Genomic DNA, 72,089 nt, shown 5'->3' on the forward strand with positions numbered 1-72,089 from the left:
TCTTGAACTATTTCTGGTGTCTGCATCTCTCTGGCAGAGGCCAGTGCAAGGTTCTGCACAGAATATCCACTATACCGTAGTTCACACCAGTTCATTTACTCTTAAGTAACAAAAAATTAGTGATGCATCTCCCACAGTATCACTTTGGATAGATAGAATGAGTACTTTGGCTGTCACAGTGAATAGATTTTTTCTTGTCAGAACATGGCATGGTGCTCAAGAGTACTCCCAACATGCAACTGCCTTTAGCCATGTCCAACTTAGCTTAACTCTGAGCTAAAACAATGACTGGCATGAAAGAATATTTGTCTCTGTATTGTTCAAAAGGATAGTAAGTCCTCTCTGACTTTAAATTTCTATGGCAGAAGATGGGGGAGTTTTTAATAGAATGTTAATATATAAAAGTGGAATAAAATTCTCTTGTTGCTATTGCAATATTATAACCTAGAAAAGATCTATCTTTGCAGTGAAAATTCTTGTACACCACTTAATCAGTTATTGTCCAAAGGTAAACAATAACTATCTATTGTTAGATAGACAGAAGCCTGGAAAACAGGTTGTGCTGTGCCAAGAGAGAATAAATCATGTGCTCCAAAACAGAAAATTATAAAGGCCAGGATTTGGACTTGGTAAGGCTTGTGCATCTCTCCCAAGACAGAATATTCTATGGTTCTATGAATAATGAGAATTTACAATGACAGATGGTCATTCAAAGATCTGAGAATGCATCCTTCTACATTTAAGAGTAAAATTAAATGTTTGCAAAACAGTGAAATCAAAGAGGTTGCCGAGGTTCTTGCATGGAGAACTTTAGAGAAAATGAAAAAAAAAAGTGGTGTAGGGTGAAAGGGGATTTCAATACAATCAGAACTTAATGGAAGCTTAAAGACCACAACTGCGCCCCACTATTAGCCTTGCTTTTTATGATTTAACTAATAAACCACTGCCATTCCTCAGCCAAATAAATCTTCAGGATCCCCTCCTTCATATTCACCATCATGAAAGATTTTATCAAATATTTTTAATGACTTATTCTGCACATTTGGCTCTCAGACTCCAATATACTAGAAAACAGCCGAGTCTAGACTGTTTTTCATCCACTTTTACTGCTGAATATTCCTCAGACCTGCTCTCATTTATATCAATGGTTCAGAATGTAGATAGTACTAAAAGCAAATTGTGGAAGACTTACAATGTAAAACTATATTTTATAGGTGATGTTCATTTACTGTTCTAATCTGCTTTAGGCTTCACCTCTGCTCCAGATCTGGGATTGTGTTTAAAGAATTACTAGTATTTTGAGTTTTCCTACAAACTGAAGCCAAATGCTCCCAGTATGTCACAGGTTTTAATCTGGCATATATCCTTTTTTTTCCCCCCAAACTGTCGCATCTCAGTGCAGCCAATGATTTTTCGAGAATGTTAAATGACAGACAAAACCTTGCCCATAAATCTGGTCATTATATTATGACATAAATTTATTTAGACACATTTAGAATGTGAACATATTGAGATATTTTTCCCCCTCCAATATTAAAATAGAGATAAACTTTATTCTGATATCTAAACTGTCAAGCAGTCAAACTGTTAAAACAGAAATATTTTAGTTAGCTTTGGCTCCACCAGTTAGGATCACATGAACTTCAGAGAAGCTGCTCTGCAGTGAATGATTACTTAGCACTGTAGTTGTTGACTTCACCATGCATGAGAGTTCAGTTTGAAACTTGGAATTCTATAACACTTTCCTCAGCTTCCTATATCACAACACTTTTAGTCCACCAGTACTACCCAGTTTTCAATATGGCACTATGCAGGATATTTTGAGTTTATTAAATTTTGTTAATGTGTTGAATATATTTTATTGTTCATGTTCTGAAGTGAAGTAAAAATTATACTTCTTTAGCAGGATTAACAGAAGTTGCACAATTTTTCTTTATGTTGTCATATTTAGGCCTATAAGAGAGGTTACATAAAATTATATAATGTCCATGCTTTTCTTATTTTATTAAACATATTAAGCCAAACAAGTAAAATACCCTTATTATGGTGTAGAGAGCTGGTTGAGTACTTTATAAAACCTTGCTTAATAAATGGCAGAACTAGATGAGTATTTGGTAAAGCATGCATCAGACGTTCTTGTTAATTAAATTTTCTTCATCTGTGTCTTTGACCTATTCTTTCATCTTGATTGTACAGCTGTTTGAGAAAAAGGAAAAGAAAGTTATGAAACATGATGAACCTCTCTAATTTTCAACAACTTTAAAAAAACCTCTTCATTTTTAGTGCCATTCTTCTTTTGGATGTTTCAAAGATGAACAAACACAGGCTTCACACAGCAATACTTTTTTTGGCGAAAAACCTCTGTCCTTGCTGACACTTCTCGGTACTTTCTCTGCTTTCTGAAATTTGTGAACAACTTAGTGTGGTGCAGCGACGTACAGGTTGAAAACAGGTTTTAAGCGGCATTTGTCGTAAATAAAATTTATAGCTTACTTAAGTTTAGAGATATTTTAAAAGGTCTAAAAGGAGGAGATAGTTGGTGGATATTTTGTGCTAGAGAGCTTGTTCTTGACTTTGATTTCAAAACAAATGTTCCTGCGCACTCATTTGTTTGATGGATGAAACTTTATTATTTTCATTAAAAATATTTATTTGCTGACATGAAGCTGATGTCAAGAGATTAACTCTTACTGTTCTAGACCAATAAACATTTCAATTATGTCTGTAAGAAGTTACATTTTAACAACAATTGTTAAAGCAAGGCCCATAACAAAACAGCATATGAAGCAGAACATCTGAATAATCATGATCTGTGATTTTTGAACAGATATGCCTAAGAAAAGCTTTCATAACACAATATAACTTTGCACTTTGAGAAGTCTTCTTGAATATCATCTAAGTTTTGCACTGTAGTTCCTTGATTTCCTTTGTCACAAGTTGAGTGGATTTTTAAATAGACCAGGAGTTGTTGAAGTTCTGTACAGCATTTTTGGCACCTCCAGACAAAATGCAGTGGACAGGCACTTTGCATGTCTGCTATGGCTCCCTTCTCTTAGCATCAGCAAAATGCTAAAATACATTGCATTAAAGGAGATGCTTCCACACCCTACTCCTCCTCACACACAGTGTTTCAGAGAGGTTAGGAACATCTCAGCTGGGAGCTGCTATTCAAGTTAGCTTCAATCCTTTTGAGGCTGCAGTTCAGGTATCAGATGTTGTGTAAGGTACAGAAGAACTTGCTGCTTCTCAGAATGTTTCTCAGAGATAACAACAGACAAGAACCTGTCAGATGGTTTAACGAACACGAAATGCCATAAATAGCTGGAACAGATCTAAATTATAAATATCTACCCTCACTGACCTCTTGAAGTTGCTGAAGAAGAGCACTATCTTATACTGAGATTTGTTCTAACTTCTTTTTCCATAGCTCTTAGTTTAGCAATTTTCCAAACCACAACATATTTGCAAAGGACCAAATACTTTCTCATAAAAAACCCCCAAACTCATAAATATAGATATATTTATATTATGATACTGCATAAACCCTAAAGACCATTAACAGTTTTGTGAGACCTTCCTGAAAATCCTAGTGCATGTATTAGGTAAAAAACTTTTCCTTACAGATATTTAAATGTAAATAGTTTTGTATCAAACTTGTAAGGCAAAAGTTTTTAAATTTGACACTTGGGAATGGTGGGAGTATGGTAATTACTATTCTCTAGTTCATATATAGACACTGAAGATACAAATCCTGTTAGGAAAAATATTGCTGCTTGATAACAGAGTACAGTTCTCAGTTCTCCTTGTGCAGGATTGGAGAATCTCTGAAAATTGACACTAATTATCAAAGTACCATCACCTTTAAAAGAGTCTTCAATAAATAATGAAAGAGTTTCCTTTAGGATATAGAGCTCCTTTCATAATTCTTTGTTTCAGTTAACTTTTCAAAGAGAAGGGAGAAGGGCAGAGGAGAAAATATGTTGTTTAAAAGATCTCACCGCTATGTAATAGTGAAAAGGAAATCTTTGTAAGGACATTATAAGGTTACATTTTCCAGCAACTGTGAGGAACCTATGGTCCATTATATTTGGTTGATCCTTTTTTCTGCCTATGAGGCAGGAGGATTCCTTGAAAAATTAAAGTATGGCTTTGTTTTCAGCTGTTAAAAAAAAGGAGAAACCTTTACAATCCATGGCAGTGTTGGGAAATTTCAAACTAACGTAAGATCAAAGCTAAATATTTACTCTGTGTGGAGGTGCTCAAGTCTTGCTTTTGTCACCTGAGAAAAATTTCAATATATTTGGCTAAAGATATTTTTCCTGTTCGTTCAAAACCATGGGATCCCCATTAAGAGAAGAAGCAACTGAATATCTCAATAAGTTACATAAAACTATGCATATCACATTCATAAATAATAACTTGCTTGAATTATTGTAGAAAATGTTATGTAGAAAAAATGATAAAGGTGATTTTGGTAATAAGCTTGGGATAATATATAACCTGAGACACTGTCCTTCAGCTTAATTTGGCTTCCAGCTGTGGCTCAAGTTTTGACATGAAGAGATTTACTTTGAGTAATTGTTATAAAGACTCAGATAAAGATGCAATGTAGTGCAATTGTGCAGCATTTTATCTTTGAACCACTTGGAATGAAACGTCATTTACAATGATCTGAGGTATTTTTTCTGTCACTTTTTTTTTTTTCCAAAATACTTTGAACAAAAATGTATTTATTATCTGAATTAGAATCCCTTTTGTTAAACAATGACTAAACATGGTTTTGAAAATAACAGAATTGAAAGTAGGATGCCTGGTCCACTTTCTGTGTCTGCTGAAACCGTTGTGTTAAGTTCAAACAGAGTGGAATAGGGTCATATATATTTGTATATATTATGGATGTAGCCAAGAATTTATTCATGGTGTAAGTGAAATCATAACAGTCTAATTCAAGAGTCATGAGGATTTTTTCTGCACTGTGTGGTTTAAATTAGGGTTATGAATATCTAATTCTTCACAGATCCACCCTTTGTTGCTTCCATCTGTGTAAAAATATGGTTGTAACATCCAAAGACAGACAAAAGTAAAACAAATCAGCCATAGATACCAGGCTTGTTATCAAGTTTTCTGTCACAGCTAAACCAAACAGAAACAAAGCTGAAGGCAGACCAGGAAACTTACTGGCTGAATAAGACCAAGAATTGCTCTTTCTCACGCCTTCCAAATCTGCTGCAAATGTTATGGCCTGTTGCTGGCAACAGCAGCGCTATATTACAGGGATGTAAATTAAAATTTCCAGTAGAGCATATGTGGGCTTGCTGACTGTAGACTATGATGTGATTCAGTGAAACTGGAATTCTGACTCAGTTACAGTAAGTACTAAATTTACCTTTGCTCTGGCATTGGCTAACTTATCCTGTATGCAGTTCAGAATGTGAAGTATTAAAGACTAAATTTGCAAAATTTTCAGCCATTGAATTAGGGACTTGTATTAGCAATGTCTGGATTTAAGTGCCATTTAGAATTGCAGCTGATTTCCAAAGACAAAAAGGTAGCAAAATGCATGTATTTGGTGCCTTGTCAAAAGAATATTCCTCATTTTATATTTTTATAGAGCCATATCCATTTAGATACAAGCCAATGGAGGTGTCAGAAGTTTGTGCCGAGAAATGACTGACAATTACTAGGAAGACAACCATATAATTTCCTCTTTCCTCCTCTTAATTTCATGGCCCAGATATTTAACCAGAACCATCTAAAACCTAATAGATTTTTTAACAGGTAAATACGATACAGTTTTCTCAGTAGTAATATGCAACTTCCTATACTGAGTCCCAAATTAGGCATTCAAGACTGGAGGGAAAAGAAGCCTAAGGATTAGGGAATATGCCATAGGGACAAAGAGAACTTAGAATCCCTGCAAAAGGCTTATTTAAAAGCTGTGACGTTTTTCCTTGTACTGCATTGCCTGATAAGAGACTTGAGCGACAGTCGAAGTTGTATTTGTGGGCTGCATATCTTGCAGGAAATGTTATTGGTAAATGAAGGATCTATGTGCCTATGCACAAAGCAAAGAAAGATAATCCACTTTGTGTAAAGAAAATGATCACCAAAAAAAAACAAAAAAGGCAAAACAAAAACCTTCCAGCAGAAGTCCATTTATTCTTTCATTGGATGCCAAGAATTTAATCAGACTGCAAAACACCTAAACTAGTCCTCCCTACCAGATTGTATAGCAGTGACACTGGAAGCGAGATCTCCTCCACTTTCACTGTATGGAGAAAGTTGGATTATATTACTTGACAACTAGGGAGAGCCAAATGGATTTTCAGCAAAACAGTACTTCCCATACATTAACAACACTATTTTTCCTGAATGACAAAAGCTGATTAAGAATAATAGTTTGGAGATAGTAACATTTTGGCAATGAGAGACATCTGAGTAGACCTGCCCAAACAAAGGTGGAACTCGTATACATGAGATGTACAGGAGAATTTGGCAAATAGGCACGTGTTTGGCCTAGTGTCCCATTTTATACTATGGGCCTTTTTTGGGAGGCCATCTGGCCAAATTTTTATCCAATTTTTTCTGATATTCAAGAGGAACCACTGTCAATCAGTCCCTCCTGTGTAAACCTCCTTTCCCTAACGAAATGGGCAGTAATTTGCATGGAAGATTATGACAGAACTACAATCTTAATCACAACATCTAACTTCACAAGAAGAGTGTTGAAGGTGCAATTCATAGGAACACAGCTCTATCAACAATTCTTATTATATTCTGATGCCAATTATTATTAATTAAGTAGTCAAAGAAGCTTGCAACAGGTACTTTTAGTGATCTTTGGTTAGTATTGTGAATAGTGAAATTACTTTTAAAGCACATCTGAAACTAAAGAGCAATTAAAAATGTGAACACAGAGGTGAATAGAAAGAAGGATCAAATAAAATTTTGACTTGCCTTTACCTGCCTTTTTTTTGGCTTAAATATCAATCATTTTAATGAAGAGAATAAAATATGACAGTACAATTGCAGTGCTGCACCATTTTCCTTGCTGGTATCCTTAGAACATTTATGTTCAATTTGTGAGATGGATTTGGATAGAAACCTGTAGCACCTTTGCTGGCATGCAGTACACAGATTCATAAAAATATCTAACAGCTGTTCATACTAGCTATTCACTTGCACAGTCAAATATTTATGTTTTAAACAAAAACAATTCAAATTCCTCTTCATGAGTTAAGCTCTTGGGAGCAGCATATATTTAGAAGACACTAAAATATTTCATTAGAAACAGTGCAAGAGTTCATACTGGTGATACAAATAAAGCAGGAGCATAAGAGGGAGGTAATCTTTTTAATAGGTCCAGAACAGTATATTACCAACTGCACTGAAAAACAGCATGGAAACTAGCATGACAATGCAACTGTTCTGCCAAATTGTCCTCAGTGTGATGCAAGCATGCATGACTAGTGTTTTCCAGTCCGTGTTATTACTTGACAAAATGACAATTTATGACCAATTGTCATAAGTTTCCAATTAATGACAATTGGTCATGCTGAATTCTGTAGATGTATCAAGGGGGCCATCATATCTCTCTACAAAAGAAGTTGTGTCCCTGTTCAAATATAGACTGTTGTAGTGTGTGCTGCAATAGACTGTTACTTACTTCACATATTTGAGGGAATTATAGACTTCAATTACTTCATTAATATGTTAGCAAGGGTGTCATGACACACTCGTGTTCCCTTGACAAATGAACTCCCTTTGGTATTCTAAGCACTGAAGAAAAATTAATCTTAAAGTTTCTGATTTTTATGGTGAAATTCTGCAACCTTTGACAGATAAGCATCACAGAGTGATTATAGTGCAGAATTGGACTATATCTCCTTTTTGGTATTTGATGAGGACTGGATCTCATAGGAAAATTTTGTGTTCCTGAAATCTCCTGGAAACACAGAGACCACAAGCAGTCCAAGAACTTGAGGAGGGTGTTGGGGAGAGCTGCTATCAGAGACTGAAGTATTATAGATTATGACTTTAACATTTTCATTAAAGACTTTTTCCTATTATAGCAGAACTGTGTTACAAAAGCTGCAGAGATGACCATGACATCCTGAATAAGGTTCTGAGAGGCCTTGCACTCTTCACTGATGAAGATAAGATAAGTAACTCAGGATGTCTCAACATTGACAAAGCACAATCTTAGCACCTTCAGGGAGGATATGGCAGCCCCAAGCCCCCACAGACCCTGGCCCCAAAGGGTGGGGCAGGAGAGGATCTGGGTGCCTGTTGGAACCCTCTGTGAGAGGCAGTGCCCGCCCACCCTCGGCTGGGCAGAGGAGAGGCCTGAGGGGCCCCTTCACCCCGGGAAAAGCTTGTCCCCAGCAGAGGGGGCGTCACGGCCACCAAAGGCCCCACAGAGGGGTCCCAGAGCCGGCACCAGAGCGCTGCAGGCGATGCCACAGACCCTCAGTGCTGCAAGGGGCGGTGTCAAAGTGGCCCCTGCCAGGGGGGCACCGGGCGCTCCCACCTGCCCACAGCGTGGAGAACCCACGGAACTCTGAACTCTGGGGGGCGTGGCGGCGGAACGGGGCACCCTCACACCGAGAAGATCAGACAGAGGGGAGCAATGGGACGTCTTTGGGACCCCCAGATGGGTGACACGCTTCCACCTAACCCCTGTCACTCTCTCCCTGTCCCCCGACCCCTGCAAACACCTTTTTCTTTTTCTTTTTCTTTTTCTTTTTCTTTTTCTTTTTCTTTTTCTTTTTCTTTTTCTTTTTCTTTTTCTTTTTCTTTTTCTTTTTCTTTTTCTTTTTCTTTTTCTTTTTCTTTTTTTTCTTTTTCTTTTTCTTTCTTTATTTCCTTTCCTTCCTCTTTCTTTCTTTTCTTTCTTTCTTTCTTTCTTTCTTTCTTTCTTTCTTTCTTTCTTTCTTTCTTTCTTTCTTTCTTTCTTTCTTTCTTTCTCTTTGCATCTTTTATTATTAAATAAAATACATACAATTTTTGGTACTAACATCTAACCTTGTTTGTTTTAATCTCATTTATGGGTATATTTTGAAACTTCTAAATTCTTTTTGGTTTATACACAGTGATTTAGCTTTCTTTGCTTTTGTGGGTTTAAATTGTATCGTAACAGCTGCTTAACACTAAATAACATGAGATGGCCTGGCTGGATGACATGGTTTTGGATCTGCTATAAGGAATGGAAAAAACCTCCTTAGCTAGTGGCACAATGGCACCAAATTGGCCATGAAACATGAATTCAAAATCCTGAGTGAAGAAAGAGATTAGCAGAGTACAGACCCTGGACTTGAGGAGTGCAGACATTTCTTGGTGTAAAAGAGCTCAAGGCAGCTATCAGATCGAGGAGGACAGCCTCTTGCAAGCACAACGGCCCATCTTATCCTCACGAAAGTGAGTGGCATATCAGGAGATAGTTTTGACTAAAAACAGAACTTCTGCCACAACTGCAGTGAAAAAATAGAAAGCATGAAGGTTGCTGAAAAAGGGACCGACTAAATAGAATTTAGAAGCATTTTCTGGGCATGCATAATGGTGTTAAGCTCAACTAGAGCCAGACCTGGAAACAGACATCAGGAGCAATATGAGGGGGTTCTGTTATTTACATAACAGTAAAAGGATAGAAAAAGTGTGTGTTCATTGCTTAATATGTAGGATATGGAGTGACAGTAAATGCAGATAAGAGGGAGAAAACCAAAATTTTGGTTCTTTGAGTCTTTCTGAGTGTCTCACAAACCATTGTGTGTAGAGGGTGATTAGGAAGGAAATAAATTACTCCAAGTAGGAAGATTTGAATAATGGATGTCTAGAGAAATTTCTGGGTTTCCAGGTCCTTGAGACTGGACAAGATGCATGCAAATTTCTGGAAGAGTTTGTCAAAAATCTCTATGAGGAATCAGAGAGACTAGAAAAAGTCTCCACTCACTGCACAGAAAGTCAAATGGTGCATAATATATGAGAATGCAAAGGTGAACAAGTAGAGAACTCACATTACTCTGATTCCTGCAAAAATCAAGGTACAAATGCACTTTGAAGTCATTTCTGGCCATATGAAGAAAGAAATATTTGTGAATGGCAATCTGACCTACCTGATTTACTTTCATGATAAAATTCCTAGATCCACGGGGGTGAGTAGATCAGCAGATGTTTCCTGCCTTGACTTTGGAAAGACTGACTTCACACATCATCCTTATAGTCACTTCTGGAAGGCTGAAAAAACTGTCCAGATCATCGGGTTCAAGGATACTGGTTAATTGTTTATGTTCTGCTTGAAGAATGGCCACAACTAAAGGTTCTCAGCATCTGTTATGGGATTTTTTATGTTAATATATTTATTAAAAGTCTGGAGGAAGATGTAGAGCAGGCCTCCTGAAGTTAGTAGATGATATCATGTTTGTGTGATTCAGTTGACCTGAGCAAGAGGAAATCTCCACCTACAGGGTCTGGCTGTGTTCATAGGAAAGCACTGACAAGAACCTCATGCAACTGTTATAGAGCAGATCAATATCAGTTCCATTGGCATGGTGAACTACAATGGTCATTCTAATGCACATTATGGCCTATGATACCAAGGCCGAGCTATCAAGATTTTCAGATGGAAGATCATTGCCTCAACAGATCACAGCTTCTCTGATACACCACAACAAAAAGTAATTACCATCCTTGAAAGGTTATTACTGAATGAAATAACTCAATTGTTCAGGAAAATGACACAATGACCAAAATATTTACACTGTGAACATTGCAGATGAACTTTTGCTAAATTGTTTTTTTAGGAGGATATTTTTTAAATACTGAAGGAAAAGGTATTAAGCACTAAGCATTTTCATTAGAAATAATATCAATTATCATTAGTCCATATTTGGATTGAAATTGTTCACCCTGCTTCAGACAATGAAAATAAAATTTCTCCTTTAAGTATTTTTTCCCCTGGCCACATCCAGTCTATTGTCAAAGCCCTCAGAAAGCCTCTACTTCACTACACTACTCAGACATCTCCTAGGAGATTTACTCCAGATACTTCCCTTGGTATATGGAACCTGATAGGACCCCTTTGAAACTGAAAAACACAGATCCTGACTTAACCCCAGCAATCAGACATTGTCAAGGCCTTCCATTCCTTTCATGTCGATATTTTGAATAGTTCACCAAAACACAAATTAGAAAAAGTTACAGTTTCACTCTACCATGCCAAATTTATTTATGGGCCACAAGTGCAAAACTCTACACTTCTGTGGACATCGCATCTCATGTTTTGCAGTCTCTGATGGCACTGAGAAAGAAAACCTCCACAAACACTCTGCCACCTGAATTGTACATAACATAAAGGAGGCTTCAATTTTAAGTGTTTTTAGCCTTTCAGCAGTTATTATTCACTGAAGACTAAATAATATGAACTATCAAAGCATTGCTGTAATGAAGATGGAGTAGTAAAGGACTGAATCTGGTTCTGCTCCAGATTGCACCAGGAGGATTTGTTTGACCTCATCAGTACAAATAAATTAGAGTTTAGGTGAGAGTATCCAAAATCTGATTATATAGCACATTAAGCAATCAAATCATTTCACAACAGTCCCAGCCTTTTAATTTTCCTGTGTGTGCCCAAAACTGCACAAAGTCATAACACTGTGCAGCTGATAGCTTCTACAGCATTCAGTTTTCATTGTTCCATTCTGGAATTTAAATTTGGTCAATTTAAAGTTATATCAAAAAAGATGAGCCACCTTAATTTTTGTGAAAATTTTTTTATCATATTATTTTTTTCAATAATCTTCATAAAAGTTTTCATAATGCATTTATGGACTCAGAATTTTGCTTGTATCTCTCTGCACTCTTGCAAGCTACTTCATGATCAGGCCAAGGCAGCAAAGGTACCCTTTTCTCTGAATGCTTGTAAGATTTTAACCAGACTCTAAGGGCACTCACAGCCCATGCTAGTCATAATAGCTTTTTCCCTGTTCTTCAGTCCTGGAGAAGAGTTTGAGCCTAAAGTTCACACGTCCTCTGCCAGTCCTGTGCCAGGCAGGCAGATAAAAGTTGCCTTTCCATTTCTTTCCACCGTATGGACTTGCATACAATGATGATAACCATTAAGTTTTTGTGAGGCAAGGCTGTTATGATTGCATGCTTTGGAGTGAGAGTAATTTCTCTGCCTAACTGAAGGCCTTGCTTCGTCGGCTGCTTTGCCCCAGTGAGCGGAAGGTCTAGCCAGGAGCGTTGGCAACTACTGTGTGATGCCAGTGCTCCTGGCTTCAGGAGGCCGCTGCTTTGTTGACTCTGTTACTGATCTGCTTTGATATCTCAGGCACATAATTATGCAACATTTTCTACATTAATTTAATTTAATGCATGCTTAATTTTAATTTTTAAGTGTTTAAAAGGGAGTTAGTTAGTGTCTGATTTTCAAAGAGATCAAGAATCCATCTCTTGCAAGATAAAGGCCAATTAACTCAGCCAGAAAAACAAACCATTGGCAGAGTAGTTCCTGGTGCCTAGGCAGTTTTCTTTTGTTGAGTTGGTCTAATTTAACATGTGGTTTGCTACCAGCAGTAGATGGTGAATGCTATAAGTTTAAAGGAATTATTTAAAGTGGTAATTTTCAGAATTAAAGTATGCTCAAGATCTGCACATCAAGAATAAAGGAAGAAAGAACAACACAGGCAAATTTTTCTGAGCTATTTACATGGGCTAAGTGTGAACAATTGCAGGAAGACTGCCACCAAACAATTAGGTAGCAAGCAGATAATGACACTCAGTGCAGAGATGCGTGATGTCACATACAAGTAAAACGCAGCTCCACCTTTCCTGGGTGGTGAAGGGTAAGCAACTGACTTTTATACACAGGATTGGAGTCTCAGAGAGGTGACATGCAGCTTTCTGAAAACTTTAATGGCAGACAAAGAAGATAGTATTCTATTTCAGCAAAATAATCCAACTGTATACTGTACCTATATCTCTAAGATAGGGTAAGTTCTGGTATCTATTTCCAAACCACACAGCAAAAGTGAAAAGGTGAAGAGTAGTTATTTATATGGAACAGATTTCAGAAGTAGAATGATGTAATTTGTTATTTCAGTTTTGGTTATGTGCACAGGAAGAAGACTATTTTAAATGTCTTTAAAACCATGAATACAGTGAAGAATAAACAGAGACACATTATCTACTTCATCCTATAATACGAGAAATACTGGGTATAAACTGTAATCATCATGCTGAAGATTTAATCCACAAAAGATAGTATTACTTCACATTCTAAATATAAAAGCTGTAAAATGTTCACTCTGAGATTTTATGCTTGCTAGAATTTTACATTTGTTCTCAAAGCCACTGAAAAAATTCAAGGAAGAAAAATATTTCAGGAGCTATTAAACACAACCATACACCTCTGACTCGAGATCCTAATCATGGAGACTGAACTGAGTCTGAGATTGAGGGATTGTTTCCTCCTATTCTTATATAATCATTAGACAATATATGAATTTAGTATAATATGGTATTGGCCTTTTTATTTTAAGTGGAAGGACTCAGTGCAATAGTAGGAACAAAGGCATCAAGGCAGCACTTAGGCAGAGGAGAGAGGGAATGAGATTAGCAGCAACATCCTGAATCTAATTATGGATATTCTTGTCCTATTCTGAAACAATCCAGCATTGTTTCAGTTTTTGTCCTTCTTGAATCTCTTGTCTCCAGAGTATTACAGGACCAGTAAGACTGGGGAGGTCATGATATGAAGGAAGTGTGTAGGTATAGATATTCACAAAAAACTTTCTGAAAACTTTCAGGGACTATAACAGCTTAGTTACAGCTGAAAATAATGAAAAATGTTGCACAGATGGGCTACAAAGTTTTTCAAGGTGAGCTGACAGCCCAGCAGGCAATTTTCTCCATTATGTCTACTGTGAAAAGTGTGCTTTGTGTACTACAGCTTCTTTTCCAGTGTGTTGTGTAGATCAGTTATTATTTCAGTGCCAGTTATGATTCCATTTCCCATAAAAATTATTAAATAATACCCTGATAGTAACAACCAAACTAAAATAAGGCTGTCAGCCTTGTCTTGACCACTCCTGTGTCAGCTACTAATTAGTGTCAAAAACTGTGATCCTAAGCTTATCCCTTAACTCTAAAGTTATTACATTTGATATCACTTTAAGTGTACATTATTACTTGTATATTTCAAAATATAGTTTTTTCTTCTTTTTTTTTTTTTTTCTGTGAAATAAATTAAATAAGCTAAGGTCATTCCCATTTCTCTGTGCATGTTTTTCTGACCTTCAGTCTCTGTCAATCCTTCTCTTTGGAAATTAAAGTTGACTGAAAGCAGTGCTTTCTTTAATGCCTTTTAATCTAATTTATGCTTTCACCTTTATATAATGAAGATATAAAATAAATCTAAAATGAAATAAATATGTCTCACATACTTCTAGTCGCAAAAGCACCTGCATCAGAAGACACCAGGTTTGCTGCTTTTTAGTGTGACCAAAGAAGATGCCAAGTACATTTAACTTTGGGGACAGTGAAAAAATGATGATGCTTCATTTTCAATGAACCAATATCAAAAGACAGGCAAGAAAGAAAATGAACAATGATATTTTATAATTAGGAAATGTTGATGTAAATATTCTATGGGCTCTTCTTTGTGTCCAGAAATTTTCTTGAAACTCATGAGTACCATTCTGAATGAGCACAAATTTTCCAAGCATAATAGGAGCAGTATCAAAGCAATATAAATCATTTACGAGGATAATGTTACATAGAATATGACATTATATTTTTACAATAAGTCCATTCAAAGATCTAAATTCAATGCCATAAACACAAACTTATACTCAAGAATTCCTTTACTCAAGTGAATGCACTGACGTGTTACAAGCAAGATTTAATAATTGATTTTGTTTAGGAGCTGACTTCAGTCTTCCAAAAAGCGAAAAAGTAATTGATTTTACTAATTTTTCTTGCAACAGTTTGGTATTGGTGGAGGCTACAAGAGGGGTGGGGGTTTCTGTGAGAACGTTCTGGAAGCTTCCACCATATGCAGCGGAGGCAATGACAGCAGGCTCCAAAACAGACCCACCACTGGCCAAGGCCAAGCCCAGCAGCAACAGCGGCAGGAACTCTGCTATAATGTATTGAGGAAGGGGAGAAAAAGTTATAGCACAGAAACAACTGCATCCAGGGAGGAGAGGGGTGAGAAGCAACATGAGAGGAACGGCTCTGCGGACACCAAGGTGAGCGGAGAGGAGGAGGAGGAGGTGGTGTCCCAGATACTGTGGGTTTTAAGGCTTCCCTGCGTGCTGTGGGGCAGAGCAAGGTGAGTCTGCTGCGCCCCTGCAGCCCATGGAGGCCCATGGGGGAGCAGAGATACACGGAAAACCCCATGCTGGAGCAGGCTCCTGGCAGGAGCCATGGCTCTGTGGACAGAGGAGCCCACACTGGAGCAGGTTTGCTGGCAGGGCTTGTGACCCCATTGCGGATCCAGGGTAAAGTGATCTGTTCCTGAGGGATTGCACCCCATAGAAGGGACCCGCTCTGGAGCAGTTTGTGAAGAACTGGAGCCCAGGAGAGTGTGTCACACTGGAAAATGTTGTAGAGGATTGTCTTCCATGGGAGGGACCCCATTCTGGGACAGGGAAACAGTGTGAGAAGGCATCTCTGTGAGGAGCAAGGAGCAGCAGAAATAACATGTGATGAACTGACTGCAGACCCCATCCCCAATCTCCCTGTGCTGCTGGGGTGCAGCTAGAGAAAACAAGGAGTGAAGTTAAGCCTAAAAAGAGAGAGGGTGCAGGGAAATTGTTTTAAGGTTTGTTTTTACTTCTCATTATCCTACTTTGATTTATTGTTAGTAAATAAGTTGATATTCCCAAGTTGAGACTGTGTTGCTTGTGATGGTAATTGCTGAGTGATCTCTCCCTGTCCTTATTTCAACCTGTGAGCATTTTGGTCTATTTTCCCTTCCTTGTCCAGGTGATGAGGGGGAGATAGAGTAGAATTGGTGGGCATCTGGCATTTAGCCAGGTCAGACCATCACACCAAAGATGTAGACTGTGATTAGAGCATCAGCACTCCAAAATCCGTAAAGGCAAACATTATTGTAGTAAATTGGAGTTTCTTTCTGCATGATTTACCAGACCCAAACATCACTTTTGTGGCACCTTAGAATCAATTCTGCACAAGGTAGAAAAGCAGATACTCTCATAGAAGTAATGCTTATGCTGTGCAAGAAGAAATGAGATTAAATTGCCATCTTTTCCTCTAAGGGGCCATTAGTAATGAATAGCAATTCTCTTTCATTTATCTGACCCTTGTTATTTCTGTACCCCATCTCCAGACTAATCTTTACAATTGGAAATTCTGGTAGCTCAAATGAGACAAGACATGACTTCACTGCTTGCTAAGACCACTGCTTTTTTAATTAAGAGTCTTCATTATTTTTCTTTTTTTAATTTTGATATCGATTTCTTTTTACTTAGATAAACCTATCTAGGTAATTGACAGTCATGAATGAATTATTTTTGTTAAATATTCCTGTCTGGATGAGATTTGTCATTATATTCATTACTCAGAAAAGGAATGGTGGTGGATAATAGTGTCAGAAATTCAACCTGCATTATTTGGGAGATTTCTCTGAAAATCTCCCAAATTTTCTACTTAGTTATCCTTTACATGCTCTTTCAAGCAGAAACCTTAGAGCAACCTCTTTCCACTCCACTGCTAGTCATTTCAAGTACTTCAAAAACATTTTCTCTCTTGTTCAGGGCCAGAAAATTAGCAGCAGATTTAGAGATTTGATTCTGATTTATTTGCCCTCACACTAAGACCTAAAACAATTATCTAATTTCTTCTCCCTGCATTTTGTTTAGAGCAAAGCAAACAAATATTTTAAGTGATATTTTATTCATGTGTGTGTTAGTTTTAAAAGAGAGAACCCTATGTTAACATAAGTAAAACAAATATCGTACTTCTGATCTATAATTTAATTTTAATACCTCTTTCAGCAGCAGCAGGATTTGATTATGAATTATCATGAATTCATATCTTCTTGCTTTCCAGGAACACTCACAGAACAAAGTAAGATATGCAAAAGATGGACAGATGTAAATGGCAATATAATTTCTGTAGCAAAGTTATCTGAAATTATAGCATAACACAAACTCAATATCTTCCAATATTCTGGAAGGCAAAGTTATTCTTAAACACTTAGAAGTAAGGATTTTGCATAACAAAGGTCTTTCACAAAGATAACGAAATCACACAATCAGAGGGTCAATTAAAATTTCATTTTTCTTGCTAATGAGCCAATATACTGGCTGGCATGCATGATCCTGCAAATCTTGATCAAGTCACGCTATTGTTATAATTTAAAGTAGTCATATTATATATTTTAAAAAGGAGAAATTGCTGTTTTATGCATGGCTATACATGCAAAGACATCCCCAGTATTTTCATAACTTTAAATGAAAAAGACTGTTCAAGAATGTCTTGAAAACTGCAAGGAAATTTCAGCCACATTTCCAAGTAATCCTTTTACCTACCCTTCCACTTCCCACACATGCATTCTTGTCATATCTTTGCAAAAAGTATGTACTTGAAATAGAGTGAAAAGGAAGAATTATATTGGTAATACGGATTTTGAGAAAAATTATCTTTTCAACTTTTTCTAATGAAAAATATAAGTGGCCAGTTTCAAAGCCACCTTCTCAGCTGCTGATAAGATTAATGTACTGATTAACACCTTTTCCAAGTTGGGTTGGAGGTGAAAGCAATCCCATTTGGCAAAATCTCATCGCATTTGCTGACATCTTCATTAACCTCACTGATAAGAAAACCATTTCACGACAAAAATTTCCCAGGGCTAGAGATTTTATCTTCACAGCTTCACCTGACAATGTTAATTTTCTATGTGAAACATGCAGGTTCAATTGCCTTGATAATTTCTCAGTGCCCTATACCTTTTTTCCTTTGGTTAAAAGGTTAACATAAAAGAAACCAATTGCTTTGGACTGACTACAGAAGACTGATTTTCAAAAGGACATTTCACCTTTTAACAAAAAGAAAGAACAGGGATGTAGATAAAAGTGAATGAAAGGGTCATCAGACACAGAAAGTTAATTGAAGGTACATAGTGGAAAAAATATTGCCATGTGATCATGGCCTTACTTCTTCCAATATGTACCTTCAATTAGCTATGCCAAGCTCTTGTGTTCTATTCTATAATTTTACTGTTGGGTACCTTGATTTCTCTATATCATACCACTGCTTTGTTAAGATTATAAATTCTTTATCTCCTGCATGATAAGCTGCAGGTTTTGAGTCAGTCAAGAGACACCCTCTAGTTATTTTAAAAGGCATCTCCTTCTCTGAATAATTGCTGAATTTTTAAGAAACAGCTTGTGATACGAGAAGCCAATTGTGATTTTAGGTGAATGGGGAAACTTGTTTCAGCCAGGTTATATTCTTGTGAAAACCTTTTGCCATGTAGGTTCTTAGTCAAAATCTGTATTCATACAGGAAGTTTATGGCCTTTTCCAAAATAACTTCAGGGAAATTCAGTATATATCTGCTTACCAGATGTTTACTTTTGTGATAGCAGGACTGTTTCTCATCTCTTTTACCTTGTGCAATTGGAGTTATTGTGTTAAATCAATGACGTGACATAGTCTTTCTCTAAAAGCAAGCATTTATGTGTTTACTTGTACCCCCTCCCCCTAAAAAAAAAAAAAAAGAAATTTGATATGCTAATCTTAATAAAATATGAAATTTACTCAGTGCAATGTGTCTTCCAAAACAACCTTAAATACTGTGTCAGCTGTAGAAGGGCGTTTTCTTGCCTTTCTGCCGTTTCTGCTGTGTGTTCTCATAGAGCATTGCAGTTAGACTCCTTAGCCCTGTGCTTAAGCTTCTCAGGTCAAAGCAGCTGAAAATAGATTTTCTATTTACTCCAGAAATATGTATTTATTTTCTCATTCTCTAAAGTTACAATGAAGCAATGTTATTTCTGCTATAAATCTATGGAAGTGGCTGATCTTACAGTAGATCTGATGTGATATTCAAATGTCTAGGGATCTAGGACCTCTGAATGCATTAATACCAACAGTAAATACTCTTCCCAGTGATCTAAAAAGTCATCTGTAGTGCAACATGTGGTACCCTGAGGAAAGTGAAGCGAGACAAGCACACATCCAATTGATGAGCATCGATCTCAGATTTATTGATCCAGCTTACACACTTTTATAGTAGTGTTAATTAAGCTCATACATATTGCAAAACCCGAGCTCATCATTGGTTACAGATTACATGCCAACCCCTCCTTTGTTGTTAATACCTGTGGTTTCTTGTTGAGGCTAATACTTGTTTTCCTCATCCTGCTGTTGACTTGTTATTGAGCACCCTCAAGGACTCCATGTTTTCCACCATGTTTTTCTCATCACTTAGTCAAGGACACAGTGTTTATTGTTTTTAAGGAAAAAGCTTGAGAACTTGCTGCTTACAGCTGCCTTTTACTTCTTAACCAGCTGTATATGATCATGGCCTTTTTCTATAAGCCATGTCTGAACAAAGCTCTCCAACAGTACCCTATGCTTACATGTTGTATATGCTTGTATGCTGGTAAGTTATCCTTTCAAACTCCTATTTCACAAACATGTATGGCACAAGATGAGTTATCCCAAGAGCAATAATTTTGCTGTACAAGGAAGATCAGCTATGTACTTTCCATTACACAACAGCTGGACTCTGCTTCCAATGTGACTCAATTCACAAATTAGCCACCGTGCGCTATCTTGCAGTCCCCAAAGGAGATTTCCTCTACTTCTGAGAACTTGGTTTTGACTGTTTTTAATCTTAGGAGTTAATATCCAGCCTTTCCCTTTTGCAACACCCTTGCAATATCATTCAAAATAATATTGCAGTTTTCAAAAGCAGAATTGTTAATTTGGCCACGGACATCACTACTTAAAAGGAGCATAATTTCAGTTCTTCAAAATAGAAACTATCTGTCTTATCTAAATAAATGCTGTTGATTTTATGGCTACTGCCAACTGCAGCTCTCCCTACATCCTAAATAATCTCAGGCACAATGACCTAAGCTAGTATAAGTCATAGTCTGGCAAAGCAATAGTTCAGGATACCAGCCACAAAAACACACAAAAGATTAGGTTCCACTTAGCAGATGCTAATTGCTCAGAGACACAGGAAACAGATTGAACAACAGCTGAAATGGGTAATACTTGGGGTGTTTTAGAATTTTGGGTCTTAGGAAAAACAGGAGAGCTGATAGGGCAGTAGGACTGACTTGGCTCAACATTGTAAGCACTTAGGAAGATAATACTGCCCCATCACCAAACAAAGAATTTTATATATCTATTAACTCTGACAGCAGTGTGTGTGAGCTGTTGCAGAGTCTCTAGTACATCAAGCTTCTAGTTATAAATTATTGTTTTATAGGTATTCTTTTTTTTTTCTCATCAGCCTGGCAGAAATTACACACTCTGTTGAAGATTGCAATGCAAGATGTTTTCAATTACCATCTGTATGGCAGATTATCTTTGTCAAGTGGGCTTTATCTCTCTCTTTGAGTGACCACATTCACACCTCCCTTGGGAGGGGACATCTGCTGATAACAGACTATTGAATGTCACTGCATGACTGATAAGAACTATAACATCCCATTGGAAGATGCTCTGCCCAGAGGGAGGAGCCAAGCATTGCTACCCAGATATAATCCAGAGGTTTTTGAAACACCAGTACAGCTTTTTCCAAAGGATTCCCCAGAGGAACAGCAGCTGTCTCTTCTTCCACTGGGTCTTCAGAGGAAGAATACATCCTTCCCTACAGAACCCCCTTGCTCCAACAGAACCGCCCCTGACACTGCAGGAGGGCTGCAGCCACATTTCCAATGGGACTGCCACCAACACCCTGACCCACAGGGTGTCAGGCTGGGTTCTGACTCTGTCAGTGTTGTTCTAGTGTACTGCATTGTTTATTTTATCCTTTATTTTTTTTTCTTTTCCCTATTAAAGAACTGTTCTTTCCTGCTCCCATATTTTTGCCTAATTTAAAATTTATAACAATTCGGAGGGGTGGGGAGGGTTTATGTTCTCCATTTCGGGGGAGGCTCCTGCCTTCCTTCGCAGACTCCTGTCTTTCCAAACCAAGACACACTCTTTGCAATTAGACAAAGTCTTTGCAGTTGCACTCTGCAGTGCCTGCATCTGCTTAGTTCCCATTAAGCCAAAAGAAACCCAAAAAAAAAAAAAAAGTCAGATCTATCCATCACCTTAATTCTCTCTTGTCCTTTTAACCAACGTCTTGAAAGTTTAAACACTTTTCCTAATTCATTTCAAAGGGTGTTTCACTAGGGGTGAAGGCAGAATGAAGGTTGTCTCTTGCCTGGATAGAGAAGACTCTGGCCTTCACTCAGGGGCAGCAGGATGTGTTCAGCTTCTCCACTGGTTTTAAGGGATCATGGATGTCATGATCTCACAGTTTGATTGGGCAATATTTTAACAGTAGGAAGGCATTGTGTCTGTCACAAAGTAAAGGTCCTAATGCATAGGCAGAAGACACACTGTGTTGGCTTTGCCTGGGGTGAGCTAGCTCTCTTCACAGCCTTGGTATGGGGCTGTGTTCTGGGATTGTGCTGAACACAGGGTTGATAGTACAGAGATGTCCCTTTGTTATTGCTGAGCAGGGCTCACACAGAGCCAAGGCCTTTGCTGCTGTTTGCTCTTGCACACTGGTGAGGAAGTTTGGGGTGCGTGGGAGGGCAGGAGGAGACACAGTCAGGACAGCTGATCCCAACTGACCAAAATGATATTCCAGATAATGTGATCTCCTGCTGAATATAAACAATGGGCAGAAGAAAGAAGGAGGAGGAATATTTGGAATTATGACGTTTGTCTTCCCAGGTCATCATTACACATGATGGGGAATGCTGAATTAATTCCTCTCTTTGTTTTTGTTTGCTTGTGCACATGGCTTTTGGTGTCCCTATAAAATTGTCTTTGTCTCAACCCATGAGTTTTCTGGCTGTTACTTTTTTGATTCTCTCCTTAATCCCACAGGTGGGGGAGTGAGTGAGCAGCTGGTGGGAGTTCAATCATGACACACGCACACACACACACAAAGGAAAGCCTTGAGAGAAGATCCTCACAGGAGAAATTGTGGTAAGACATAGTGATGAGCAAAAAGGAAAGAGGAAGAAAGGAAAGGGAAAAAGGAAGGGGAAGAGAATTGCTTTATATTATCTATTATATTTATTTTCTTTATATGATACTTCATATTTATCATATTTTTATTTTATATATTTATATACCACCAATACAGAACACCAGTATTTTCTCCATAACTACTGCTGAAAGATAGGATTTGAGAGAAGATCCCCACAGAGGAGCAGGAATTCAAAATCTATGCTTGCCCCTGAGCAGGGTTTTGAAATTAAAATAGGTTAATATCCATTCTTGTAATATCAGTTTCATCTCAGAAGCTTGGCTAAAAGACAGATTTTGTGGGATTTGTGAGCCAGATACAAAAATAAAGTGTGGTATAGAAGCTAAAATGTAAATGGAATCATTCTAAAGGATAACAGAATATGAAAGTCTGGTAATGGCTTGGCTATAAAAAAGGTGGCAAGTTATCTATAAAAACAAATACTGAAACTTGAAATTAAATGCTCGACTAAGCAGTGGAAGACTCAGGACAATGTGGGATTAAGCAGCAAGACTTTCAACTGTTTCTCAAATATATACAGAAGAGAGAGTGTAGCATGTAAAGAGCAGGGAACAAGAAAAAAGTAAGGGTTTTAAAAGAGCATATACAGATTTACAGAAAAGAATGTTTCACATTACTAGTAGCTGAATTTGTTCAAGCTTTCATGATATTCTTAAAAGTACATTTTGTTGTTTGGATTTTTGTTTTTTTGGTTCGCAAGGATTTTTGGGGTTTTGTAGGTTGTTGCTTGTGGTTCCTTTCAGAAGGTACAACCCACAGAATTCCCTGCTTGTTATTAAATAAGAAACTATGTTCATATCTGTTTTAAATAATTCAACTTTCTTCTAGGCAGTTTCACTTTCTGGGAAAGTGACTTTTGGTTGTGGAACTGGATTCAGATGGTGATGTCTGGTGCGTTTCCCCAAGAAGGAGAGCTGAAAAACAAGGCTCTGCATAACTCAGACCATCCAGAATTTTATTACCTGAAACAGTCCCTTTGAAATAGTATGGAAATGTGTATCAAATGTATCAAACTGATACAGGAAGGGAGGGCCTGTGGGACTCAGTATACTGTTTTAATGTAATGTAATGTAATGACAACCGTGCAGAAAAAATACATTTCCAGCTGCTCCACCAGTATTGAACTAGAGTTTTAATCAAAGATTTATGCTGCGCGAGAGATAATTATTTTCCAGCTTTACTGGAGTAATGAATCCAGCTATGAAGTCCCCAGCAGAAGAAAGCTGTTTTCCTGTTTTCCAGACACTGACTGGATCAGAGCTGGAGCACTTATTCTATGCAACCTGGTTGAGAGAGCTGGGGCCATTCAGCCTGGAGAAGAAAAGATTCTGGGGAGAATTTACACCAACTTCCAGTACCTAAAGGGGCCTTGTAAGACTGAGGAGGGGATTTTCACAAGGTCAGGCTGTGATAGGACAAGGGGGAATTAAGCTGAAGAACAGTAGGTTTATATTTACATCCCTGGACGTGTTAAAGACCAGGCTGGATGGGACTCTGAGCACTTGACCTAGTGGAAAGTCTGCCTGCCCAGGATAGGGAGGTTGGGGTTCAGGATCTTTAAGCTCCCTTCCAACCCAAACCATTATATGATTCTATAATTACATGATTCTGTGGAAACAAAATTAAGCAAGCAAAAAACAAACAAACAGGTACAGTAATTAGCTTGTTGCAGTATAGAAAAGGAAACATCTTTACACTGGTATAACTAACCTGTTGGAATATTACTAGATTTCCTTTGTTGTTAAAAGACCCAAAACAAACAAAATTTAAAAAGCCCCACAGAATTCTGAGTCCTGCTATGACTGAGACAAAGAAGTAAATTAAGTGTTCTAGAAATAATTCTGTAATAACTTTTGTTATCGTGAAAGGTCTCAGGAGTAGCCCAGTGTTTAAAATAAATCTGATTATACTGATAACCACATGCAGAATAATACAGGTGCTTTTCTGGGCAATAAAAATAGAGAATGGAGTGGAAGTCTGTTATGTGAGTAAAAAAAAGTACTGAATAAAAATGCAAATTTTTTCATCATCTAGAAAGTGGAGCCATCAAAGCAAACTTGTTGTATTTTACAGGAGAAAAAAAAAAAGAGTAAAGGAGATTCATTGATTCTGACTAACAGCACTAGGTAGCCATTCACATGCACTTAAACTATGTATTGAGCCCTTATTCTTTGAACTGAAATTTTCTCTGTTGATCAAAGGATCTATTTTGCAGTACCTGCAGTACTTACTTTTTGGCAGATCTAAGATATCTGCTACAGACTTTCAACCCGTCTTTACATCTATAGTGTTGGTAGGGAGTAAAAAATTTATTGTAATATCCATTGGTGACTTTCTTCAAGGACTTAGTTGTATAAACTTGCCAAGGCATAAAAGCAAGACTGAAAGACGAGAGTTACAGTTACCTAAGTTAGAAAGGGGCTGCCCAATGGGAGAGAACACAAAGAAATTAAAATAAAGATGCTGTGTGGTTTTAGGAGCAGGGATAAACACAGTCCTTGGTTTTAGGCCCTTCTGTTCCCCTTTAAGGTTCTATCTACATAGCTGTAAAGGCTCCAATATGAAGAGAGAGAGGCAACTCAGTACCATCTTCTAAAAATAAACAAGACTTTTAAGTAATTTGGACTACAGAAGCTTCTGGTTCTGAGGAGCACTGGTGACTTTCAAATGTAGGGTAAGACAGTCTCTAAATAAATGCCTGTGAACTATCAGTCCATACTTTCCATACTATTCTGCACTATACTATCATTCCAGGGTCATGGAGTGTTATTCCATAGTGCATTCACTCACTGAATGCTTCTTCCACAAATTTTAGATTTTTAAAATTTCAATATTTATTTTGAAACTTTCATAGTTATTAGTAAATCATAAGAAAGAAACAGATGCTCATCAGTACTGTTTAAATCCACTAAGAGACGATTGCAAGTTACTTAGAATGAAGTTAATACAAAAGAATTGTATTTCAATATTTAAAATATCATGTGCCTGTGTTGAAAATATTTGCAGGGATTGTGTCCTATAACAACTGAAAAAAGGAAGACTCAAAATTTATATGAAGGTTCTTAAGTTCTTTGTTTGGGTCATATGTTTGACATTTGCTCTCTTTCTCACAATTTTGGCTTTGTTTCTATTTCTGTGTAACTTTTAGTTTTCTGAGGAAATACTTATTCAGATGATTTGATGGAATAACTGAAATTTTCTTCTCAGTTCTTCATAGATGGACAGACAGGAATGAAGGAAGGAACTGAATTACCCAACAGTGATACTGAGTAATATGTAGACAAAACCTGAAAAATTCTCTTAGACAATATCCATAATATCAGTACTGGTGAAACAGTAAATAAATTTTTCTTATCTGTAATTTACCTGTAATTTACCATATGTATACTGATAAAATTGCATCTCCCATAACTTGCTGAACTTGAGAACTGAATCCAAGATATTAGGTTTGCCTTGGCCTTTTATGAAACCATAGATAGTAGATAGTTGTGAAAATTCAATTTCCCTTTCAATTGCTTAAACAAAAGTTTTTCCTTATCTAGCATAGTCTTTTCTGTCCTTCATAAAATTTCAGATCCTTTTAGCTGCTTGGAATTGGATATGCAAATCATGTAGTTGCATTCTACTGTCAAAGCTCTAAAAAAAATTGCGGTCATGTTCTACATGTTGCCGTGTGTAAATATTCAAATTAAGACTATTAAAATAATCAGCAAAATTTAGTGTTCTAAGCACCTCATTACCTGTTCAGCCCTCGCGCTACTCTGGCAAGAAATATTTGCCCTGTGTCAGTCAGATACAAAAGTCTGCAGCTATTTCCTCCTGCCGTTCTCCCATGAGCCACAGAGAGCATTGCCAAGGCAGTGCTTTGTTTGTGTGCTGCTGCTTGGGTTAGTCATAGATGTGAAGGAAATATCAAGCAAGCTCTATAAACAGAAAAAAGCAGTTAAAAGTCTTAGTGCATTGAAAAATAATAACAAATGTTTTGACCTGTACGTCTCAACTCAGGAAAATGCCAAGTATGCATCTAACTCCAAGAGTACGAATTATCACATCCCTAAAGTTACCTAAAGTCATATTAATATTTTTAGTTGCATTTAAATACATCCAATTCTTTGACTCCATAAAATTAGATTTCAACTGTATTTAATTAGTGCCAATCTTAGAGAGATTGTCTTTACTAAACAATCCTCTGATAAACAAAAGTCAGAAAACTCCACTTCCTTTTTATATAAAAATTTTAAAAAATAATGATAACTAATTAGCACAGAATTACTATATGCTATTCTTTCATGAAAGATAAAATAACGTTTTTTTTGTTGTCATACAATCATGATGAAATACAGAAGGAAGACTGTAGGTGATACTTTCAGGTTGGTCTCTTTCTCTAACCTATTCATCTTTTTTTTTGTGGGGAACGTTAGGTGTTAAGAAGAACTTCAAGACTGTTTAAAGGTATTTTTGCACCAGCAGTACAACTTAATGAAAATTTTCAATTCATTAAGTATTACAAGGCAGTGGGACAAGACTAGAGTAAAGAAACATATCTGGCTAAAGACAGGACACCAAAGCATAGAATAAAATCTTAATGTGAATCATGGATCCTTCCCTATGTAAGAACTTATCTCTTGTGATAATTATGTGATTGGCTTTTATCATGTTGATCTGTGTTGAGAGCTTTGCTATCCTTTCTTTCCTCCAAGGAAATACTCCAGTTTTATTTAATACTTTCTTTCTGTATTTTGTATATCATTTAGATGCTGATAGGTTTCATAAAAAGAGTCCTTCTGCTTCTACCTGTGTGCATTGATGACAAAAAATTTGCTGATAACCAAAAGTTCTCTACTGAAGACCAAATGGGAAAAGAAAAGAATAAGGGACATTTTCATAATACACATTGGTGGTAATTCCATACTAAGAATATTAAAAACAGGTGGCCTAAAATTAACCTAATGTTTTAACACAGTATTTTTTTTTTTTTTGCTGGGCTCTCTGGCCATTGGATAGTGTTTCCTCTCACTTTTTGAAAACTAAAATATAGACCTAGTCCAGAAAAATAATTTTTAAAGGCCTACCACTGAAATAAGTCTATGTGCTATCTGTTAAACAGAAAGCTTAGTTCTTCTGTCTTTCCTAATAATTAGAGTCAAATCTCTGCTCCTTATGTGAAAAACATAATGAAAATTCATCTGTGGCCTCAGAGATCATAAAACCAAAGAGGATCATATAAATCTATTCTTATTTACAAATGTTCAGGGGTAGTTTTGACTCTGACTGGTCATCAGCGGAGGCAGGCGCTAAGGCACAGATGATCTCAGACTCTGACGCTGTTCTCTGTCCCTCCCAATGTCCAAGCTGGCAGTCAGGGTGCCGGGGAGTGCCCCTGTGCTTGGTGAGCCGCAGGGATGGAAGGCACGCGGCAGCTCTCAGGGCTGGGCTGCTGGAGACCCCTCTCTTTGCATAATGGCCACATAAATCCCTCAAACACACAATCAAACAGCATGCCTTCATAAACCTGTTTTGTGGCTTGCAGTCCAAAATTCTTGTGATATAGCCAGAAAATTCAGTAATTTTTTGGAGACATCAGCTGGAAACATTTCTGTGGTCTTCTATGGGGATGTTTGCACCCACAGCAGTAATTAAAACAATTACCTGTAGTTTTATCTGCCTTAAGTTTAAAGCAGAAACATCTGCTGCAGGCAAAGACTGCTTATAGGCTGGGCTGGGCTCAGCTGAGCAGGAGAAGAGATTTCTGTAGGTTTATTTCATTCCAACCAGTTTCAGTAAAGCAACCAACAATAGTTGCTAAGGTCTTACAGAAGCAAATACATAGACACAAAATGAAGTAGAAGAAGCTAAATTTTACATCAAAACTCATCATCTTTACACAACATAGGGAATACATAGATTTATATACAGCTTCCTTTTTTCCCCTACAGTTTTCATTCTGAGGTATTTTTCTGCTTTTTCTTCTGTTCCCCTAATTTATTGAGTTGCAGTACAACCGGAGACTCAAAGTAAGAATTGCCACTGTGAGAATAGAGCTGATTTATCAGGAGGACATGTTTGCATGCTGCACAGAATATTTGATGAGGTGATTTTTTCTTCCTAACAATGTCTTACAGATTATTATCAAAAGCCATTAAAAAAAAATACCAAAGGCATTCCAAAAGAATAGCAGTCAGATTTTATAGAATAAATTTTCCCAAAATCAAAGGAAGAAGCATCTTTTCTGCACCATTAATCTTCCATGAAAGCATTTTAACATTCAAATATACTACTTCAGATTAAAAACATAATTAAAAAAAATACAAAACATAATACCAAAGCCTCCTCATAAACTTCCTTTGAAATTACTGAATAGATGGGTAGAGGTAAACTCTTTTGTCTGTAAATCAGTTCATAGTTTGTACTGTCTGTAAACTTTAAAGTATATCCTTCAAAATGTTCAGTTACAACCAAAATATCTCCATTTAATTATCTTGAAAAGGGTTATTTTTTATTTGTGGAAGGGAAAGAACAGAAACCATATCTTATCAGAGACAAAATCATACCACTTACATTGGAAAAATCATATTATATCTAATAAATATTTAGAGTGTTCCAATCTCTTTTATACATATTTTTGCCAAAAAGGTTTATTTTAAGTCAAAATTATGTAAAATATTATTAAATTTTCATCTAGATATCTCAGCTTTAATTCACTGATCTGTAAAGTACAAGTAATCTTGACATTTACATTATTTTCAATATTTTACTGACAATAAACCAGTTTAATTTTAAAGATTTTTAAAGATTAATACCACTGTAGTATCTGCGAATCTAAGTTTAGATTAAAATGTAAAGTTTCTCTTTACATTTCATGCAAGTGATTTAAATTGTAGTATGTACAGTGGGAAAGGCAATGTTAAAATCAAATTTTAAAATGCAGTTCCTTACTTGTCCTTTGATGTTACAGAAACTTTACAATGTCTACTACCAATAAATTAGTAACATAGAAATAACATTAAATAATATCTAATGTCTCTTTTTTTCATTATATTTCTCTTAATTTTCAAGATTCTTTTATCCATTTTATAAGAAATCATATTACTCTTGTGCATAATCAAAGGCAAAAAAAATCCACCTGTTAGTATTTTCTCCATTATTTCCTGTCAGATGCATTCATGCAATATTTTACTAGACAGCCATCTCTATAACAATTTATTTTTTAATAAGAGGGATAGTAACAGTCAGTTATGGTTTTCATGTGAGATAGTATTCATCTCAAGACGTGTTTAGTTAATAATCTGAAATAAGAGGATGAAGCAATTTTGAAATGAAGAAGTTTTGTCCTTCTGTAAAAGAACGAATGTTAGAAATATGGGCAAAATTGCAAACTGAACAATGTTTGCCTTTTCCCTTTGAGGGACGCCAGTGAAATGAACAGACACTCTGACAAGAGTAGAGCAGATACCCTGCACCACTTTTGTGTTTGCCAAAAGGAGTTGATAAATGCCCTTCTGTGCTCAACACTCACCTGCTGCTTCCTGTGAGAGGGGTGAGCAGCTTGGGAGTGCTGAAACAAAAAACTTACGTCTATTGCTGCATATATTGCTGCCAATTGGCGTGTGTGTTTGGGGGGTTTTGGGGTTGGGTTGTATTTTTATTTTTAATTTTACTTTATTTTGGAACTGGTGAATTTTGGCATCTGGTGAATTTTCCTCTTTCCTTTGATGAAGCTTGGGGCAAAAATAGTAAAAATGGTTGAAAAGACCCATTTTCATGGGCACTGCAACTACTTTGTGTTACATTACCCTTTCTTCATTCTGTGGCTATAAATACTCCTCTAAATATCAGACCCGAACAACAAGGAAGACATTTTTGCCCACTATAAGTATAGGCAGTTTGCAAAGTAATATTTTCATAAGTTGCCATTTATCAGCGTAGAAGAAAAAAAGTTCCTTGAAGATATCAATCAGCCTTCATATATAAATTTCAGGCAAAAAGCCAACCGTAACTGAGAGTCGTATAATGAGAGACTCAGCATGATTTCAGAGGCTTCACAGTCAGGGTGAGGCAGGTTGTCATTTTAAGAGACATTTTGGATTTTTTTTTTTCATGGCTAGAGATTGATATGATGGAGATGAAAAGCTGGACATTAAAATAAACCCCGTTTTGGAGGCCTTACACATAAGGAATTAGATATTTATTTCTACTATATTAGAACCAGTCTTTTTTATACCAACTCACCCCTCTAAAACACCTCATTTATTTGCAGAATTTTCCTGAGATTTAACTGTGATGATGTGCCAAAATACCTATTAAGGAATTCCTTGAGTGTTATCTTGAGACTTCTGGCTCAGCCTAGGACAAAGGGCTGAGAAGAAACTGAACAAGCTCTTCAGTAGCCCAGGGAGGTGTTGTTTCTTAAATATAAGGAGCAATTCTTCTGCTGCTTCCTTTTTTGTCAGTTTTTGAGATACAGTTTGTACATACTGCATACGCTGCTGGTGCCTCTAACCCACTTCTTTGTGAGCAGTAAGAGGTCAGCAGAGGGATAGCTTTCCTTGCTTCCTGCAGCACTCTACTCCAGGGAAAGACAAAAGGGCTTCTGCAGAGCTGGTCCTCTCAGTACATTTCAGGTTACATAAACAAAGAGGTCAGCAGGCCACAGACTTCCTTTCTCCTCAGAGGCACCTGTAGGTCAGACTGCTTTGTGGCTCATGGGTAGTGGCTTCCATGGAAGAAAGAAAGAAAAAGCCAGGGAATATGAACCAACACTCTTCCTAGTCTTAGATTACTTTATCACAACTATGACTGATGGCACTACCACAGAATATGAAATAAATAACAGAATTACAGCCCTGTATGGAAAGGATCCACCTACTAAATACAGTTTGGGATGTAAAGACTCCTTCAAGCCTCTGTCATAACAATTGTTGGTTCCCACCAACTCTTCTACTTTAAAGATCAGAAAGAAATTTAGCAGTGTAATGACTTGCTACAGAAGATTAAAATTGATGATAATTGTACTTTCTGCCACAATATTGATTTATTACTTTTATTTTAGAGAACCATGCAAGCTTAGCATTAAGAAGTATGTTGACATGATTTACGAAAGGAAAGTGCAGTATGAGGTTTTCTTAAAAGGATGTCTGTTTGTCTAGATTTATATTTGCAAAGGGTTGGTTATGGAAAACTGACTGGTTCATAGATGCTCTGTTGCATCTGTTACTAGTCACTCCTAGTAAACTGAGAGTACATTTGTGGGTAAAAACATTACAGTTGCCAGAAAACCCCTTTTAAGCAGAGGGGCAACAAAGAGACGTGAAATGAAAGAGTACAAAAACTTTTGTCACAGAATTGCAGAATAAGCTGAGTTGGACGGGTCACACAAGGATCAAAGTCCAGCTCTTGGCCCTGCACAGATCAGGCCACACCACATGTCTGAGAGTTTTGTCCAAACACTTCTTGAGCTCTGTCAGGCTTGGTGCTGTAACCACTTCCCTGGGGAGCTGTTCCACTGCCCAAGCACCTTCTGTGGGAAGAATCTTTTTCTAATACACAGCCTAAATGTCTCCTGATTCATCTTCATGGTGTTCCCTTGGGTTCTGTCACTGGTCACTAGAGAGATGAGTACCTGCCTCCTCTGTTCCCTTGACAAGGAAGTTGCAGACTGCAACAAGATCTCTCCTCTCCTCTCCTCTCCTCTCCTCTCCTCTCCTCTCCTCTCCTCTCCTCTCCTCTCCTCTCCTCTCCTCTCCTCTCCTCTCCTCTCCTCTCCTCTCCTCTCCTCTCCTCTCCTCTCCTCTCCTCTCCTCTCCTCTCCTCTCCTCTCCTCTCCTCTCCTCTCCTCTCCTCTCCTCTCCTCTCCTCTCCTCTCCTCTCCTCTCCTCTCCTCTCCTCTCCTCTCCTCTCCTCTCCTCTCCTCTCCTCTCCTCTCCTCTCCTCTCCTCTCCTCTCCTCTCCTCTCCTCTCCTCTCCTCTCCTCTCCTCTCCTCTCCTCTCCTCTCCTCTCCTCTCCTCTCCTCTCCTCTCCTCTCCTCTCCTCTCCTCTCCTCTCCTCTCCTCTCCTCTCCTCTCCTCTCCTCTCCTCTCCTCTCCTCTCCTCTCCTCTCCTCTCCTCTCCTCTCCTCTCCTCTCCTCTCCTCTCCTCTCCTCTCCTCTCCTCTCCTCTCCTCTCCTCTCCTCTCCTCTCCTCTCCTCTCCTCTCCTCTCCTCTCCTCTCCTCTCCTCTCCTCTCCTCTCCTCTCCTCTCCTCTCCTCTCCTCTCCTCTCTCCTCTACAATACCTCTAAAGATGGTGTCACAACCACTGCCCAGGGCAGCCTGTTCCAATGCTTGATAACCATTATAATGTAGAAAATTTTCCTAATATACAATCTAAACCTTCACTGATGCAACTTGTAATTTCCTGTCATCTCATTGTTTGTTACCAGAGAGAAGAGACCAATTCGTAGCTTTCAAACTCCTTTCAGGTAATTGTGGAAAGTGAAGCTGTTCTCCCTCATGCTCCATTTCTCCAGGCTAAACACCATCAGTTCTCTCAGCCACTCCTCTTAAGATTTATAGCTTCAGTCCTGCAATCCATTAGTATTACAGGATTAGTCCTGCAATATCATCGTAATCGAGGCTTTTACACTACCATTACACAGTGCTATGTCACCACAGTTCTGTCACAGCTCTTGTTTAGTTTAGACAGCTGTCTGGAAGCATCAACTTGACAAATACAGATATCTAAGGACAATTGTTTTTATTCTGAACAAGGACTTAGAGTTGCTTTAGGAGCATGAATTACTTAATAGAGTTTAAAAGAAACAAAGGTCCTTGATTTTTGACATTGTTAATTTTAACTGAAGAAAGTATCAAGAGCACTTGCTCAAACTGACACCAAAGAAAGAAAGAAACAAACAAATCAGCCACTATGGCTTTCTGAAAGAAAAAAAGAAATGCTCTTATTTTGGAAACTGCATTCAGTGTCATATAAAGGATGTGTATTAATAATATGAGCCACAGACAAATTGATTTAGAAGAGAAACTACATTCTTGGATTTTCCTACCACTTCAGACTCAGTCATTAAAATCTATGTCAGAAACAGAATTTTGTCAATTTTATTTGATTTGCATGTCCTTTAATATTGTCATACTTGTCTCCTAGTGTCAACTTTTTTTTTAAATGGCATCCAAAGTTTGATTTCTAAATCTATATTTATGTCTCTGAATTGACAACCTGATTTTACAAAAGCCTTGATAATCAATATGAAACCAATCTCATTGATTTCATAACAGGGTTGCATGGTGCATGATCAGTACTTTCAAATGTCTAAATGTATCCCAGCATCAGGGCCCTGGTAGTTCTGGTGGCTCTGGTAATGCCATATTATGATGATATGACTTGTTGCTACACAGTCTACATGATATTTCATTGTAATCATACACCAGTCTGTGGCCTAATTCAGTGATTGTAACCAGCAGTATTCTAGGATCAATCCCCGTTTTCCAAAATAATGGAGCTGAAATAAATTTGTCAGATATTACAGAAATTGGGTCACATGAGTGATGCCTTTGTAACGGTTACAAAATTATTCCCACAGGAAAGGTCACTGACTTCTGAACTGAACACCTGTTGAAAGGCAGAAATAATAATCTCAGGACCAAAAGCACAAGTTCATACAAATACACATTTCTCTGCTGAGTCAGTCCAGTATCCAAGCTACAAAAGAAAAATCAGAAGAAGTTTGGTACGTTACAGATAGTACAAGAGATTTTAGAATAGCAAAAATGTTACATGAGCTGTTTTAGGGCATAGTAAGGCTCTGGAAAGAATTAAAAACAATTGGGGAAAAAGAGAATGAAATAATGACATAGAAATTAAAGTGTATATGCCTAGACATATATGTATATACGTATTATAAAACATACATATATACATTTATGTGTATACATAAATATTTAATATTTCTGCTAGTATCTATCTTTTATGGTGTGTGCAAATGTAGAGAATAGATATCAAAAATTAACAGAGAAAAGAAAGATACTGTTTAAAGCATATGGTCCCCTGTTAAAAAACCCAGTGTGAAGAGTAGATCCACAGTGGTTTACATAATGCTTTAAAGAAATAGGAGAGAAATTAGGCGGGGAGGAAGTGAACAGCCAAGACTTCATATAAGACTGAAAACCTCCTCCATTCCCTGCTGGGACCATTCTTTCTAGCTAGGGCAAACCTTGGTCATTAACATTCTCACAATCACAGCCATTCTGCTTGCAGAAGGAAGCAGAACATCCTTCTTCCAAGGAAACTATTTATTACACTTCTATCTACACTTCTGACCCTGTCTATTTTAGGCTTATTGAATTTTTTTACACCAATTTTCAGTGTTTAAAACACTTTTGAAAATATAATTTTTAATAGAGTTCCTTAGTACTTGGGCCTAGTCAAAATTGGTTACCATTTCTAATTAATTTTGTTGGTATTTTTCTGGGTTTACATTTAAATTATTCTATCTGAAATGGCTTCTTTAATATCAACTCAGATTTGGAAGTTTGAAAAGCTAGATATTTGGGGGTTTTGTGATCAGAAGAAAAATGTTTATCAAACAGCTATTTACAAAACTTACACAACCATGGCTCAGATCTGTATTTCCTATCATCTAGTCATCTAGCCACCACTTTTTTTTTGTTTAGGAGACACAGCATTCTATAAGACTTTGATCTTGGTCCATCCTTTGAGAACACAAAGTAAAGGCAACATCTTAAATAATGCAACTTGTGCAATCTCTAAAGCAAATGGCAAATTAATCAGTCACTGAATCCTTGTTGTTTTGAAGACTTGTGCATTTTTAAAGAAGATGGAGTAATTGTTTAGTGACTTGGTGCCATTGATTTTCATTATGGATGGTGTTGACTAGGTCTGTGTCAGGTCACCTGGGAGAGATCGCCTTTGCATAGCTAAATAAAATTGGGAAAGTACCATTTCTTATTCCATATTCAACAGGAAAGCTCCAATCCTTCAAATAAGTTTTGTGTGACCTTCTGGACAAAGAAATTTGTTCTTTTTTGCCATGAGAATAAATGAGAGAAATGCAAAGCTGCATAGTTATAAAGCAGAGGTCTGGATTTTACAGGCCAGCAGATTCCTGGTTGAGAAAGTTGATCAGCAAAAAAAAGTTAGAATAAAAGAGAAATGTTCTCATTTGCTAAATGTGTGTAGTACTACCTGATTTCTCCATTAGTAATATCTGGACTAGAAACTAAAAGCATCCATGAGAAGAAACATTTACTTCAAGGTGTGTGGTAGTTTACAACTTCTTACAAACTTTTGGTATTTTTTATGATGTTACAATAAGAGAGAAATTCCATAATAGAGTAATCATATTTAACTGAGATACATACCAATTTCCAGGTATTTTCCTCTTAAGATTTTGCTTGCAAATTTGAAGCAGTTTTAATTTTTATATATTTTCAGAAGTGACACAAAATTATTTCTAAGCTATACTAAAATTCCTATTTCTTCCATTTCAGAGCATTGAAAAAATATTTTATTTTTATCCTGCTTCAGATTTTGCTTTCAAATTGGGCAGATTTTTTCAGTTTATATGTTTGAGATTTTTTTTACTTTCTTCTGTTCTAGTTTCAGGATTTTCCTCCCACTTTCTGATGTCTCATTCTTCTCCATCCTTGCCATCTACCCTTTTTCTGTTCTCAAATACCTCAGTCTTACTCAGTCTCATTGAAATGAAGTCTATAATTTTAGTGCATTACAATAGCTACTGGGTTTAGGAAAAAACCACACTTGTCATATTATGATGACTCCGTGAATTTCTCTGGGGGAAAATGTGACTTTTAAAGATTTGTTGGGTGGCAGTACTTTTTAGATATCTACTTCAGCAAATTCTCTCCCATAATGATAACTGTACAAGTGTGATAGCTATTACACAATTTAGCAGACAAAGAAATTGAATTTTTCTAGAATGAGGTGTCTTGGAAAACAGAACACTTCAATCTGTCTGATAATGTACTTGTAAATGTAACCATTAATTAATTTTTATTTACTCAGCCTGCTTCCATAAAACATCAATTAGAATCTTATCAAAAGCATTTCTGAAAAAAGGGAAAGGAACATTGTTAAAATACTGGTAGTGTTTCAGAATAGTTGACAGGTAATTTGAGGCTACAAAGAGATTTGATTGATTGACCAAGCATTCCTTCCATAGAGGCTAATACAAAACTTTTAAGAAAGCTATTAAATATCTCTTATACTTCCTGTGTCTCCTCTAATAGTAGCTGTGGGATGCATAATAACCACTTTTCATTTCTATCAGTCAGGTCAGAGGGAAGGAAATAGAAGAAAGCTAATGAGCATGGGGTCCATGAAGAAAACACTGATGCATATGACAGTAATAACTTAGGAGAATTATCTTTAACAAGAAAAGAGTATTTGTTTTTAAACATCATTCTGGTTTGGTGGAACAGTGAAAAGATGCCATGAAAGGATTAAAAGTAGAGAAAGGTCTTCCTCTATGTAGACAAGTGTATATGCACAGTATTATTTGATATATGGGGTGTCAATAAATGCTAAAGTTCCACGAGCTACATCTTAGGTGATATGTGGCAGTGGAAACCACACAGTTTCCCCTAGAAACCCTAACATCCTCGAAACCCCAATGTCTTTCCTAGAACAAACAAGCTGAGCTGGAGATGATTCTGAAAATTGGCACCATATTTTCCTTTGGTACAGAGCAAAAGATTTTCAAGTTTTTCCTCTTGAAATAATTGATGAGGACTCAGGTGATGTCTGTTAACGGTCAGTGATGTTACAACAACTCCTGTTAATTCTGTCTTTTTCCAGGAAAAAGGTTGCTGGTGACTCTGGAGCTAAGAAGGAAGAAGAGGGAAAGCTTTGCACAAATTGCTTGTAGTGGGAAGTACAGGTCTCCTCTGTTTGGTGACCAGCAATAGGGAAATAAAATGAAGCTGCATCAGGGTAAGTTAAGATTGGAGATTAGGAAAACGTTCTTCACTGAGAACAGGCTTCCTAGGTCATGGCACCAAGGCTGTCAGAGTTCAAGGAGTATCTGGGAATATCAAGGAATGCTCTTAGTTATGTGATCTACTTTCAAGTAGCCCTGCAGGAAACAGGGAGTTTGTCTTGATGGTTCTTAGGAATCCTTTCCACCTTGAGATGTTCTATGATTCTATTAATCTAAATTGTTTTACAAAACCATAGGAATCCTGCATAATTTTTTATCCAGCCTGGCAGATTCTTTGAACCTCCTCACACAATGTAGAAAAGGGAATATAAGACTAACTAGTTTCCAGTTGCTCAACAAAACAATACAGTGCTTTCTTGGCAGAGCCAAAAATCTGGACTCAGTCCACAGTCACTAAATGCAGTCACTACTGGGTGCACATGAACATGGAAAGTTTTCTTTGTTTATCTTCTATCCAAACCTGCTATTCCTTCTGCATTGCTAAGACTGAATTGAGTCATCACGACATCTGCAACTGACTTGGAAAAAGTCCTTAAGGTGTCTCTCACAGAATGAAATACCTCACTTAAACCTAAAAGAGATCAGTACTTTTGGGGTACTGGTTTGGGGTACTATTTTGGGGTATAATGCAACAGTCAGCTAAAGAGAAAAATTATGTGGGTAGGTGGAGATAAGAATAGTTTCACAGATGTAACTGCTTGCAGAAAGATGAGAAACCCTGAAAATCCTGTAAGCAAAACATTACTATTTCCATGAGGAGATAATGTGCAAATCAATAGTTATCATATGTAAAATCAATAGTTATAATGTCTATCGATATTTAAAAATTCTCAGAATCACTAAACCCATTTAGCCATCTCATGTATTTCTGCATTTTGATTGGATAGAGAAAGAATAACATATTCTTATATAGTTTTACTTTTAAATGGTCTCTAAAGCTTGTTTATTTTAAATTTCCCAGAAAGAAATAGGAAATCTTTTGGTTCTGTATTAGAGGAAAAACAGCCTTTTCCTTCAATACATAAAAATAAGGGAAAAATTCAATGTTCTTTCCAAAACAAAAGGAGAGTCTAAAACAAATTAAATATGATCTGAAATTCCATAACAGGGGCTTCTTGGTGGAAAATTTTCCATCTAATTTTTTTTTTTTGTCACACTGTATCTACAGGTAGACTCTAGACTGAGGTTCTTTCTTCATCCTCTTGCCAATAAGACTGTTTTAAAACAGCCTTGCCTGCAAATCACACCAGAGAGATAATTGCCAGACCTGGCATACTGCACCATCTTGTGTGCACACCCTGGGACGCGAGGCACACACTGAGCTCACAGGTTAATGAGTTTTTCAGACGAGCAATTGGAACCTGTGATATCTGCAGTCTGAGACACAAGAGAGTGAGGAGAGGAGATTGGAGGACAAAATTTAGCTTACTCAGCTGAAGTGCCTCTAGCTACCAATACCAAAGATGGACCACTGATATAAATACTCATAAACACTCACTGAAGGATTAGTACTGCTCTTTTCCTCTTATGGCATGAATCTGAAAAACTTAAACAGAAAACATCACAATCTAAGGAAAGGTCAATGACTAAGATGCCAATCTTATTCTAGTATAAAGTGTCATGTCACTGAAACTTTTTACTGAAAAAAACAGTAAAAATGGCAGTACATCTGTTCTTAGTCATCACTGTAACACCTGTAGGGTACATAATGACTGGAAAAACAAGCAAAAATTTTTAACATATTTTGGCAAAAAGTGCAAAGCAGACTTTTTAGTTAACCTGATGAAGAGATTTGCCTCATGAAGTTAAAGCATATATAATTTTTTGTCTGAATTGAAACAGTATTTCATACAATCAACTTGTCCTAAATGTTGCCAGGGTGTGTACCACTTATGCTAGAGTAAAATATGTTGCAATATAAAAATTTGTTCATGTTCCATTTCATACCATTTCATACAGGCAAAATGTTTTCTTATAGGCTGCTAGAAGTTTGCTAATATAAATTAATTTACATGTCAGAAATAGCTTTGCAAAATCATCCTGACATCACCTAAAAACAAAACTCAGTCATTGTGCTCAACTGTTACGTGCATTATTCTTGTGCCATCTGACTTGATACAAACAATATTACAAGATAAAAAACCCCATTATTTCTATATGGAATTCATATTCCCATTGGTATCTTTAGAAGATAAATCTGAGAGATCATGTTTGCAATTTTCAAATATTAATTAACAAGGTGATAATTGCTAAAAACAGTTATAAGCCATACTTCAGTTTCATATGGATTCAGTGTCAATACCCAAAGGTGGCTGAATAAAATAAAAGGAGTTTAATAAAAGACACACAATAAGAAAGAGGCTAGGTAACTAGTATACCTTATTTAAAATTTTGTAATGGTTATAGTGCATGTGGGAAATCCATAACCTTACAGTTCTGAAAGACAAAGGCAACATTTCATGCTCTTCCTTTTTGTTTCAGAAGGTGATAATCATGAGATACAGAGAATACCATCTGCTTTCACACACGTGAAAATGCCTAGCTAAATAAATTCACTATTTTATTACCAAAAGATCTTGGGGTTTCAGACATCTGGATTTTGTCCATAAATCTTGAAATCCCGTCTTGGAAAAAATTTTGTAAATACAATGCAATTTAATGAAGATTTGCATGGTTATGGATGCAGTTCCAATGAAGAGGGAAAAATGCCTCCAAGTATACTTTTAAATTCTCTGTTTTAATGTTTCTAGTCAGTACCAAAGCTTTTCCAACATGTGATAATTGAGGTGAAAATATCAGGTGAGCATGAACCACATGAATAGAGGGTTAAACAGAGAGAAGTAAGAAATTGAATATGAATATTTGTCTTTGCAGGCATGGGTCTGAATACAAAAAAGTTATTTAATCCACAGAAAAAATGTCCCCATGTGAAAAAAAATGTATTTTCTAACTGAGCTGTTAGATATGCTAAAAGAAAATATGTAAACTAACAAAGAAATCACCAAAGAGAAAAATTATGCTCTCTCAAATTTCCTCTTTTTTTTTAAGCAATACTCCATTGGTTGCAAGAGTGATTTTGACTTTGAAAAATTAGGTAAAACAAAGTGTTTTATGTGACAACTTAGTGCAAAAAAATGACAGCTCGCTATTTCTACACACACCTGAAGTGTTAGTTTGAGGGTCACAAAGGGCTGAAGTGTCCCAATTCATCATATCCAAGGAAAAACCTTTGCTAAATAATGACTCACAGTGAATATTTAGTGGTTGCTTTGTCAATGTGTCTCCATTAAGTCATCCTTTCATTTGGGTATCCAACAGGGATTTAGTGCACATATAAAAAGGCAGCTTACTATTTATCCTTCTGTCACTATGACTGTGAAGAATTTATTTGGTGAGACTGAAAGTGTTAGTGTAGGCAGAATTTCCACCTTGAGCAAAACACTGGACTAGTTCTCATCCCTTCCACAGTTCTACTCAAAATTATCAGAAACATAATATAGTTAAATCACAATGAAAGATAAAAATGTTAAAAATACTTAGAATAGATAGTTCTGAGTAATATACTTCCTGAAATTAGGGGTTTTTTCCTGTTTTCTTAGTGTCTGTTGAGACTGAGATTTCTCAAATGTATTTCAATTCTATTACTTATATATATATTTCTTATGGCAATTCTGTGCTGCTACATTTCACCAACACTGATTAATTAAGAAAGGCTTTTTTTTTCCCTTATCATATTAAAAGCTAGAAGAAGAATCCAAGAAATGCAATCTGAATCCATGCAAAAAAGATTAAAAAAAAGAAAAAGAAAGGAAAAAAACTAGAACAAACAAAAAAAAAAAAAACCCAACCCCAAACCAGTAGGGGAATTCTGAGAAAAAGAGCCCTGGATTATCAGAGCGGAGGAATAATAGAAAATTATTGTTATTTATCTTTCAAGCTTTCATAGATCCTTCCTTATAATGGATTGCTACAAATATTAGGATATGCAGATTCCTCTTTTCACTTTTGCAATAATTGTACACAAACACAACCATGTTAAGAGATCCAGATACACAGTGAAATTTTTTTTTTTGCAAATACAGCATCCTGATCTACCAATAAATAAAATGGGGGCATCAGAGAGGATGAATTAAAATACTTTTTAAGCAAGTGTTCTGTTGAAGAATTGTAATGACTTTTTTTGTGAAGGAAATCTGATGTCTTAAGGTCTGTAAAATTCATAAACATTAAAGAAAATGGTAAGAAATTTAATCCCTGCTTTGCAAATATTGGGAAATATATATTGATGTACTTGGTTGTTTATATCCACTTTTTTACTCACATATATTATTTGAAGTACAATATTAACATGAATCTATGAATCCTTCTAGTGACTCAACAGCAATATATATTAACTGTGCATTAGGAGGTTTAATAATGTCTCTGGACTTGAATTACAGTTATCCAATACTGAAATAATTCTCCTAGTGTCAAATAAATTAGGAAAAATAGTGTCAGCTTGTTGATGACACTTTCTTTCTGGAGGGGAAGAAAAAACATAGGTGAGACCACTCCCAAGTTAGGGTATTTTTGACTCATTCTAAGGAAGCATAAGTGGGTAAATATTTTCAAGCTATCTATACATTAGTAGCTACTCATTACTGTAGTCCTGATTCCGATTAATGATAATATCCATTCTTCTAAATTATTCCGATTAATGATAATATCCATTCTTCTAAATCCATCAATATGCTATTAACCCATTAGTCAAACAGTTTTGGACTCGGGCCTATCAGCCCTCCTGCAGCCAGATTGATTGTCTGATGAGGCAAACTGTGTCTACCATGAGTTCTACCCCAGCCTGCAATACCTGCAGTGAAATTTCCCTCAACATGCTTTTGGTAAGTGTCAACAGATCCATTTTCCACAGACTGCTGAGCTATTCAAAATCAAGTATGTATTGTAGTTTCATAAATAAGTTTTACTTGCTTTAGATTTATTGTGATAATTTTTTCTTTTTTTGAAAGACAATCAAAATCAATCTTGATGGAACCAAGAAGTCTGTTAATCCTGTTTTGAGTGACCAGATTTTCATTTTCTTTTCAGGTTTTTATATCAAGAAGGATGTAAGATATGTGCAAGAGGGGGAATGTTTGTATAAAGCTACTTCTATTATACTTTTGCAACCCCTTTTAGATAGACCAGTGCCTTTACTTGACTTAAGACAAGTTGAACAGAAATATAATCAAATATCCTTAAAACTTTTTTACCCCCTTATAAAAAGAGATTGTAATCTTAGTTGGTTTCCTTTATACATTTTGCAGAAATTAGAGCTGACTATCAAATTACCTTGTAACTAAATGAACTTTGCTTCCACATTTCCTCCTGACAGAAAATTCCATGTGACCATTACCTAATCAAACTCCTCAGTGCACAAACAATTCAAGTTCTGTTCAAGAGACAGGATACAAATTTGATATATATATCTGTGTACAGTGTGTTGTTTGGAGAAGTATATTTCCATGTATAAATTCTAGGCCCATCCATTTTTTTTTCTTTTATTTTTCTCTTGCTTGCTTCTCTTTATTTTTTTTCTTTTTTTTTTACTTTTTTTTCTCCTTTCCTTTCTGTGAGTGTATGTCTGGTTTTTATTTCTTTAAAATAAACTATTAATATTATGTGACTGGAGAAATTACCTTCATACTTCTCTCCCTTTCTTGCTCTTGCTCATTAAAAGGTTTTATTACCTGGCTGTCTATGTATCCCTTTTCTTTCCATCAGATGTATGCAATATAGGATATGAATTTCTAGAAATATTTTCCTCCCAAATAATGTCCTTCATTTCTAACATTGTGAAGCCTGAACTGACCCATTTCTTCTCCATTAATACTGTATGCTAGCTTTTAACATGAAGATATAAATATCCAAAAGTAGACTAATTCTTTATATTTTTTTACACACATTGGAAAATTGAAGCATAATCTTGTTACGTTATAGTGTTACTCGATCTAAATTCAACACAGTACTTTTATTTTCCATAGAAATAGAAACAGCATCTGCTGCAACACTTGTTCAGTACAGCCTCAAATGAGAGGCAAAGAAAGGATAATTTTTTCACTCCAGCCTCAAATGGGAGGCAAAGCAAGAGATAATTTTCTTTTACTGTCATGCCCACTTGAGGTGCAGTAGGTGAATAAAATACTCTGGAATGGAGCTTGAGTATGGGTGACTGACTCGGGTGCTGCTTCTTTCCTATTTCACTTCCTTTTAAAAGATTAATTTAAAAATCCATGGTGTCATGCAAGACATGCAAGAATCTCAATTATCTTTCTCTTATTATGTCACTTAGTTTAGGAAGGCACAATTGCACCTCATGGGTGGATTTCCACTGATTGAAACAAATGTGTTTCAAACATTTGAATGTTTTTTTCTTTATAGTTATACTTTCCTGGAAAATCTGATAACTGGGATGTTTTAAAAGTAGAAAAGTTCTAAATCTGGAATTATTCAGCAATGCTGTGGAAAATAACTGGGGGGTCAGCAAACAGGCAGTGCAAGGATGACATACAATTTTGGATTAATAGACTACAAACAGGAGTGAACTGCAAGTTTAAACATAGATTTACTTTATTCTTAGCTGATTGGGAAAGTATAAATTATATTGATTATGAGTCAAACCATATGAAATTTTATGACTGAATCTGAAAAGAAAATAACTGGTGTGAGGAACTGAAAAAAATCCTACAGTAAATTTAAAAAAACAATAAGGAGTCTAAGAATTAAACAGAGCAAAACCCTGCAGCCAGAGACTCTGACAGTGTTAGGTGTTGAGGTGGATCAGGTGCATTGCCAAATGTTCATCCTCTGACACTGATCACTATTCCTAGTTTCAGTCAAAGATGTGAGACAACTGCCGTGGTCAGGTTGCAGAGGTCTGACACCTATTTCCAAACCATATTCAACTCCTGAATGTTGGCTCTGCTCTTCAAGCCCTGGGGCTCTTCCCTCTGGTCATCAGCGCCTCGGCTGACCCCCGTGATTGCTCTCTTCAAACACACGTGCTCTTCTGTGATAAAATCTTTCTCCCCTTTGACTAACAGCTATCCCAGTGCCAGGCATGCTCAGCTGCCAGCAGCACTGACACTGTTCTGGGTCATTTTAACAGCCTCAGTAGGCTTTAGCTTGAGATATAACCTCTTGCAATGTCTTGTTGCACCGCTTAACATGATCGGGGTCTGAAGGAGCTGAAACCTGCTCTCCACATCTTGAGATTCTAAGGACAGTCCTTAAAGCTGGCAATCTTGGTACTATTTCAACAGAAACTAGAGTGATTGGGGAAAATGCTTGAGTTTCACAATTTTTTTCATAACAGCTTCTCCAAATAAGGTCTTCTTGGTCTCCCAAGGACACTAAAGTTTTCATCCTTCAAATTATATTTCCCAAGACCTGGATAAATAAACTAAAGTGTTCTAACCATCTGGCAAATAAAAAGCTATTTCAGAAATCAGATTTTCACATAATAAAAGTAGCAGACAAGTATAGCTGCTAACGGTAGAAACATATTGACCATTGAAAACAAATGTTAGAATGTGAGAATCGACCATTGAAAATAAAAATTTTAGGTAGAAAATCCATTTTTAAAAAAGCCAATAAGTGTACCAAAGTGCTGAGGGTTCATTTTAATTTTTACTGCAGTCTTCCTGGTGTATTAATTTACATAAGAAATTTATCCAAACTTTAGCAAAAGAGCAGCAGTTGCTTGCTGCTGTTGGGATCAATATTTTTATGCTCTAAGAATAGCAGCTAATGCCATAAGCAGGCAGTGTATTTCTGTGATGTTTACAGATCTATTCTATTTTTTAAAACTCATAGCTCAAAGTCAAGGTTTTCCTAAAACTAATATCAAGGTTTCTAGAGTTCAAGATATATAACCATGTTTCACATAGATACAAAACTGTTGAAAAGTACTCCTTAAAATAGTTTAATTACTAGAAAAATATTTAGTGTTATGCATTATCCCAGTGTTTTAATGCGTCTTCATTTATATACATATAAAAATATTCAACTTACTTATATTTTTCTTTTATTTCAGAATAAATATGAGAAGAAATGAAGAAATAAAATTTCAGAACCATGAAGTAGGAACATAATAGAACATAATATTTTGTGCTTGATCTGTTTAAACAGACCACATATTTTCTCAGAATCTACTGTGTACATTCATCTGGAAATGAAGGCATCTTTCAGCTACAGCATGGAAATTTCTATTACACTTTTCATACCTATTGCCAGTCTAAGCATGACTACTGCATACTTTTAAAAAATTATTCCACTTCTCTGATGTTTTAACTTTATAATCTTTCAATTTTACTCCAGTAACTGATGTTTTCCAACAAAAATGAGAAAGTCTAAATCTGCATCCTGCTATATGAGATATTTTGCCAGGTTTCCATCTTAATCCTTTTTACTTTGTCTCTGTATTTTTATATAGCTGAATAAAACTAATAATACCACCTATTTTTCTGCTTTTCAGTTTCTTTCAAGCCTGGCTCAGCTGCTTTCATGAGTACAATTTTAAGTCTGCTGGTCTCAGCCAAGCAAAGCCAGTCATATCTATCTGTACACAACCTACTTCAGCCTTCTGTTCTCTGCAGAACAGAGAATGAAAGTTGCAAGAAGGATCTTCCCTCAGCATAGAACTCTCACCTCAGGTATTTGCTTTTTCTGCTCAATTAGTACTAGGTCTGAAGAATGAGACCTGCCTCTTTCTCTACAGTATTCAGTTCTGCTTCCAAGAGCATTTTTGCTTGAGCTGCTTTCTGTCCACACCAAAATCTATGGCATGTTCTGTGAGGAGCAGCTGAGGACACTCCTTTTGTTTCACTAGGAAGAAAAGACACTGATGGAAAACCTCATTGATCTCTGCAACTTCCTGAGAGAAGGACTTGGAGAGGGAGGTGCTGAGCTCTCTTCCCAGGGATCCAAAAATAAGACATGGGAATGGGTAAAATTGGCACCAGCATAAGTTCAGACTGGAGATTAGTAAATACTTCTTTACCATGACAGTGGTCAAACATTGGAAAAGGCTACTTTGAAAGGTGTCTCATATCCCAATCCTGTCAGTGGCCAAAGCATTTGGACAATACTTTTAAAAACCTGTTTTAATTTAGGTCAGTCCTGTGAAGCGGTTAGGCAGTTGGACAGAATGATTACTGCAGGTCCCAACTAATATATTATTCTATTCTATTCTATTCTATTCTATTCTATTCTATTCTATTCTAGTCTAGTCTAGTCTAGTCTAGTCTAGTCTAGTCTAGTCTAGTCTATTCCATTCTTTGACTTCACACCCATTCCATGTTAGGAAAGTCTATAATGAATTCTGCTTCCTTTTCCTTGACACACATCACTTTTGGGATCTGTAGGCTTTGGATAACTCCTTAGTTTTTTAAAGTGTCAAAAGCTCCTAAAATCAAGCAACTGTCAGTAAGTTCAGGAGTGTGCTATGTTTCCAGTTCTTAGACATTCACCCATATCTTATGTCACCCTCAATCTTAGCCCCTGCTTTGAGTGGACCATTCAGCAGATTCTACATTGAAACTGGATATCCTTGGCCTTCCCTCCCTTACTTCAGCAATTTCCTGTAAAAACAATATCCTCTCCATAACTTCTCACACTATTCCAGGTCCAGATTATATTCTTACCAGACCTTCTGCCCCCAGTCATGGACTTTCCCTGACACCTATACATTTCAGGAGCTCACTCAGTGTATGCAGCTATTACTGCTGGCTGAAAATAAATGTTCACTCCTCAGAGAACTGTTTGCCAAATGCGCTTATGGCACTGAAACACAAGCTTAGAACATTACAGTGAACCAACGTATATACAAATTTTTTAAACTGAAAATCTGCAAGAAAAAAAGAAACTCATCTGCAGTCAGGATGACATTAGCATAAGTTGCTCCTTACATGCAGACTGGACACTGCAGTGTGCTGATAAGTAGAAACCCTTAATTCTGAGATTGTGTTTTCTTTTAAAAAGAGTATTTCATTATTACAATGTTAATTGTATTAGTCAAAATATGACAAATATGCACCTGTTGAATTAATTAATTAATTTGTTTTTTAAAAATTGAATTAAGTTAAATAACAATTTTCACATTCTTTCTATATACTTCCAAATAGTTAAGGCTTCAAAATTTATCTTTCCTGCCTGGAGTAGGAGGCATTTTCTTACTTCATCAAACAGCAGTGCCAAATGGCTTTGTTTCTGAAGGTCAGAGAACAGAAAGGTTATAAGAAGAGGGTAGAAAAAACCACCATAAATATTCCCTTCCATTTGCACTGCTGCTTGTCACTGTGTTGCTGACACAAAAGATGAAGCTTGAGGAAAATCTATAAATGCCTGTATGAGAATTGGAGTGAATTTTCAGCCTTAACCTCATATATACTCTTCAAAATAAATATTTAGTTGGCTTTCTAGGTGGAATCTGCATGTTGTAATAAAAATCCAGATAACTCCATATCCATCTTCAGGCATTTATATACATATATATTTCACAATACATTCAGGAAATAGGAAATAAATTTTAAGCAAAAATGTAATTCTGGACAAGTAAATTTGCCATTAACTGGAGCAGGAACAGAATTTCACTCTATTTCACATGGTTTAAAGTCACTTGTTTTTTCAAAAGATACGAAATTCCACATTAAAAAATCCTGTCTTCACCCTTTTTTTAAGCTATGCTTCTTGTTTCCTGTGGAGACTTCTGCTACTCTAGACCTGGATTAGTATATTTCAGTAAGAAAAAAAAAATATATTTTCACTCACAAAAACAATTTCTAATGAAAATTGTGACAATGACCAGCCAAAAGTTTGCCCCTGATATAGTCTGCCCTATTCTAGACTTTTTGGAAGCCCCTCACTAGGATAAAAGGCTTATTATACTGGTTAACTCTTTACCCAGAAGTGGTGATACAAGAGCTTATTCAGTAAGTAAACTATTTACATTCATCTACATATTTCATGTCATACTGTAGGAATATGTAGCTGCTTACTGTAGTAGCTAAGTGGTCTGGTTGACCTGGTGGTGTTTGGACTTCATACTCTCAGAAGTCTTTTCAAACCAAATTAATCTGGGCTTGTGTGTGATTCTGTGAAAATTCCTTTCTAGCCTTTTTAAAAATAGAAGTGATCTTTCCCTTTTTCCATTTATATGGGATTCCCCCTGACTGCCATGACTTTTTGAACATGATAGAGAGTGGATTGCCATCAACATCAACCAGTTCCCTCACGACCCTGGGATGTATCTTATCAGGCCACACATCTCATACATATGAGATGTATCTCATATGTCACACAGACAAATACTATGTCATCGAGTGATCTTGAGCCTCCTCTTCACTTACATTGGGAGAGATTTTACTCCCACAGCCTTTCCTTGGAGAATAGGGAAGCTGAGAGATGGGCAAAGCCTGCATGCCAGCGAAGTGAGGTAAAGAACTCATTGAGTACTTCAGACTTCTCCCTATGTGTTGTCAATAATCATCTCTTCTCATCAGTGGGGACATATTCTCCTTGGCCTTTCTTTTCTGAGCTATTTACTTATAGAATCCCTTGTTATTCTTTGCATCCCTTGTCTTGTTCTATTTCACCTGGGTCTTGGCTTTCCTGATCCCATCCCTACATACCCAAACCATATCCCTGTACCCTACCAAGGTCACAGGTGTACTGCTGGGTATTTGTTAAGGTAGCTTCACCATGAATCGGAGAATCACTTTGTGAGGCACAAAATCTTTTGTAGTCAGAGATTCTGAGGTGACAGCATGTCTTAGATTCTAAAGAAGGCAGGTGAGGGCTTCATCATGTTGTGGTGTTTATCTATTTCAGCATAGCATCAGACACATCTTGAGAACATTTGTTGTCATGATAAATGAAGTGGAGATTTACAGAATGCAGAAGTGGTGGGCCCATACTTCATAGTGCTGTTGAAGAAGAGCTTTGTTTTGCACTTGAGATCCCAAAATGTGCTTCTGAAAGAGAGAAAGATTATGTAATTATTAATTTATTTGGATTAACATCTGGCAAGAATTTGCTGTCATCTTTACATCTAAACTTTTGCTACTATAGCCATAGATCTTATGTATTGTCTGTTTTTCTTTGTGCTTGCTTTGCAGATTCCTTTATGTTCAGGGGCATGTAGACTCAGTCACAACTAGTCATAAGTTAAAAAACAACAAATTATGGATGATGTAAATAAATAGGTTTATTAACAATTCAATAAATTCATCAAGTTGGTATGTGAATGCTGCATCTTAAATTTTTGTATTGGCAAAGCCTCTGAGCATTCCTATAGTAAACCATGGCCATAAAATTAATAACGTGTCAGAGCACCTCACAGTAATTGTTTTCTGTCAAATTACAAAGTGTTGATGTCTAAACTAGGAATTGAGACAGTAAACAAGACAGCATCATTATAATCATAACACTGAGTGTACAAGCATGACTTTTTAATATTGTCTCTACTGGAGAAAAGGAAGCATTGCAGACAATGCAAAAATGAAAAATCATTGTTACATATTACTAACTTCAGACTCTCAATCAAATATGCAAAGCTGACTAGAAATTTCCTGAGGCAAATGTTATCACTCCCAGGTGGATCAAAAATTAAGTTGCAAAAATGCAACTCAAATGCAAAAATAAAGGGCAGTCTCTGAGCTAATTCAATTCAAAGCTGGTTAGCCCGAGATGATGTAGACAAATTGTCCCATACATGTTTTGGACCAAATACAGTGTTCAATTTTCAGATGACATATATACAATTACATCTGAGTTAATGATCTCCTAGGGGATGTTAGATGAAGGAGAGCTGACTTATAGAAACAGACTACCTAAACACAAATACCAAGCTGTACACAATTAAAAAGCAACAACAATTTTACTCCGTGTTAATTTTCAAAGATTTATGATTTGATCCTTAAAATTTATTTATAACTGTTTAATCTTGAATACTGCAGTAAGTTTCTCAACCCTACAAGAAAATTATGTTGTCATGAATAGAAAGCATACTTGAGACTCGAACCTGCTCTTGTATTTTCTAAGCAAAGATGTGTAGAGAATAGCAAAGCAAAAGTTTCTCCATTTATGACTACCCAACTGTGTTAGATATACCAGCTTTTCTTAATCCTGCCAGATTTCTGCATGCATCTGCTTCACCAAAAACTTGCACACCTGTAGGAGTGCATCTTGTTTACAGCCAGAAATTGTCATAGATTTGAATATTGTCTCTGTAAAGGTAAATAGATAAGACACATTAAAGTTGTCTTTTTTTTTTTTACGCCTGAGATATTTTCTCAAGTATTCTTGTGGCAGCAAGATATTTATCTTCTATTATTTTTAATGTATTGCCTTTTGAATTTGTCATGCAACAAATCAGTTCTGCATATATTAATACTTGCATGCAATATATTTTAGGTTTTTCAGACAATCTCCATCTACACCTGCATCTACTAACGATCTGATCCAAACCTTTGAACAGAGATATTCTGATGAACTGTGTGTTCATGTGAACATGTGGTATTTTTCATACAAATTAACTGACTTTAGGGATCAAATTCCCAAAGGGAAAACAATATATTAAAACAGAAAAATGCATTTATATTATGTGTAATATATATTTTCATTTTAAAAACAAGACAGCAAACTAATATATTACTTTATAATACATCAGACTACAAACCAGCAGGTAAACTGGACAAAGCTCAACAAAATCTTTCACACACCTAAACACACACACTTCTTCAAAAGGGGACTTCATAGTATCACAAAGTTAAGCATAAGACAATGTTTTTCTGGGGAGAATTTTTTCATGCTGAAAAAAGCAAGAGAAGGCTTTGGTTTTCTTTGAGTTTCTATGAGGAAGGAGAAATTGTTCAAAAGAGAAGATGGAAGTTGCTCACACAGTTTTTAAACTTTGTTATTTCTTTGTTTCATTTTTGCATTTGAAATAAAAGAAGATAAAAAATGTAGGAGTTAATCTAACAAGATGTTGCTATGTGCCCTTTCAGGGTGAAAATATATACAAATATATAGAGAGTGAAAATCTCAGCAATTGTTTAGTGATGCAATATGAGCATGAATCAAATGTATCAATAGAGCTTTGTCAGAAGCCAAAGCCAGGGTTTATGGGAGATTGATGTGGTCAGCATTATGCATTGTAATCAAGCTATGAGTCAATAGAGATTAAATATTGACAAAGATACTTGCACTAGTCTGAGGCTAAAGCAAATTCCTGATACCTTCAGGAAACATTATTTTTATTATACCAATGAATATATGATAATCCTGCCACTGATTACATTATGCATTATATAGCAGTGGACTCCAAAGATGCATTTTCAAGCAGAAAAGAAGAAATAAAATAATAAAAAGCAAAGGAAAAAGCCCTGAGGCTGAAGAAGAAAACTGATATTGGATTTAGCAGCAGCATTAGAGAGAGTTCTTAATAAGCTTTAACCACTAAATAGCAAGACAGAAAATAGTAACCAGGAAATATTTTCAGAAGTGAACTGTATCTTAGTCATGCCTGTGTAGCAGTACACAGATATTGAACAAAATAATGACAGCCCTGGGAGAAGACAAGATTTTACAAGGAGTCAGAAATAGTTCCCTCATAGCATATGTATTTACATAAAAATATGTTAAGGTCAAAGTTTTAATTTCAATTTCTTTCCTAAACCTCTCCAAATCACATTACTATCATCAACACCATTCTTCAGTTATTATTTCCTGTGAAATTTCTCTGGACTTTGACTAAAATAAAATTCAGATAATTATACACATGCTTTTCCTAAAGGTAGAACAACTTGAAAAATCTACTGCAAACAGCAATGTATTACCCCTGATTTTGGCAATATGAGGCAGAAGCATAATTTGTATTTGTTTCTCTTGATCTATTAAGAAAACTACAACAAAAGGAGTCAGATTAATATAGGACTTGTATTTTTTTCAGATTATTACAGGACAGCAAATTATTTGGACTAGACTCTTATGGAACGTAAAAATATGCAAGACCTTTTCTTTGCAGAATGTATTGTACAGCCTTGCAGGGTAACTCAGACTGTGGGACTACAGAGTGAGTGTTGAAGCAAGCAGTGAGTATCAATATTGCAGTGATTACTGCAATAATTACTGCAAAACTTACACCACTGTAGCCATTACTTTCAAAATGGGGATTTCCTATCTGCAGATTAGAGATTCTCTTCATGTCTGCTCCTGCTTTAAATTTAACCAGTGTGTCTCACTGCGTTGTTTTGTGACAACCAAAACATTTTATATGGCAGCTTTCACCTCAAAAACAACCAAAGGTTCAAGTGCTCAACAAATTGTTGAAAATTCAATTCCATTAGGGTATTATTTTGCAATTAATTCAGGGTAGCTTTATTCTGCAGTTTTATGCAGGTTAAAACTTTGACTGTAAGAAACCAGCATTGACAGAGAGAACTAGGTAAGTATAGCTATTAAACATAGATAATAGTATTATGTTTTTTAAGAGCAATAAAGACAATGCTTGAAGAGCAGCAAAGATGTAGGCAGGAACATAACAGAGCTTCAAGAGACAAGACGCATTTACTATCAAGTAGCTTATGTTGACTCCTCAGCACAAAGGAAGAATAAATTATCAGCCTTGGCTTGGAGTTTGTTAATTTTTTTTCCACCTCTACTGTTATTTAAGGCTAGCTGTTGGTATATGCTTAGTAAACATTGTCTCACATTCATAGAAGATTTGATCTCGCTGCAGTGGCAGCAGCCACTCTAGAGTCTGTCAGGTCTAACAATTTATGAATGACATGGTCACAATATTTGGTGTTCCATTAAGCTGGAGTCAGAGACAGCAGGTTTTAGAGCTGGCATAGTATTGTTGTTCTTGTTCATACACTGCTTCTTCCAAAGTAAAGAGTAAATTCAAATTTTTCATCAACTGTCAGATTATTTCTGCCATCTATGTTTTCATTCACCCTTTTGCTAAGCAAGTCCTCAAAGCTTTCTGCAGCAAATAGGATTTGCAGAATTTTAGATCTCTCTTCCTTTTCTATTTCCTTTTTGTCCATATGTAGTTTCGATGAATTTATATATATTGAGAAAATATAATTTAAATCTTGAATCTGTGCAAATTAGACTTTAAATTACAGAGACTATTTTGTTGCAGGAAAAAGGTTCTTCACTCCTTCTCTTAGATCTGAATTATTCTATTTGGAAAACTAGAACAGCTTGCACAGGCAGCACTTAACAGTAGTGGTCACAAATGAATTTGCACTTAACAGTAGTGGTCACAAATGGTTAATATTAGGCAAACATAAAAATATGTTTTACTTGAAATTGCTGTTGATTATATTAATATGCCCATGTGAAAGAAATAAGTTGCATATCATCACCCCTCCCACCCAAGAAAATCTCAAGAATCACGAGGGAAACTGAGAAAGTATTGACAGAAACTGTCCTCAGAAAATTTCCTTCTCCTGAGGAAGTTTGACCATGCAGATGCTATTTCCTAAGGAAATAGCAGCTGCAAGAGGCTTGAAGTACACTATAAGCACAAAGTTTCATCAAATAGGTGTTTAGGAGTAAATTTTTTTTTTCTGTTTCATAGTAGTTCCTTTCAAGCCTCATCATGATAAAGGAAAAGTTTCTAAGAAGTGTTGTTGCTCAGTGTCCAATTTTTTATATACCTTGCTGAAACATTATGTCGAAATCCAAATGCTACTTGCAAAAGCAAAAGCTGAAGTACAGCAAGAGCAGAAGCCTGATAATCCAGAAAGTAAATATCACAGTTTATCTTGATGAACCCTAGTTCTAGTTTTCTTTACTGTTCTTTTAGCCAGTGTTAGAAGGAAAAATCCTTTGGAATCAAAGCATTGAAACATTCATTAAAAAAAAATTTCTCCCAGACGCAAGTATTTCATGCCATGTAAAACTCACACAGTGTTACAGGACAGCAAACACACAGTGTTTGGCCAGAAAGAACAAAAAGGACTGTGATTGCAGAATGCAAAGTGACTCTCACAAGAAACCACAAAGGTGTCCAATATGTTTCACTTCCCATTTTTAATTTTCCATAAAATACAAATAAAGTATTTCCCATCCACCAAAACACTCTGAGGCACATTAGAAAACTCTATTTCTGATATTTCCATAGGACCAAAACATTTTCCCTCTTCTTACAGGATTGTAGTTTTGTACTTCATCTCTTCTAACAGAAGTTCTGTTCTGCTGCACATGCATCAGAATAAGAGCTGCAATCAGTACTTCACTTCAGTGTGATAATCATGAAGCAGCCTGTATCCATACCATTTCCAGCAGCTTGGGAGGTTCACCATGGTGCTCTATAGGTCCTGGATGCCTTGCAGAATGACTCTGAGAACTGACATGAGCTGCTTCTATCACTCCCAGCAGCTCACTCTGTATCATGTTCACCCTAATAAGGGCTCCTTTCAGTTTGTTTGGTCCTGAGAACCCAGGGCTTGTTGTTAGATGGCTTTCAAATAATCAAGCATTACACATAGGAACTCTTTGACTTCAGAGAAGAAGGAATTAGAATACGGGTATTTTTAGATCTTGTACTCAAATTGACTCCAGCTACTTGCACAGATTTAAAATAAGTACTTTAGAAAAAAATTTTTACATGTATCTTGCATTCCTTTTAACTTTCTACAGAATGAAAGTGTTTGCTCTTTCTGGGCAAGGAATTGAAATGTCTACTGCACATCCATGCTGTCAACATTCTGCACAGAGATCAAGAGAGGAAATTGTTTGCATAGGTATGTAGGGATTCCCACAGAGAGTCATTGCCAGCAATGACTTTTTCATAGTACACACACCTGAATTCAATATATATATATTACTTTACTAGTAGCTAATAAAAGTTCCTATAGGCCTTTCAGTAAAAACTCTTGAAATCTTTAACCTAAGTTAACAGCATCTTTTTAATTTTGTACATACATAAGGAAATAACAGTGTCCATGTTAAAAAAATACATTGAGTATAACATTTTTACTTGTAGTATTATTTCCTCTGCTGAGATTGCACAAAGAAATAATTGAGTCTGGATTCCTTGGTATGATCGTTGGGGTTTTTTAAGTTACCACAAAATACTCTAAAGAAATCCTTTGCATATTAATGATACATAAATGTTCTCACATATTAAAGGAGAAATACTCTGAGCCATCAGGGTGATCACTTTTCTAAATAAAACATGGATAATTGCATTAGAATGGATTACACTCAATGGAGCTCCATGGAAGATTTTATTGAGTTAGAGGCATATTTTTCAGCTCCAGAGAATGGGTACAACTCACTGGAGAAATATCTTATGATGGAAGCATTTGCTTTGAATAAATAACTACATCTTCCTGTCTTAAATATGGATTATTGATGCACTGCTAGTATTGGGCTTATATGTGATCAGCAGGGTTCATGGATTTTTCAGAGGCTCATGGGGTTACCTATACATCTGTTCCCACAATGTTACCATATATAACAATAGTAAGTGGTGAGACACTTGCACGTAGTAAAATATGCTACAAAATTCAGACTCCTAAAACTCTGCAATAATTCCAGATATGTAATAAATTTTCTTACTGGGTGAGACTGTTTGGGCAGGGTGTTGTGAAAGACACAAAAGTGCATTTTAAACTAATCATATTAGATCCATGCAAAATGTAAATTTGATTCCTGAAACTAATGGCCGGTAGGTGGTGAAGAAAATTTATTTAGAAAGTAGCCAGTCTCCAGTCCAGACTAGAAAAAAACAAACGATCATATATATTACCAGTAACACATATTGATTTTTGGATAAGAAGAGACAGAGGGTCTATTGCAAGGCTAAAGTTGCAAGTCCCTTAAGTGCTGAAAACCAGCCAAAGAGGGGACTTGAATATCAGAGCATCATCCCCCTTCTCCTCTTACCCTCTCATGTAACAGTTTGAGGCTGTCTGCAATTAAAACTGAAATTACTTCATTTCCACTGATGTACAATAGGATGTAGCTGTCTTTGAGAGACACATTAAACTGCTTAAGTTAGTGAACTTCTACATGCATCCTTGCACTAAGACAATTGCACTTACACTGTGCTGAATAATAGACCAAGATGTCCAGTAATGAATAATTGATCATAGCTCATTATAGTCTAAAACAATTTTAAGCAGATTTGTTAGTCTGTAACAGCATTTAGGAGTTGGTTGAATGCATGTGGTTTGTTCATCTGCCACGCCAAAGTCCTGGTATTTGATGCCTGCAATAAGCTGCAAAAGTTTACTGCATAAAAGTTTGCTGCACATAAGTAGTAGTCTGCAAGGAAAAAAAAAAAAGCTTGATATTGATTTTTGGTTGTGCAGATGATACCTTAAGACACTGGATAAAGTATCATGAATCTGTAACAGCCAGATTTTCCTGGGCTTCTTAGTTGCTAAATATGGGTCTGAGGAGAAGTAATCTGTTCTGAATATGTCTAGGGCCCATCAGTGATAATTTCTTTTGTAAGTTATGCATCTGAACACACAGAGAAAAAAGTGAGAACAAGAGGCTGTGGAGTCTCAGCTGTCCTATGAATGCATTTTAAGCATTTTCTTTTCTCTTGCAGTGGTTCTTGTACCAGAGAAGAGTTAAGCTTAGCTCAGCAAAGTCAGCAGAACCGAATAAGCAGTATCACTGAGACCAGGGTGAAAGAAGAAACACTTGTCCTTTTCATCTCATCTGTGACTCTTACTCATGTATCCTCTGAACTCCATTCTTAACCTCCCCTAATCACACTTTTTGTGCTAAACTTGAGGAGGAATTATAAAGAAATAATAGGAAGTGTACAACTCTGGTGCACATGGCTTATTCAAAATGTAAAAAATGTAAATCAAAAACTTATTTCTCTATTTGTTATTATGTCATAATGAAGGAGAGAACATCATAAGTCTTATCTTCCAGCTTAATGGAAAGTGTTCTGGCTGGGAGTAGATGAAAATAAAATTACCAATTTCCCTAAATTGCACAAAGTTGTAACATTTGAAAGTTAGCAATGTAGTGGTAATCCTAGCATTACTTCACAAAGACAGCTGTGGTTTTGTATCCTCGTTTGAGAAAAAATTTTGCAAAAGAATTTTTTTCTTTTTTTCTATCTCAATCTGTATATTTCATGAGTCAAAAATTAATATTATGTTCACTGCATCAGGAAATTATTGTGACACAGGATACAGTTACATTAGCAAAACAGATATTACCTTTTGTTAAACAATATCTGCTGTTTTTCTTGCCATATCAGTGCTTAAATGATGAAGAAGGAAGTTTCCAAGCCTTTTGCTATTGTCACAGGTCTTTTTCTCAGATGATATTTCTCAGAGATTTAACTGTCTGTCAGGAATTTACCATACCTGATAAAAATTTTAGTTAGGACATATTTCTGCAGTTCGCTGATTAAAATATTGTTTGCTATTTTGTTAAGTAGTTGAAATATTTCATCAACTTTTTTCTAAATAGTATGAATAAATAAATAAAAAGTCACCTAATGAAAATGCTTTTTTTTCCTCCAGAGGCATGGAAAGAAAAGTAAAAGAAAGGTAGAAACTGGAACTGGGTTTGTATTTCTACAAGGCCTGACAAAAAAAAAATTATATTTTGAAAGTTTTACAGAAAGTGGGGATTTATTTTATTTTGTTTTCCAACTTACACTACCTTCAGTCTTTCATATTATAGGACACATTCTATAGGTTCTAAGCCCATATCTTTTAGAAGAAATCACTTTTCTGCAGATCTATGCATTTTCTATGGACCAACACAGCTCTAAGTCTCAAAGTTAAATGTGTATTTATGAAATCAACGTGCACATCTGAGTCTTAATGCTTACAAGGTATCCTGCCCACAGCTGGACTCCTCTTACTGCTACTATTCCTTGAAGAGGGATAGATGCCCATGCTCCTTTCCCTCCATTTAGAGAAGTACCAACTGCATTATTGCTTCTCCTCTGCAACAATCAGCCCAATGTGGTATAAAATAACAAACTGGTGGCCAGAAGCCCACTCCCAGCCCTGGCTCCTGAGGGAGTCCCTGGATGGCAGGCTAAGGGTCAGTGCCAAGAAATGATCGCTCTCCCTTACCCATGCAGGAAACCTGCAAAAAGAGTTACTATACCACTGCATCATAAAGCCAAAGGGCCACAGGAAAAATATTGTACCTGGAGCTCTAAATGAGCCTGTGAACTGTTACTACCAATACTGAATCCCTATGGTACATAATCCAGATACAGCTTCTCCTAACTTGGGGTGAAGCTATTTGCATTCTGCTGCAGGTACCAAACCTTTTGATTTTGCAGCTGCTGTGAAGGAAGAACATCCACAGGTAGAGCTGAGTTGTCATAGATGGTCTATGAATTTAACCTTGGGAGAAGGATTACAACACTGGGTTGAAAAGTAAAAATTAAATTCACAGTCTGACAAGGAGATATGTACCCACTAGCACTTCAAAGTTTGAGTCAACAAAGAATATGAAGGCAGTTTGATTATACTGTCATTTTCACTGCAAATACAAAAAACTTGTGTGGCATAGTATTCTAGATATATCCAGACACTGAATTACCAGAAATATCTCATTTAGTGTTGGCAATAGCAACTTGCAATATATTGTAATAAAGATGTGTAAATACATTATTTAATTTCTGTGCATGTAAGCTCCTACTGGACCAACTTGAACTGTAATATAATAATTCTGCTTAAAAACCATCATGACAGTCATCTACTCCATATAATCAAATATTCAAGTCCTTCTGTGAGTAAATTCAGAAAAATTTTTAAGAGGTAAAAATAGCCCAATTTAAAAATATCACATATTGAATATAACAGAGGATGCATAAATTATGTGTTTGAACTCTGTAGAGTACTAAGGTAATTTTCCCCAAAGTAATTTGCCATTAAATTGATTCCCACTAATTCAAGGTCCAAGAAACAAGGTGTGTGAAATACCTCTGTTCCATGTTTAATTTGTTTTGGCTTTTTTCTTGTAGGAAAAAAGCCTACAAGAAAAGGCATACCACTTTTTTTTTTTAGAATTAGATTTCTTGTAGGCACAAAGGCAACTTGTCCAAAGCCTTGAATTATCACCGGATGCCTGAGTCTGGTGGGGTCTGCATCTGCAGTCATTCACAACTCAGTAATCAGTTTGGTCACAATCCAATGCAAATACCTAATGCCCAATCAAGCTTCAGTCCACTGGCATCCTCATTTTGAGTGTATGTCTGATACAGGTTTTTCTTATTCATGTTTGCATTAGCAGGACAGGCAAACTGCAAGTGCAGGCAAGTAAGATGTTCCCTTTTTGGTTTTTCGTGTTATTTCAGTGGGAAGATTTAAATAGTTCTCCAGATCAGGTAAAATCAAACCAGATTAAGTAAGATAGCTCTCATAATTCTTAGAAAAAATATTTTCAAGGCCTGAAAAGACCTAATTTTAGGTCCTTTAGTATGCACAAAAGTGAGATTGCTCTTTTGAAGATTACAAAGAACTGGTCATTGAGAATTTTATAGCCAGGTCTGTATTCTGAAGATGTAGAAAGCTATACATCTCTCCTGCAAGTAAAGCATTGATTGTCTTGATGAGGATAGAACTTGTGCTTCTTTAGAAATGGGTTAATTAGAAGTACATATTTCTGAGGTACAGTGCTGGGTGGCTGCTTTTTAGCACAACACAGCAATAATAGACAGTGCCAAAAGACATTGAATACCAATTGTTGTCTTTTTATCAGCTAAGAGAAAATTTTGCAAACTTCAAACTGTTTTATTAAAACAGAAGACACAGAGGGCACCCCCAGAGCATTGCAGTCCTCTTGAAATTAATCTGTTTTTACACTATGCTGTAGCTGAATCATAAATTATTTCCATGACATAGCTATCATTTAAGGATGTAAATTCATATGAATTGAAGCACCTGCTTCTTCAGATGAATAGATAATGCTTGAGTATGGATGTTTATTGGTCCCATGCACAATATATAGCAGCAGGATCACAAATAAAATACAAATATTTGGAAAAGAAAATAAAATTTTATACACAGTTCTTAATGTATTGTACAAATGAGAACTGAAAAAAAATATGGATAAAAATATTTCAGGCATATAAAGATTAAAATGGAACACTTCTGTTATGAAACTAGTTACATTCCTTTAAGAAAAAGTCTAGGCAGCAGTGGGAGAAGATGGAGAATTCTTTTAACTCCAACACATGGTGTATTATTCATGGTTATATTCTTAGTTATAGTCATGGTTAATTCTTAGTTTTGTACCGCTCAGTACTTGGTACAAATGTCAGAGATTAATGTGGCCTTGTGTTAACTCCCCACATCTGTGACTAATAAGTCTTGTGTCAGCTAATGCTTCCATGTTTACTTACATCAGTGATTAATGAGTACTAGCTGATAGCTTAGTTTTGGAAAGAAGGATTGTGTGTCAGCGCTAAGAATGATGAGAGAAGTACATTATGACCTGACCACATATTTGAGATACTCTCAAGGAGAAAAGATTTATCAGAAGACCTGGAACCATATCCAAACAAGTCCAAGAAAATAATTAACATATATGCATGTATTCAGGAAATGTAATGAATTTGTTTCAGAAATATAACCTGTTAGGTTACAGGCATGCATGCTTTGAGGGGAAAGCTCCATCCTTCCAGTGCAGCTAATAAAGTAATGTCAGCTATCTAACCTAGAAAAATGGGTTGGAGAATTTATTTCCCAGTTTTCAGTGACAACCATTATGAGTTTTTTCTTCCTATCTGGGAAAAAAACCTCTTTAACTAAATAGGTAATTATGATGCATAATAAATACCAAACACAGTAACACAGTATTCTGAGTGCTTTTTCAGAGTCGTCCTAATGATAACACCTTAATGATTTCTGAAGACTATTATCAAGAGCAAGTACCATAACAAGGTTTTCTAAAAGATATTTTGACAACAGTTAAACCCCAGATTTTCCCCAGGGTAACAGACAAAATCCATTCTTATAATTGTATTACAGCTTTAAAATGTGCCATATGAAATTGCATTGCTTTGTACTGTCACAGGTTACAATGTGAGCACTGGGAATTTGGGAAGTTGTGACAAATAAACAATACTTACATCAGATGTTTTGACACACAGCATGACACATTGCTGGGAATTTTCTATAATCAAAAGTTTGGAAACTTAGAAAAAAATTAAGGGTAATGAAAATCTGCATAAGTATTCACAGGGCAGGAAACTCTTATACAAGGTTGAGGAAAAGGCTGAGGTGCTTAATGCCTTCTTTGTCTCGGTCTTTAACAAAAAGACCAATTACACAGAGGACAACCACTCCTCTGAGCTGGTACACAGGGACAGGGAGCAGCACAGACCTCCTGTAGCCCAGGAGGGAGTACTCTGTGACATGCTGTGCCTCTTAGACTCAAAGACCCATGGGGCTGGGTGGAATTCACCATTCCTGGAGGTATTTGAGAAACAACTCAATGTGATACTTAGGTTTAGTTGATATGATGGTGTCCAGCCAAAGGTTAAATTTGATTTTGTAGCTCTTTCCCAAGATGAATTGTTCTATAATTCTATAAAATTATCACTGAAATACAGTACCAGCTTTAAATGAATTTTATCTGCTGGCATTCCTTATTAATCAAAATGCTTTTTCTCATACAATTTTGGAAATCATGTTACAGTTGGAGACAATGGTCCACTTTTGAGTTTTAATGCTAGAAGTGCTATTAGTTAAATTGTTGATATGATTTACTTGCTAACAAAACCAGAGGATGTTCACATGTGAGACCCGTAAGTAAGAGCACAACACCCTTCTTAGGAAACCATGGGGAGAGAAGCAAATATGGATGGAGATGTGGTAAGAATCCTCATCATCATCACATCAAGGTATTGAAGAAGACTTGCAACCACAGCTCACAGCAGTAGGACACAAGCCCTTGGCACTAAGCCTGCAGGATGAGGTAGGGAGGGAAATGGTGAGAAGGTCAGTGTCCTTGAGCCATCAACAATGGCTCATCCCACCGCTCAAGGGTGTGTGAAAAAGCCCCTTAGACAAGATATGTGACTTGAGACCAAATCCTGTATTTTGTCATGAAAAATGTCCTCCTGAGCTGTAAGTCAGTCACAGGCTTCTTAAAACAAGTTGTACCTTAGAGGTGAAATGTGATGGTAGGTCAGAGAAAACATCCAAAAGAAAAGGTATAAAATACTTGGGAAAACACAGAGAACTGAGGTTAAGCCTAGTACAAAGAGCACATGCCCACTCCCAGCTCTCTTGCGTGTGGGCAGCAGAGACTCCCTGAGTGCCTGTGCTGGGAGTGGCAAGCACATTGCAGTAGTGGCCTGCTAGCAAGTTATTTTGTCTGTCTGCTACATGCTGTGTGGATTAGCCAATTAATAATATTTCTGTCACCATGAAGTCTGTATAATGCTATTTGTGGAGACTCATGGCAGGGTTCAAGAAGCCCAAACAGACATGAACAAGTCAAGGGTGGATTACATCTATACCCATGCATAGGTCCTCCAAGCCAGCACCCACCAGTTTGAAGACTGGTGAACACCAGAAAAGTGTAACTAACCTCTCTAATTGGGCCAGCAGCATGCCTATCTTCAGAGTCATCAGAGATTGGCTCTATCAGACATGGCAGAGGTTTCTAGCAGCTTCTCACAGAAGCCACCTCTGTGGCCCTCCCTTACTACCAAAAAATTAGCCAAATCAACAGCATATTACATACTCTGAACTTGCTTCAATATCTCAAAAATCTAAGTCAAGGGAACACTTAAATATTGGTTTACCAATTCACAAAGTTACTACAGGAAAATTAAGCCCATAAAACCCCTTCAACTGTTCAAGAACTCGTTAGGATAGAGCCAATTGTCTCATAGCAGTTGATGGGATGCTCGGTTTAAGAGAAAAACTATGCTGATTACAGACCCACATTCCTGCTGTTGCTGAGCACTGTTTTGTACAACATTAGAGTCTACTCTGTTTCTCATGCCGCCCATCGCATGAGCAGCTGGAGGTGCACTACATTGGAAGGCAACACAGCGGGCACAGCTGACTGAGATATGATTGGATGTTCCAAACTATATTATGCCAATGCTCAGCCCTAAAGAGATGGGAGAGAAGAGGGAGAGGCAACACTGGAAGTCGTCACAGCATTTGTCTTCTCAGATGACCCATCTGTGTGATGAAGCCTTGCTTTCCTGGAAATATTTAAACACAGGCTAGCTGACTGCTTTAAACTGCCATCAGCTCACAATTTTTTGCCCTTTTAGCCTTCCCATACTCTCTCCCACACCATTGGGGAGTAGACAGTTGTAGCAAGGGGCTCACCTGCTGCTGGAGGTTAAACTACCACAGGTGATAGAGACAGACTGCAATGCTGAGTGCACTTCTGGGCAGATTTGCCAGAACAGTTTAGCTTTTCAGCTCTTGTTTAAACTATTGGGTTCACCATGAAATGATGATTGAACAAAGTGAAGTTGACACATAGGCACCACATAAAACATCTAGAGCCCCTACCTTGTAGAATCCATTGTATTCAGCACAGTCATAAATCTAAGTAGCATTGAAACTTGACATTTGTTGGTTCTAGAATTTTTTTTTTGGTTATTTTTGTACAAAAAAAAATCTATTATAACAATAAGGAATAACTTGAGTTAGCTGACAGAAGACTACATACAATGTACAGTGAAAATCATATTCTATGCAGTTATTCTATTGGGAAGACATGTAACAGATGTTGGCTGAAAGAAGATTCTGCCTCCAAATATCCGGACACACTGCAAGAAAGAATTTGCCAAAGCCCATTCTCCAACCGTCTTTCAATCCTATTTCCAAAATAAAAATTGTGAGTAAAATAAAAATTAGAATCAAAACTTATGATCATAAATTTTCTAGCAAATAGACCAAAATCCATTTAGAAATTTTGCAAGTTCAATCCATCACACCTACTTGCAGCATGAGATGGAAAGAAATAGTAACTAAATTACGGTCTCTTGACTCTTTATCTGAGGTGAACTATAGAGTGCAAAGGACAAGTGCTAGTGATAAAGTAATTCTGTGCTTTATTTTGACAAGTAAAATATCCTGAAGTCTGTTGATGCTACAAATTTGATTACTTAAAGACAAAATTTCCAGGAGAAAAAACACTAGAAAGCCAGAAATTCTGGTCCTTGGAGCCAATTCCTTTTCTAAACACCTGCTTTGTTTTTTTGTTTTTTTTATTTTAATGGTTAAATATTGGGTTTTGTGGACTGCTTCACAAATAAATTAATTTTCCCATTACCATTTTCTATTATGGAGATGGTTCTTTCTTTCAAAGCCATAGTATTCTTAAAAATATATTTAGAGAACTTACTAAAATAAAGGAAAGGAACATGGAAATAAAGCAAAGGAATCACTTTAGAAAATGTGTTTACTTTCCTTGATATTGCTTCACACATCTGCCTTGTTCTAGAGTATCTCAGTCCCCTCCTGATCATAACACTATTTTGAAACCTTTAAGCATACATAATTATTAGAAATAAATCCTCATAGGTGAGTTAGAAAACTATACTATTTAATCATGGCTGTTGTGCTCTACACATTGTTTTAAATTAGGTGACAGGTGTTAGAAGACTTAGCTAAGATTTGTGGCTTCAATTTCATAGAGATTTAAAAAGTATTCTAATAAGCAAAAGTATACTAATAAGGTTTAATCTTATAACTGCAAACAGAAAGCCTGCTAATTAGACAGATCAGCTACAGAGATAATACACTACTCATCTTAATGAGAACTAATTATGCAATTTAAAAGAAATTCTAGGCTCAATAATGTAACTAGCTTATCAGATAAAATATTTTTCAATGGTAAATAACTGAAAGACACAATAACTATTCAGCACTTCCTATGTCTTTTCCTCTTCTTTTGGAAGATATGCTATGTATATTACTGCAAGTTTCTCGCGTCTGTTTGCATAGCAAGATGATGAATTAAATAAATAAATATTTTATCCTCCTCTTTGTCTATAAAGTGCCAAATGTAGCTGATTAATTTCTTACATGTCTGCAGAAAAAAGGATATTAGGTATTTTTCCTTGGTCTGGTAAAGTAACAAGCACAAATTCCAGGGCAGAGAAAGGGCTTTTAATACCATCAGTATTTTATGAAGACTGAGCAAAACTTTAGAACTAGCCTTGGCTTTGGAAAGAGGAAACCATGTAAATTTTATTCCAGATGATAATAGCAACTTTAAGTTAATTAAAAGAGGGAAGAAACTGAACTAGGCAAAACAGGTCAGAGAGAGGACCAGCAAAACTAAATTGTACAGTAAATCTGGGCAAACAGTGGAAACCAACATGTGACTTTGCTTCAGCTTGCTACTGGCTTTGCCATTGCTGCAGTATTATATCAGACCACTGACTGGAAAAAGGAAATGTTGCTTTACAGTCAGAAAAGGTGATAATTGGTGCAGCTGCATCTCTTTTGAGACTGACAAATTCAGAAACTAATGCCGATTGGTTTCAGCTGGCATATGGCACCACACAAAAGCCTCCCAGACTCTTTGGTGTTTCTCACAAGTTGCCTTATGGGACCCTCTAGCAGAAGCAAAGAATGATATATGCAGAAGTGGGGATGATCTTGGAAGCAACACCTGTCACTAACCACTAATCAGTGATTTCTGCTGTTCAGGGAGGGAGGAAAAATACTTTTCTGTATTGAGCAGGAAGAAGACTTGTGTTAGAATGAACAAAAGATACAAGCTATTGTCACCTCCCCATGGTCAGAAAATGCTGGTTTCCTAAGCATCTTCTCACTGAAATCACAGTGCTTGGTGAAGTAGAAACCATGAGTAGCCTGAGTGAGGTAAGCAGGGAGAGCTTACAAGCAGACTCCTGAGGTCTACACAGCTGCACCCCAGCAGTCAGCTCCCAAAGGCTCCTTGAGGGATGATATATATATTTTATAACAGCAGCCTAGAAGGAATTATCTAAAAAGGGTCTGTTAGACATAGCTGCATAGCAGGCACCTCTGCTGCTGCTGGCATCCCCAGAGATGTGTCCTCATCCCCAGACAGCTCTGGCATTTGACACAACTACTCCTGGATCATTCTGCAGGCCTCTCCTGCTCCCAACACAGTACCTTCTCTCGCTTGGATTATCTCCACAATTCTCAGCAGAGGGCACAAGTTCTCCCACAAAATGCATGGATCAAGCACACATACTCACTCAGAAGAAAACACCAGTTGATTATTGTTCTCTAGATGTACTAGGGGAAACAGTGCTGCATACCTGGATTTCTGTACAATTCCAGGGCAATTACTTTGTGCTGTATTGTTTTTCTGTCTGATCCAGAAAATTTGAATCAGCATACAAAGCAAAGTTGTGCCCAGAAACTACACTCCAGTATGGCTTGACTAATATAGCAGAAGACCGAGAGGTCTTTGGGCTTAAATTGCAACTTTAAACCCATCAGCTTGGTTCAAAAACCAGAGGACATGACATTATTTTTTTCAAAGTCAGTCTGCTTATGATTGTTTCTTAATAATTTGCCACCTTCTTTCGAATTTTCCTAATTTTTTGAATATGAAATTGTCATAGCTAGACTCCAAGAAGACTGTTTGGTACTTGTGATTTAATGGTTTAAGTATTTCTTTATTGCAAAGATTTCATGTAGAACCTTGTTAGGTTACAAGAAAAGTCTAAACATTTCTTATGGAGCTCCGTATATCATCATGTATGTCACCAGCTGTAGTTCCTGTTCTGCAACAATGATTGATATAAAAGATCAGCTGACCACATTGACTGTAATCCAGAAGGAAATATCACTTTAGCAGGTAGGGGCATTAAAAGGTAGGGGCAGACCCTTCAGAAGGAAAATCAGCCCATTAACATGAGCTAAGGACTTGAATCATAGGTGATCATATGGATGATGAGTCCTCTATTCTGATAATGGTCTACTGTTTGTAAATATTCAGGTAAGAAATGGCTTTATCTAATAAAAGAAGAAAGTAAAACACTCTGAAAAAAAAAAATATTATCAGCACTAACTGCCTCCATCACATTAGAGAAATGTTCCCAAGTTACCCAACAGTTACTCAGAGTATAACAAAAAGAAGAAAAACAATTGTATTTAATTTTTTACCTTGGGAGAATACTGCATGCCCTCAATACTAAGACATTTATTATTGCAGCTGGGTCACTATAATGGCAAGTACTCTATGAGGAAAAATAGCTACTGGGGCTTGTGGGGGATTTCTGCTAGGAAGTCTGCCTAATTAACCAACTCTACAATTATAGCATCTGGTTACAACATCTGTAGAGATTATGCACATAATCAATTAATGTAATCTAGGGAAGAGCAATCAATGAAAAGTGGCTAGGCCTTGTCCAAGATCATACATAGCTCATCCCATGTTACCCTTTTCCTAGTCTAGTGTTTAACCACATATTCTCTGCACCACTTACCAAAGTGCTTCAAATGGACAATAACTCTGTAGCAATAAATCACTAGCATTTTTTGTCACGACATTTTGTAATTCTATCGCATTTTTACAGCTATGAATCATATTTTGCAAATATAATAAGTGTCTCTTAATAGAATGACCTTTTCTATAAGTGTGATATTAAAACTCATGATGGGCACTATATGGTTGTATCTCTTATTTCCGATATGCACAGCTTGAAAGTCTCAGCTCAGTTTCAGTCTCTTTACTTTTACCTCAAGAAAATATTTTTAAGAATTACAACTGCCACAGAGAACTGTCTGCTATGCAAAATAATTTCCACTGTCAATTGTTATTTCCAAGTCATTCAAAATGTTCATCTTTCTAATGATATTTTCCGTATTTCATTTGTGCCTAAAAGTGAACAGTTTAGAAGCAGCTCAATAAAAACTCATCTGCTTTCTGAGAGAATATTTCCAGCCTTTGTTTTTGTTTCAGATTCTTTATTTCTATCTCCTAGACTATCTGCATTATTTTATACACACTATACAATGCCTCCTCTGCTTTTGAGGAAAATGAAAACACAAGTAGTTTTATGCTTTCAAAAATAAAAATTAAGAAATTAATGCTTTTTTTCTGGGAGAACTTCATAGCTATCATAAGAATCATTTAATATTCATAACAATACTAGAAATTTTTTAACTTTTTAAAAGAGGAAAGGATTGTGCATGTTCATTTCAAAATTGTTCTGACAGCCTTTCAAAGGTGTTGGATAAATGTTGATTGGTTGAGCAACTCAAACACTGTTTTCCTCTATTCCTGCAGCTGCAGGGGATATTGGAAGACAGAAAGACGTAGCTGGCCAACATCTGTCTCTGAGACCTGTTATTTATTGGCAGAATTTTGGGGGTTTTGATGGGTCAGTCAACAAGACACCAAACCAGCTGACAAGAGATGAGGTGCTCACTTTTCCTAAAGGTGAAAGAATATTTGCACAAGCATTAGCAAAACTCTTTGAAAGAGGTTTGAACTAGGAGGTCTGGAGGAAGAAAGGGATAAAACCAGGCTTGTTAGAGATGAGCCTGGGTATGGCATGTCAGTGTTTTAAAAAGAGTGTGCTGGTGAGGTCCTTCAGCTTGCTCCACAATGTCCTGAGACCCCTGGAGCAATCTGTAATGTCCCTGTACTAATGCATGCAACACCCCAGCCATCTCAGTGGGGGTAGGGGATTGAGATCCATGTGGGAGCAAAGACACAAGGGTTGTTGATGTGTTGGAAACCACAGAAGTACTTCAGAACATTCACTCAGAAACTAGAGTCTCACCACCAAAGAATGCGTCACACTCAGTAGCCCACATGAAATGTCTCTACAGCAACAAGAACAGGAGATAGTGGAAATCATTGTGAAGATGGAAAATTAGGATATTGTCAGTATTATAGTAATATGGTAGGATTACTCACATGACTGGAATGCTGCAATGAATGGCTATAAACTCTTCAGAAGGGATAGCTGAAGAACGAGTGATGTAGCCCTACTTGTTAGGGAGTGCTTTGATTATACAGAGGCTGATGTTGGTAAGGAAAGGGTTGAGCATTTATGGAAAAGAACCAGATGAAAGATCATTAATGTATCAAGGGAGGAGATATGTCATGTTATAGATGACTCAGTCAGGGTGAAACAGCAGATGTATTTTATAAGCAGCTGGGAGGAGTCTCATGATTCTTGGCCTTGTTCTCAGGGGGGATGTCAACTTTCCAGATGTCTGCTGGAAATCTAGCACAATGGAGAGGAAGGTTCCTGGAGTGTGTGGAAGATAATTTTCTGCCACAACTGATGAGACACCCAGCTAGGGAGGGTGCCTGCTGGACCTGTTGTCTGTGAATAGAGAAGGGCTGGTGGGTGATGTGACTGTCAGAAACTGTCTTGAGCAGAGGTGGTTATGAAATTGTGTAAGTTTGAAGTTCTAGTTGAAGTAAGGCAGGATGGCAGCTGACCTACTGCCTTTGCCCTCCAGAGGTCAGACTTTTGCCTATTTGGGAGTCTGACTGAAAGACTCCTTTGGGAGGCAATACTGAGGGGCAACAAGTCTAGGGAGATTTGACACAGAGAAATGAGACCTCTTCAACATGCTCACAAGGGGTAGTTGAGGGGCTAAATTCTTTCTAAGAAATAGATACTTTCCCCCCCATTTTTAGTAGAAGAGTTAAGTTTGTCTCTGAAGGCTAGGACTGAACACCAGCTTTGCTTTATCTTCAAATTCTATTACAGGACTTCTGACCTTGTAGAGTAAGTTGGATTCAAGATCTCTGCTCTGTAATCTCCTGTTCTCTAACACAAAGCCAAAATTTCAGTAACTTGTGAGTACAAAAGTTGTCATTGTTGACATATATCTGCAAAAAGATCTTTTAATTTTACCACAAACTTCAAAATATTATAAAATATGGATTTTAATTTACATATGCTTATTTTAGGCAGTTCTCTTTATTTTCTGTATCTAGTAACAAGTTTTCTTCCAACTGTATTTTCCTTCTTTGTTTGTGTAGGGGTTTTTTCCCCCTGCTTCTAATTTCTTTTAAAAAGGCAGAAACCACACATTATTCTATGTGATCCGATATTTAAGAATTAATGGCATTTTTCACATTTTAGACCTGAGGCTTACATAGCTCTGTAGTTCTCACCACTTCGCAGTAAAACAATAAGGCTCTGATCAATTGAAAATTGCTCAGTTAGGACTCAAAATACAATCTTCTGAGGAAAATGTGATTTAAGGAAAAAAATGGAATCTAAAACACTCTTTAACAGAGCCTGATATCTTGCTTTTTAAATATTACTTATACTTTAGCTTCTTCCTATTTACATGGTTAAGTGCTTTGTTGTGACATAAAGGGTACAATATTATCTTCAGGAAGCCACAGAGCAGCTTTGTTAGATAAAATTATTTGCAGCTGGTAATTTTTGGCAATTAATATTACAAATTCTTGTCACAAGGGGCTCGGGGAAGGCACTTCCAGGTTGCTACTTATCTCTATAAAATTAAGGAAAATGTCAAAAGTGCCAGGCCCACTGAGATGATCATTTCTGGGAGAGAAAGAAGTGGGAAATGCTAAAATTACCATATTTATGGACAATGTAGAAAATGAAGGTCTGAATGAGCTGCTCAGTTTATAGAAAGTGCTAAAGATTATTTAAAACTATCTAGGTAGCCTCATATATTATAAACCAAGCAACCTCTCTCAGAAATAATGCATTAATAAAAATATGAAGTTTAGTAGTTTTGCTTATAACTACTACTGCCTATGACTAGTGATCATAGAGCAATAAAAGAGTACCTTTTTCAAGAGAAATTTTCTACCATTTGCAAACTCCTATTGTTAAGTCTTGTGTTTAGGGAGGTTACAGTGCTGTTTCCCTCTCATGTTCTCTAAATCTGAAAAAAATTAGTTTAAAAATGTCATGCAAAAATTTGTTTTAACTTTCTCAATTAGAGAGCAAACAATTTGTACTCATCATGAGTGGTGACTGGACACCAGCCAACAAAACTAAGCACTACACAGCTGGTCATTCCCACCCCACATTTAGCAAGACAAGGGAGATAACAGAGCAAAAGAGAGAAAGCTCAATGGTCAATATGAAGAAATTTTAACACACAACGGAAAGAAGAAGGAAAAAGTCCCCAGTCCCAAACAAACAAGTAACAAGGCAATTGCTCACCACATTTCACAAGCTAGTGAGGACCAACCAGTCTCCAAGCAATACCTACCCAACCTAAAACCCTTTCCTCACTGATAAGCATGAAGCCATAAAGTATGGCATATCCCTTTGAATAATTTGGGTCATCTGTCCTGGATGTGCCCCTTCCAAGCATCTATAAAAAGTCAGTGGTGTATGGTACAATTAGGGCTCTGTGGTTGTTTTGGCTTTTTTTCTTTTTTTGGTTGGTAGGTTTGTTGTTTGGTTTCTGTTTTGTTTCATTAGGGTGGGTTTTGCCTTTTTTTTTTCTCGCTTTTTTATTTTTGCTTTTTCTTTTGCTTCTTTTTCTTTCTAACCCTTGTGGATTAGATGTAAATGATGAAAGGTTTTCAGATCTAGTCAGAAATTAAATTTAAAAATATGAAAAAATAATTGAGCAGAATATTAACAGAGTTTGTTCTGCATCTGACATGACTACATCAAGGCACCACATGGCAGAGAATCTTAATAGACCATAATACAGCTGAAGTGATCTTTTTTTCTTCACTGATTGAGGTTTGGGTTGCTTTACAAGAAGACCAAAGATGTTACATTTCCACATGTTACCTTATTTGCTTACTTTGGTGTTACCCCTTCATATAATTTTGTTTTGGTGGATTTACAAATCACACAGAGCAAAACAAGTGCTTCTTATTCCCAGGCAGCCTTTGTGCTTGTGCAATTGATCTGCCTGCATTA

The sequence above is a fragment of the Ammospiza caudacuta genome, chromosome Z (genome assembly GCF_027887145.1).
Source record: "Ammospiza caudacuta isolate bAmmCau1 chromosome Z, bAmmCau1.pri, whole genome shotgun sequence".
NCBI lineage: Eukaryota > Metazoa > Chordata > Aves > Passeriformes > Passerellidae > Ammospiza > Ammospiza caudacuta.